Below are 68,766 nucleotides of genomic sequence, written 5' to 3'. Positions count from 1 at the left end.
GGTAAGCCGTCGATTAAGCCGTCGTTATCGTCCGACGGCGTAACCGTCGGTGTAGCCGTCGGTAATACCGACGGCCTCTAAACCGCCGGTTAAAACCGCCGGTTAAAACCGCCGGTATAGGTCATTTTTCTTGTAGTGACAATGGCTCGTAGGTGTCTATATTTCCTACCTATTGATCATCTCTGGTTACGAGGGAATAATATATTTGGCTGCCATTGAGTGGTTGTTGATTGTAAGGGTGATGTAAAATTCATTGCCTTTTCTACAACAGCTTCGTAGGGACTTGTAAGCATTACCGGCCTTTCGTTGCTATCTATAGATGAGCTACATTGAATAAAACCTCTGGCATCATTTGCATATGTAACCATTATACATGCTACCAATATATATTCTTCGTTATAACCCTAATGCTTTGACTTGTAAGCAAGCTACGACACACATAATGAATCTCCTGCAACAGCCCGTAGGTATTTGCACTTACTACAACATCCTCTATGTTTGCTTCAAGACAACACATCGTGCATGTGACGGGTTCTTGATTCTTCTGTAGCATATCAAACTCTTCTACTTGTTGGAGACTCATGTATTTGTATGATGTTTGATTGGCGCTTATCGTGAGGGGGTTCTTGCAATCATTGCATATTGCTAGCCACCACTCGTAGGCATACTATTGTGCATACGACGAATCTTTCATTTCTATCAGCAGAAACAGTGCAACATTACATGTTCAATTTCTTCCCACCCGAGAGCTCAATGTTGTGACTCTACCTAACCTGGCGTTGTGGCACTCACAGGGCAATTTTGATACCTTGGGATTCTCCTTCTCCAACCCAATTGTTACTCACTTAATGTTTCCTCAAACACTCTAGGAATGATAATTACAAATTAAATTAAATACAAATATGCATTTAATTTAATTAATCTTGATTACCTAAATGATGAAACATCGAACATTACACAATGTCAGTGCAAATTGTTATAGCTTGGAGGGACTCATACATATTCATATAATCAATCACATGCATAGTTCCTTCTTTTAGGATCAATAATTGGTTATGTATATATTTGCCATGAAACCTAGGAAAATATTTGGCCTTTAAAATTTCTTTCATCTCAACTCATTTTTATTAGCTTCTATTATTCCTAAGTTCTTTGGTTAGGATATTGGTCCAAATAAATTTTAGCATACCCTATAAGTTTCATTTCAGCAAAATTTATGCACTGATAAACAACCATACTTACATATAAAAAAAATATTTCAATTAGGTTAACTAGTCTATAAATATATTAGGATCATGCATTTTATCAAAAGTAAGGACTTCAATTTTTATTTTGGAACAAGGAACATCAAGAACCCTAAAGTCTTGTTTAGATTAATGTCATTGTATTGAAAGTCATGTAAGTTGATCATTCCTAGGTTCTAGCTCTATTGGTTGTGAAACTTAATAGTTAAAATTTATGGTTGGTTTTGAAGAGTTTGAAATATATTTTAAAACATATTAAACTTTTCATGAATATCATCCAATTTTCTTTTTGTGGTTTGACAAAAGTTGCTTATATTAGTTTGAAGTTCTTCAAAATGATCTGCTGGCACCTTTAGGTTGTATGTTGGAGATGCAAGGCATGGTTACTATATATTAAATAATAATGAATGATCAGAAAAAATGAGAGGGAAAAGTTTTAGATGAGAGAGAGACCAAGAGAGAGAGAGAGAGAGAGAGAGAGGAAAATATAACATATATGTGCAGTTAGAGTAAAATTGAGGCTAAAAGAATTTATAGGAGGTGAGGGGGGTTGCAATACTACTTACATCCCAAGTTCTCCTAGATAATTTAGGTATTTCGACAAAGTCCTTTTTAGTCTAAAAAGTATGGTGTTTAGCACAATACATTCTAATGCATGAAAAAAAATTAATGAATTTTACAAAGGAACCAATCCTTTCAAATATTAATAGATACCAATGCACTGAAAATCAGATCGGACAATGAACTAGGAGAGATTAGCCATTCGATAGTTTGATCATGGTCAAATCGGATGACATAATAAATATTTATTATATTTAAATATCATTTGTAATTATTTTGCAAAAAATTGAGCATAATCGTAATGTGAAGCATAAAAAACAATAAATAAATTTAGTAAATTCAAATTTAAATACATTTATGTTTTGAGCAACTGACCTCTTTGTAGTCATAATTTGAAATATGAAATCGAAATTTCTCTTGAGATCTTAGAGTTCCAACCTCCAACTAGTGAAGCTTCGAAAATAAAATAAATATAAGATAGTTAATATAATTGTAAACTTGATATAAAGTAAATAAGAAAAACATATTAGTATACTTCACTTGAAGATATCTCCAATTATAAAAAGATTTTGACATATTATACAAACTGATAACAAATATATATATATATTCATGCTAGAGAGATGAAGTTAACAATGCTTATCTTTCTCAATTCAAAATGTCCAATAATTTCACAACAGGAAAATAAAAATATCTTCTAAATTTGCATCACTAAAACTATCCCCATATGTTAAGTCTCTAAGTTCGCTTCACCAAAATCTTCAAACCCAAATGCATCTAAATCATTGAAGCATATTGTACCATCTTCATCTCCTTCATTCTCTAAATCACCTTCATCAACAAATAAGAAACATAAAATAAAACTTTATATTTTATTTTATTTAAATTATATATTCATCACTATCAACTTACTAGGTCTTGGCGGAGTTAATGGTATGTTTTGTTATTCAATAGCTAGCATTGCATCCTCTTTGTATATCTTTGTATCCAAGTTCTCTAAATCAAGTTTTGACATTATTTTATGATCAAGTACTCATAAATCTACCATTTCACCATAGGTGTAATCCAGAGGATCATAAATTTTTTTAAGTTGAAACCTAAAAAATGGAATAACTTTAACCACTATCACTACAGGAAAATCACGTACTACCAGCAGATTTTTGGTAGAAAATTGTTAAGTTTCTGGTAAAAAAATTTTCTCCTGTAAAGAAACAATAAAAAAGCCGTACCAAACAAAACCTATGTTTTGAGTGAGTGAGCTTGTATGGCAGAAAAATAAGGCAGATGGGCTAAAGAAAAAACCTATAGAGAATTTCATAGAAATTAAAAAAAAAATCCTTAAAAAAATGATAAATTGATTTTTTAAAATCAAATTTTATATTTTTTTGGATCAATTTTTGTAGTCTAAACAAAGATTATAGTCATATGGAAGGAAAAAATGATTAAAGAGTGTGTGTGTCAATTTTAAGTAGAATTTGATTTTGAAAATATATTAACCTTGAAACAAATATATATATATATATATATATTTATATATATTATTTAAATCCACCGAAAAATCTGCTTGAAAATTAGTCAGAAATATTTCAGCATTATTCGTCGAAAATCTGTCAAAAATTCGCAGATAATGACCGATTTTTCTGCAATGTTTATTTTAATATAGTATGACATTTGTGCATACATATTAATATACTATAAGATTATACCTACTCTTTAAATTGAGATTATACAAAATATATACGTACTAGATTGTTGAGCCTTTGATGCTCTAAATGATTGTATCTCTTTGAGTGAATTTATTTAAAAATATTCAAATTTCTTTCACATACTGATGATGACGATGTTTGGCTTAAAATTCTTATAGCTCAATTCTACAAATTTTGAGCACTTGATCCAAATATCTTCTACCACTTATCTTGAGAATGTCAAGTTAGAAAGTTTAGTGAATAGGCATATTTATAAATAAAAAATATAAGCACATGTTGACATTAAAAAGAGAATTATCATGTTGCATTTCTTTTATCATTGTTAGAACAATTAATTTTCCAAAGCTTTATAGGCCATCATAAAAAAATCTGACCTCATTTATTACAAATGCGAGCTTAGCAAATATCCTTATTTTTAAGTAATTCAACAAGACCTTACCTAACTTCTGGCTTGTGATAATAGTTCTCTTTGCCATGCTGAAAATGAGGATTCATAAAGCATGCTGCTACGTGGATGTTTTGTTGCAATTGAGTATCCCATATTCTCTTTATTTTAAAACTTCAAAATCCAAAATAATTAAAACTCCCTCTTTTCCCTTAGAGGTTTTTGGATATATTGGAATCTATGTAAACTTAGCTAGTGATTAATGCTTGTAGGTCATGTTTGTGTTCATAGAAACTTTTTGAAGTTATGAAGGTTTTTTGCGAAATGTGTTGCTCCTGGACATATGATCTCCTTCTAACGTGGCTTTTTTTTTAAGTTGTTGGCACAAGAAAAATGGCACGAATGTATGAATCCCGTTTTGCAGCTGTAGGATTCCATTTTCCTTAAGTCAGATTGGAATTAACCAGATTTCCCCTGAGGGTAGTGTCAGGGTTTATAGATCTGTGGTTCTTACTTCCTATGAGCGCAAGCACTCATAGTTAATTACCCCTCTTACTACGTAAGAGAGAACTCTCGATTAAGGATGAAATAATTTTTTTAGTTAATTTTAGTCTCAATAGTAGCGAAAATGGAGGTAAACCCAATCAAGATCCTATGGTTCCGTCGTCCCGGGTATATCATAGATTTCAGTCTACCAACACTAACAATCATTGACCGTAGTATCCAGGGAATCTAATTAGCAGCCATGGGTTGCCTCCTCTCAGGTATCCCGAGTAGACTGAAGTGTTTAGGTGTGGATTTTAATTTAGTTTAGTTTGGATTGGGGCTTATGGCTTCCTTAGAAGTTGCCCAAGATTTTTATTTGGAATGGGGCTTACTGCTCTATTTATGAGTTGCCTAAAGATGTGTTGAGTTTGGGGCTTACTACTCCAGTTAGGAGTTACCCGCTCATTTGTTTAGTTTGGGGCTTACGGCTCCAATTAAGAGTTTCCCGTTAATTTATTAAGTTTGGGGCTTACGGCTCCAATTAGGAGTTGCCCGTTAATTTATTTAGTTTGGGGCTTACGGCTCCGATTAGGAGTTGCCCGTTAATTTATTTAGTTTGTGGATTACGGCTCCAATTAGAAGTTGCCCGTTAATTTATTTAGTTTGGGGCTTACGGCTCCGATTAGGAGTTACCCGGAGAATTTCAGTTGGATAGGTCTTATGGCTTCCTTAGAAGTTGCCTAACGGTGGGTCTTACGACCTAGCCTTGTAAGCTAAGCGGCCTAAGTTGTGGGTCTTACAACCTAGTCCTTTAGACTAGGATGCCCAAGAATTTTTATTATTTGGGTAGGACTTATGGCTTCCCTTAGGAAGTAGCCTAATGGTGGGTCTTACGACCTAGCCCTGTAAGCTAAGCGGCCCGAGTTGTGGGTCTTACAACCTAGTCCTTTTATACTAGGATGCCCGGGTGAGGGGTTTAGATTTGTGTTATCACCTAAACATTTCCCTCAGAGGTCGGACTTACGACTTCTATTAGAAGTGGCCGGAGGTTTTAATTGGGGTTTAGGAGTTAGGTCAATTTTACCTAAAACTTTCCCCTAAGATCGTGCTTACTGTTTTCCTACAAAAGTTGCCGGGTAACGGGTCTTACAACCAAGTCCTTATAAATAAGGTTGCCCAAAATTTTGAATTTGATTGTTTAAGTGGATAATAGTTGTTTGAAACTAGACCACCGTGGTTTTCAGTTGGTTGTTTGTGATTTTGATATTTCAGAGTTTTAACACTAGCATTAATGTTTGAGTTGTTCTGTTTTGTGCTCGTAGTCTTTTTCCCACTACAATAGTCCACCACTCTACCTGTTTTTAGCACTTGTGCTTTACTAGTTTTTCGTACTTGGCTTTCTTGCTTTTCCAGTATTTCATTCTAAATGTCGTAGCTTATATTTCTTAGCATTCATTCAATTTATTTATGTGGTATTGACTCTTGATTTGTTTGCTCGTAGGTGTTCGTAGTCAGTAGTTGCTGCAGTCAGAGCTCATAGTTGCAGAATATAGAGCCCAAAGATAGTTGCAAGAACTCGTACGAGAGGGACTTTGGAGAACTTGCAGAAGAATTCAGTTTGAGAGTTTTAGAGAGTTTGTACAGTTTGTGAGAGCTTGTAAGTTGGAGAATTGGTGAGGATTTTTTTTGAGAGTTTGAGAGCATGTATATGTCAAATAGTGGACAACATTCTTCCTTCCCTTTTTTTCATTTTATTCATTGCATTTTTATTTTTTTATTTTTTTTTAATTTCTCACTTGATTAATTAAAATAATTAACAAATAAATATATTTTTAAATTTCAGTGCTCTCAAAAAAATTAAATAAATCTTGAATTTTAAAACTCTCAAAATTTGAAATTATCGTATTTAGTATTTTCTTTAAAAAAGGCTCCCGTATTTTGAGACTCATTGATTTTAAATGACTTTATATTTTTCTTTAAAACAATCAATCAATTATTTTGATTAATTTTAATTAATAAAAAATTTTATTAATCAGATATTCAAATTTAATTTCTCCAAAATTGTTCCAAAAAGTTCAATAAAATTTTCTTGAATTTTTGGCAGCCTCCCGGCGTCACCTCCCCACCGAGGGAGAAATCGGGACGGCACTACCGTAATTCTTCCTACCCGGACCTAAAGTCGACGGCGTATGGTCTTCGATTTCAAACCATCTCACCAGGATCTAAGATCGACTACGTGAGATCTTCGAATTGTAAAACCATCCGCCCAGATCTAAGATCGATGGCGCGGGTCTTCAATTTTAAAACCATATGCCCGGATTAAAAATTAACGGCGCAGGTCTTCAATTTCAAACCATCCTCAGGCGGGTCGGTCGGTTTTGGTTTGCTGGTGTTGACCGGTGGGGTCGATCGGAGAAGGAACGGAAGGAGCGACGCGTGAAATCTTCTCGACCTCCTGTGAAGCAACAGAGCCGAACAACAACGATGGAAGGAGAAGATGAACGGCGAACCCTAGACGCTTGTGTGAAGCAACGAAGTCGAACATCGACGAGGGAACCGAATGAGCATACACAAAATTCCCATCTTCAGTTCTCCCCTTTCTTTTTATCGTGAAGTAATAGTTATAACGCGAAGGTATGTGTGGTTTTGGCAAGATGGGGCCGGCGTGGAGTTATGTCGGTTGCTATGATTTTTTTTTTCTTGTTCTAATTTTTTTTATACAGTCAACATGAGTATGCAAGTATATAGATATAATTATAAGAAAAAAATATTACTAACAATGCTTTTATTGCTAGGTCCTCTATGAGAGTCATGCTGCTCATGTTTTTCAAAATTAAAGTCATATAATGTACAATATAAGGTAACTAATAGATTTTATTGAATCTTTCATAAAACATCTCACATAATTTCTTATAATTAGTAGCATTATAAGTAACTAATTGAACAACACTTTATGGATATACCCACTCAACAACCCCGAATTGTAAATAAAGAGCAGAAATTTGCATTATCTTTAATGATGTCTGAAGCATCAACTGGTTTCAAAGAAGATACACCACATGAATAATATATCAAAAAAATTATTAATGTTATGCTCCTACTATCAGTTCATCCATCAATCATGAGAGTACAACCTGTTTCTTTCAAAGTAGGTTTATAATTATTAATAAGTAACTTGTCATAGCCCAAAACACCCCATCAAGAACGTAGGGTACAATAGAGAAAACATAAAATTATTCAACATTTAAAATATCATTGCTAAATATATTCAAACCACATTTCACCATATTCCTCTATAAAATTGAAGCATCTAAAAATATCTTATTTATATCATACATATATAATTACATAACTACTAAGAATCTCAAAATATTATAATAATAAGCAACTAATATACCTTTGCTACATACCACTTACCCAACTATACAACAAAATATAAATTTTTATATTGATGTAAGGTTATTCTGCTTCCACCCTATCCTTGCCCTTTCAGATAAAAATAGTTAGAATAAAAAAATTGGTGAGCTATGAAGCTAAAAAAATATAATTCTAATAAAAAATTAAATGATAGTATGATGAACAATATGATTGTATTCATAATTGAATTAAACTCATTTAGTAATTTACAAAAATAAATAAAAATATATACAGATTCATAGGAATTAATAATAATAGTAAGTATGGCACAATACAACAGTCATACACATATCATGTCCTTTAATGATTATAATATCACATTTTGCACTTACACATATATGAATCTTGCATTTTCTTTGAAGCATGTAAATAATATCATAATTTTCTAGTTGAGGTTCTGGCCATATATATAACATAATGTTAGATTTTATAACTTTATAATAATATTCAATGGAGACTTGCAGGTAAAACTTGGCATTATTGTCATTAAACTATATTGAGATCTTAATGCCTCCATGAGGGTCCATTTTGCCCAACGGAGTCCCTTTTGGCCCGTCTGCGTAGGTATTATAATATTTCATTGAAAACCCTCAACTAATATGATAATCATTAGACTTTACATTTTTGCACTCATATTTTACTGGGAATTTATGCTTCATTGCTTAATATAAAAGATATATTTATATAATACTTTCATAAGTAGAAGAAGAAAGTAGTACATAGCATGCTTTTCTTTTAAAAAATGTTGTCAATTAAAAAACCATTTGTGTAATCATGTGATAGCTCAATTTAAGTTTGAGCAAAAAAAATTTATATGTAGTTCATATCTAAATATTTGATTGTAAAGCCACTCAATCAAAATTAAAGTAATTTTATTGCTTTTTACCCTTCATTTTTTATTAATTGTAAATGTATATGGGTATAAATACTAAAATTTACTTTTAAATTAAAATTAAATTTCTTACGCTCATGATGAGTCACCTCCTTGATTCCGACACTATGTACCTTTTTTCGCTTGTAAATCACCTACACATTCATAGTTCTCTAATCCCACAATTTTTATAATTCAATTTTTTCAATTAATTGAATATAATCACTTTTACCTAAAATAATAATTTCACCTAAACCTCCCCTCTGTATATACCGGTTGAATTCCTAAATAACAATTAGGTATATTTTCCTTTAAACACTACCAATATTTAAAAATCTATAATAAAAATTAAAATGCTCGCCTCTTCTCTCTCCCCCATGCTATTCTCTTCTCCCTTCTTCTTCTTCTTCTTTTTCCACCGAAACAAGCAGCTCACCCTCACCGAATTCTTCCCTTGCTTCGAAGGCTCTCCTGCACCAACTGAACTCCTTCAGTACAATAAAACCAGTACACTATGCTTTTGCTTTAGAGGATCCCGCAGAACCTGGCTAATGGAATTCGAACGAGAGAGGCTTACATTACAAGGCTATAATACTAATGCTTAAAACCTTCCTAGTCGCTAATTTCATCATCAACGATTGCATGCTTCCTGAAGTGGACGACTTAGTGGAGTTAAAATAGGAATGTGTCTTAGTGTTGTGTTAGTGTTTAATTATACCTTAATTAATAGAAATATTAATACTTACTTAATAGTAAATCTAATTAGTGCTAGTGTTTAATTGCTAATTAAATGTTAACAATAGTTAACAATAAATTATTAATTAATAGTTATTTAATCATTAACACTAAGTTAATAATTAATAGAAATTATTAAGAGTAATTAAAAGGGCAATAGCTTATTAATTAATCATAATTAACTTTTAACAATAATTAAAAGGAATTATAATTTAAACTTTGAGGAAAAGTAAACTTATAGGGAATTTTCATAGAAGTTAATCTTTCGGGCATACTTTGATTAAGAAAAAATTTGTATTTTTGTGTTAAATTTTTGCACGAGTATTACATAATCTATACTCCTCTTTATAATTCTTAAGTAGGTTAACTGTCATGTTGTAATAAGAGGGGAGCTTATAACTAAGACCTATAGTAGCGATGCTATCCATAATTTTCTGTGCATATATTGAATATAAAATGTTAAATGGGACACAATAATCAAAAAACTATCTTGCTAAAGTCATATATATATGCATGATGAATTACTTTCTTAAATGCAAATACACTTTTAATTGAAGGTTGAGAACTTGGTTCAGTTATAGCAGTAAAGAAAGCGTCAACATCAACAAATTTTTTTTTTGCCCTTTAATAAGTTCCTATATATTTGCTTTTGAAGATTGTAATTTAGGTAGAGAAGAAGAATTGTTTCCTTCCTCTACTTTAACATCTACAGGAAATAATAAACTTTCCACTTCCTCTTGTCCTTGTTATTTTCTTTTTGTAATTTCCTTCAATTTGATAGCAAACATCACGTGGGACCTTTTTGCAGGCAGTTATATTCCCCTTAACTCATGCTGAAGGTTATTTTATTCTATTTATTTCTCCTCCCTTGTATGCAATACTATAATGCAAATGTTTGAACAACTTTTTTTCATCAGCTCCTCTAATTCAGTGAAATGATTCCAAATAATGTTCACTTTCTCATGAATATAATTGTAAGCTGTACTATGAGTAGTGGGTGTTTCCATTCTAATATGATTAATTAAATGAAACCATTAAAATTCTTACAATCAAATAAATATGTTACATAAGTTGATCTGAACTCACTCCATTATTTAACATATAAAGATTTGTAAACATAAACAATAAACAAATATTTAGATCTATGCATTTGAACTCATTCCCAATCCTTCAATTATAGTTATGCAAGATTTTGCATTATGACGAAAGCAATATGATTTTGAGATTTGTAGGCATTTATTTGGGACACTCATGCTGGTGATTACATTTTTGTGCAAAAGGGTTTTGGGCTCATTTGGTTGCTTGTAATTAGAACAATTATTTTAAAAAATCATGATTTCATTTTCATTCATTTTATGTAAAGATAAAATCATCACATTTGGGAGATTTTGAAGGCATTTGTAGAGTTCAAAATAGATATTTATTTTTATTAGTAAATAAGTAATCATTTTAGGATAATTATGTTAAATAAGGAGATCAAATATGGTTATATACCGTAAATCTACTATGGATATAATTTTTGTGAAGAGATAATTAATAAAAAAATAGAGAACAAAAGAAGATTTTTCAAATGTTCTTATTAGTGTTAAGAATGAATACAATAACAATTAGTTTTTAGTGCATCATGAATTAAATTAAAATGAAACAAAAAATTTGTTGGCATTTATTTGACCTACAATGGCAGGCATCAAATATGTATATTTAGAGTGGAAGGGGTTGTTGCACCAAGTTCACTTCATATTGTTGTTATTAGGTAGCAATGATCATTGCTTTTCTATTTTTAAAGATTGAATCTGTTAAGTGCTAGCCATATTGGGAAGATATACTAATAATATTTTGCTATATCTATTATTATTGGGAAGCAATCTAGATGAGTTTAAGAAGGCAAAATCAAAGAACAAAATGTTGGCGCCTTTTAAATCAAAGTTATATGCATTCAATATACCAGATAATCATGAAAAATAAAAAAAACTAGAGAGAAAATTAGGTTTCCAAAAAGCTCACATTCCATGATTTTAACTTAGAAGAAGATAGGATAAGGGAGTGATGCCATAAAGGAACACTGTCTGTGCCGGGGTGGAGCTTCGTCACAGTTGTAGGCTCGTAGTCATTTGTCGAATTTGCAAATGAAGAGGAGATGCGAGCGGAGAGGAAGGAACAGGAACTTTGTTCGAATGAAATGAGGTTATATGTTATGGCCTTATGGGATTGGAATAGGAATTTAGTTTTTTTTTTTTTAATTTAAATTTTGATATGGACCGCTTGATTTAAAACCAACGGCTTAGATTTTGATCTACTTAAACCACACATTTTTGGAAAATCGGTGCTGGTTCTCCGGTTTGACTGCCGGCCCGAGAGGTTTCTTACAATCCCGATTTCATGTGTGTCTAACTAGCCGGCCGGTTGGTTCACAGTTCTATCGTTGAAATGGCCAGTTCAATCTGATTTAAAAAAATATGATAAATACTCAATGTATTTAAATTTTAAACGACAACAATAATATAATTTCTAGCTATCTTGTCTAAATTCTTATTTAAGGAAATGCTTTATTTGTACAAGACACCATTTATATTTAAGGAATCTTAATAAAATTTTAGGTTATAGTAGGTTCTCACAAATGTTAAATTAGGTCTTTTTGGTGTTTGTAATACTTAGATAAACAAAAATTCATACAACTAACGTTCAAATTTTTAATATTTTTTTAAAAATAAATTACCAGAAAAGAAAATTTAAAGCAATGGCATAACAATACTATTTAGATAAACAAATTTTTAATATTTGCAGGGTACCTCAAATTCTTCAAATCAGGAAAAAATTAGATCATTTCATTTTTTATTTAAATTTCTGCCATAAGTGGCATATGCATTCAAGCTCCTTGACCAAGAATTCTTTGGAGCCCTCTGCTCTGATACTTATATAATATAGTGTATATAAGATTTTTATGTTGAAGGAAGTGACTTGATTAGTGTCCTCTCATAATAGCGATGAAATGGTTTTTTAGGGGGTGGTGAAATGAGAAGTCAAGTTTTTGGACAATTTTAGATTTGAAACTTCTAGGCTAAAAATAGATAAGGTTTCCTTGTAGAAAAATAATGAGAAGCTCTAGATCAAAGGTTTGAGATGTTAGGGAACTAATGGTTGTATTTTTTGGATTTAGACCAGTGGTTGAGGAGTTATGATATTTTAATTCAGTTGCTCACTACAAGAAATTGACTCTCTCTATATTATAAATTTGACTATGATATACTAAATTTATTGGGGAGTTGAGGGATTGTAAGGTGATAAGAGATGTGTGGGGATATTTAGAAGAATTTTGGAGAGTTTAGATTTGTTTTCTAAGACACTCCGCACCATTGGCAACAAAGTTGCTATTTTTTGTGCTCCTGTCGCTCTTAATTATAATTTTGTATGAAAATATAGTGACAGTGATAGTCTTCCTTCATCTTTTTTGTCATTATTAGAGAAATATGGTGATGGAATTTTGCACACATAATTGTAATTTTTGTAAGTTATTTATATATTAATGCAAATGTACATTTAAAAAAAAAAATCAAATATATTTTCAATATAATATGTTTTATTTACATTGCATTTCACTTAAAGTGCATTATATTTTAGCTTATCAACAACTCCTTAGTAAGATAAATTAGAAAGATTTACATGCATATCACTTTATTTTATGCTATTTACATATCTAACATTCAAAACTTTAATATTACATTCATACCACTCATATCACCATAAAAATTTTAATATTTCATTCTATGCACTCATATTTGTTTATGAGTGATAAACAAAATTTTAAGTATTAGATATGTAAATAGTATGAAATAAAATGATATGTATCTGAATCCCCGAGAAATTATTACATGTGGTCATCGGATATCATCTTGAAACAAATCAGGACGCACCACAACATTTTTATTGTGTACTAATACTATATACTGCTATATATCAGATGACATAATGCATCCTTATTGACCTTCGAAAAATCTGATAATCGTACTTAATAATTTCTCTATTTGGTAAATGCTAATGGTAGCAAAATTGAGGATTATTTCTACCAAGTAGCCACCACTTCTTTGAGGGGAGCTCAAATCGTTACATTTGGAATCGACGTGAGAAAAGCCTCTTAGACGGCTTATGACGGCAGTCTACTTGGGCAGCGGCGGCTTCACCAGCGGAGCTTTCTCAGGCCATTTGTTTATCCCATCAAACTATTTATCGTTGCAATGTCGTTCGCCATTCGTTTCTTCTCCGGCTAGGCCTAATTGGTCCTCAATTTCCTCTAGTTTCCTCTTGGGCGATTTCCACCTCTGTAAAAACCCTAGATCAGTGCTACTCCGCCCTGCTTGGAAATGTCAATGGCGCAAGCGCGGCGTTTTTGTGGCGAAGGCGAAGGATTTCTACGAAGCTCTCAATCTCAGCAGGGATGCTACTATCAAGGAGATCAGGAGCTCCTACCGAAACCTCGCCCGCAAGGTTTTCCTTCAGAAAATTGTCCCGTTAGTTATTTTTTACGCCGGAGAACATCTTATTAATCTCTTTTTAGCCCCATTTATTTAGAATGAATCATTTTACTTGAAGGAAAGGTTTCTCTCTAATCAAATTTATTTTCGCTTGATACGCGCATAAATTTTCCGTTTTGTTTTTCTGGGCAGAGCTTGGTTAACGAAGCTGGTCTTGTTGAAAATTTTTAACTGGATGGTACCAAGACCTAGGGAAGAATGTTGGGAACGGGGTTGGATTATATGCATAAAAGGTTTGAAACAATCGGTAATTGAGGCCTTTTTTGTTCGTGAGGCTAGGCGTAAGCCTCAAAATCAAAAGTTTGTGTAAACATAAAATGATAAATTTTTATATACTAATGAATAAATAATATAAAACATAAGAAGGCACAATATATCCTAATAATAAGACAACATGAAATATAGTTCAACTCAAATTCTATCTTTCCCAAATCACAGTATTCTTTTCATTAACATATAATTCCAAAAATAAATAGCAATGACATATCACATAAGAACTCATAAGTCATTAGCACTGTCATCACTAAGGGGGTCTTCATTTGAATCATCATTATGATGAACTTCTCTTTCCCCTTCCTCCTCTCCTATAGAGTCCAATGTCTCCTAATCAGTTACTTCTTCCTCAATATCAATTATCTTCCTCTTCTCTAAATATTTTAGAACAATATTGATGCAATCAAAAATTTGGGAGAGGGACCCAAATTTTTGATCACAAAAAGAAATACTCTTTCTAGGATGATAGAAAGACATAAAATACTTAAAAGAACACAAATACTATAAAACACAACTTTATATAATAAAACGACTTACAAACTTTTGACTCAAATGACACTTACAATTTGGACGCTTACAAACTTTGACACCAACAAAATGACACCCTAAACTTGCTTACTTTGAGAAGAGGGATACAGGTGAGGTGGCACTTGCGGATAGAAGAAAGAGATTAGGAGACGAGACGAAGGTTGGAAAGAGCCCGCAGGATTTCCATAGGAGGAGGGGAAGAAGATTGGAAAGAGCCCGCAGGATTTCCAAAACAAAAACCTCTCAGGTTTTCTCTCCAAAAATAACTCACATCATCTTTTTTCATAACATCTTATGCCAAAGCATTTCATACTTATAAGCAAAGAAGAAAGCCCAACAGCCAATGCACCCATAATTCCTCCAATAACTTTAGGGATAGGAAAAGCCAAAAGACACTTCAATTCCAAAGCAGCAATATCCATAGGTTTTCAAAATCCACTTAGGAAAACATCCCAAGCAGGAATCATTGGTAACTCACGGCATCAAGCAGACAGGCTGAATTTTCAAAGCAGCACATTACACGGAAAAAGCATTCCTATTCAGAAATCAGCCCCATTATTAAATCTGAAGAAAAAAGCTATAGGAAACAATGATATCTCACGGCTCCATAAAGCAAGCAGCCCGTCCAAAGCAGCAAAGCATCGGGAACAATTCATTCCTGTTGGAAATCAGCCCCATTTAAAATTAGCACAGGAAACAAAGGGCTAATCATGGAACCAAAGAGCCCATGTCACGGTAAGCAAGCATCCCATCAAAGCTTTATATTCTCTGGAGCCAAAAGTTCATGGAAAAAAGGCCAGGCATGGAATAATCAACCGCTGCATTAAAAACATTAACTTTCAATAAATTCAAAACATAGAATTCAGCCCCACTTAATTAATCAAGCCACGGTTTTCCAAGAGACAAAAAAAAAGGGAAGGGGAAGGGACAAGAAAAAGGGGGAAGAAAAAAAAATATTTTAAGAAATAATGAGCTAATTTTTAGTTCAATAAATGAACTAAATTATTGAACTAAAAATCAGCTCATAATGAGCTAATTTTTTTACTAGACATTAATGAGCTAGAGGAGTCAAAAATCAAATATTAGGATTTGATTTGACCCCCCTTGCTACATCAAATATCAAAATGAATAATATGTAATACATTAATTTTAGAGGCGGACGCTCTCTAAACCTGAGGCAAGCACCCTTAGTAACTTGAGGAGTATGCCTCAATCCCCGATCTAATTGCGTAGGCTTTGAGGCTTAAAAGATAACATTTCGATGAGGCGCGCCTCTTATTGCACAATTTTAACCATGTGTTAAACTTTATTGATAAGAACTTAAGAGTCTTTTGATGGTTTTTTGTAAGCACCTACTTTTAGTCTCGTGGCTAGAAATAATTGTGATAAGGCAGTGATGATGGCTAGAAACATGATGCTTTAAGTGAATGTGGCCTTGAAAAGTTGATTGACGCTGATTTATGCTTATTTTATATATATTAGAGTTTTTGAGAGAAAAATAACGGCTAAATTTTTTTTTTCTTTAATGTTTGCCATTGTTTGTTCACGAACATTATTTGATTTTCTATTAAGTTGTCCCTTGACGCAGACTTAAAATTATAACATTGTTTGACTTGGCACAATAATTTTATAATAAAACCTCAAATTGATGCTTATACAGTCTAATCTTCCGTATTGTAATGCGATACTATGCCTCCAACATATTAGTCCAGATGTTATTCTTTAAATGATTTCAATTAATGATTACTTATACACAGCCTGAGACCCTCATTCATACATCCCAAGAAATATCAATAACTCTGTGGTTCTTTTAAGTTGGGTTCCTTAGCAGCCTGTTACTGGGTGCATATCTTCTACAACTTGCTTACTTAGCTCCTTTCTTTTTCATTTATAGGGTTTATTGCTTTTATCTTCTTTGGTAGGTTGGTGAATTTTTGTTAGATAGCAGTTATATTTGAATTGAGAAAACTTGCAAGTATTACATTATGTGTTTGTCTGCTAGCGTATTGTTTCGTAATTTATGGTTTCATTATTTTCCTCCCTGTAACACTATGCATTCCCACTATTTTTGAATTGTTTCTTTTTGGAACATCAAGTTTCAAAATTCAGCTCCATGATATTATTTTCTCTCCATTTACCAACTAGAAGAATCATTTTGATGTGAAACAAAGTCGGAGTTACTTAGGAAATTAAAGATAGCGAATTAACAAAATGTTTCCACAATAAATTATTACTTATAGCAATGACTGATCCTTAGAATTCTTGGTTTTAACTTGCTTAGGCAAAGAAGAGCAAAGCCGATTTCCAAACAATTCAAGAAAACACAAGAGGCTTTGTAAAACTACGACGATACACAAGAAATCCATGATTTAATATGAGAACTTTCACCTTTGGAGCCCATACGCTCAACTAGTCTAGGCTTTAGCGGAAGAAGAGTCTCCACATTAGAACCGAGGTCACTCCGAGGAAGATGGAGCCTAAGATCGGTCGTTCTTGGATAGAGTGGCAGGAGTGGTGGAGGATGACGGTCGTCCATATGATCCAACGTCCATTTGATCTTTGCTTGTCGATCACATCACTAATGTGTAATACCGCGATGTAATCTTCATCGTGTTGTCGAAATCAAAGCCCACATCAAAGAACGGTGATTGGAGGATGTCAACTTGATCTCGCTCGTCATGTACGAATCCAAGTTCCATTCAAATTCGGGGTCCGCCATGCATGGTGGGATCTGTGGGGAAGTGATGCATTTAGATTTTTGCATTATTTTTTGTTATGAACAATATTAGTTATATTTCTTATTTTTTGTTTTTTTTTTATGCTATCCAATGATGGTGGTAAATTCCAATTATCATGGTAGGAAGAGGTTTGGTTTTTGCTTCCTTGGGTTTGCCGGCTTTGGGGGTCCATTTTGTCTTTGGATGTTTGCTGGTTTCATGAGGGCATTGCTGTTTCGGTTTGAGCTTAAGTAGTTGAACATTAGTAGTTGCCAGCTCATTAATATCTAGTGGAGGGAGTAGCTCATTATGAGATGATGTTTAGTTATAAAATTATGTTGGGAGAAGATTTGGTGGTGGAACTGATCTTCCACATCTTCTTGAATTGGAGTTGCTGCCGCTTTTCTTCTCTGGATTTTTCTCTCACGGGCTGCTGCTCTCTTCGGGTGACTGCCTACTTTACTGCTCTGGCACCTCTTTTTGACCGAGAATTGATTTCCCTGAATTGCCTCCTGGTTTCCTGTGCTGAAACCGTGGCTTGTGCTTGTTCCTGGCTGGTTGTGCTTGTTCCTGTGGTTTCGTGACTTTATCATTGGAATTTTGATGTGGCTCTTGGGATTTCAAGCGGGGAAGGTTCTTGGCTTTCATTTATGTATGGGATTTGAGAACTTTGGCTGTTACGTTTCCCCTCTATGGCCTATATATATGAGATATTTTGAGAAGAAATGGTGGTGAATATTTGAGAGCAAAGTGCTTTAACCTGCGGGTTCTTCTTGGAAAAGCTTGAGAGCTTTGTCCACCTTCTTCCCCCCTCTGGAAAGCTTGCGAGCTTCTCCTCTTTCGTCTCGGCTTCTAACCTCTTTCTTCTCTACGCAAGTTCCACTCCACCTGTATCTTTCTTCTAGTTCCGTTGGTGAAGTTGTTGGCTGTTTTTGTTGGCTGTTTTAGTGAAGTTGTTGGCTGTTTTGGTGAAGTTGTTGGCTGTTTGGTGAAGTTGTGGGCTGTATTGGTGGCATTTGCTGGAGAAGTTTGAAAGGACATTGGAATCCCTTAGCTGTGGTGGACCCTTGGTTTGCATATCTAAACCTTATTTTAAAATATATTCCTACAATCGGTGCATGTGAGGAGTCCTCTTGTAGGATGTTCTGAGGATAGCCTTTTTTTTAAAAAAATATTGTTTCTTTGTTAGTTTTCTTTTGTTTTAGTCGTTGGAAGTTGCTTCTTTCCTTTTCTGAAGTTAGTTGTTTTCTCTAACCTATTTTGTTCTCTAAGTAATATCTTAAATTTATAAAAATAAGATTTGATTCTCTTTGTTGTTCTCTCTTTGTATTTGCTTTAATTTGCTTACATCAGGAAGACAAAAGAGGGAGGTGGGAGAGGGGGCTGTGAGTTAGGGAGAGAGTGGTCATGAGTTTGAGCTAGGGGAATTCGGTTATGGTGGGGTCAAATGGTAGAGTGCAGGAATTCTGAATTAATTTCAGAATTTGGGAGGTTTAATGGTGGGATTTAAGGGGGGGGGGCGGTAAAGAGAGGGGAATTTGTGGAGCTATTAAGGTGATTAGGAGAGAGAGAGGAGGCCATTAAGGGGGCCGGCCACATGAGGAGGAGAGAGGGGTGAGTTTTGAATAAGTGGGGACCACCAATTTAATTTCAGATTTTACAAAAATCTGAAATAAAATTTTAGTTTTCTTAAGGAGAGAAAACTTCCATTTAGGAGGGCAATCAATTGAAACAATTTGAATTTCAAATTCGAAATTGAAAATCAATTAAATTGATGGCGTAAATTAAGGAGCTAAATTAGGAAACAATTAACGGCTCATGACAATTTGAAATTTCAAAATTTGAAACTCCATGGAAGGTGAGGCCGGCGGCTAGAGGAAGGGCAAGGGGTGGGTTACGGTGTGGGGTGGCCGGCCGGATGGATGTGGCAGCCAATTGGCCGGCGGCTTGGGCGGCTCAGGGCTAGGCGGCGGCAATTGCAAGGGGAGGAAGAGAGGGAAAATTCAAGGGATTCCAGCGACTACGAATTTACTAACTTCGATTATCTTCCACCCGGATTTCCACACAAATAACTTGGACGAAATCTTGAACTCACAAAGAGATATAGTTTCTTCGTCGAACTCACTAAGAGATCTAGGAGAAGTGCACTCACAAAGAGAACAAAGAGTAATATTTTTCATTCATCAAAACTTCTATTACATGAGAAAAGGGCCATATATATAGGCCACCAAATGATAAAGAAAATAAAAGACTAAAATGCCCCTTGGGCTATAATAGCGACTAAATACCCACAAGGGCAAAAGCTGAAAAACATAAAAATAAAATAAAATAAACTACTACATAAAATGACAAAAATACAACTCATGATCATGGCCGTCGATCTCCGGCATCTCCTGATGGTACATGTGTCGAAATCGCTGATGATGTCCTCATCACATTTCTTGCGGTATTCAATATTTTTCCTTGTTATTTTCTTGATATAGCAAGCCCGTTCCCGAAGAGATTCCAATCTTAAACTTGAAGATTGCTCGAGGGTCCCCTTTTTTGTGCTGCTGATGTTGCTTTTTCATTTGATTAACTAAGGTTATGTTCGGATATAAATTATGCACTTGTCTTCCAAAATAGGTTTTTACTTGGGTTTAATAAATTATAAAGTAGAACATTCCTTGAACTTTTGACCATGGTTCTGGAGGACTAGTAAGGTAACTTTTGCTAGTCCAGGAGAAAGATGAATTGGACTGAAACAGGTTTTACACAGAACAAGATGACATTAGTAATCTCAACATCAACATGTTTCTTATAAACGTTTGTTTTCCAGCATTTTCTTTAATAAAAAAATCCATTTGACCATCTGCATGCTTTTTGATTTGAAATATTTCATTTTACAGTCAATTTCTTTGTAGCCATTCACCGATAATTAGTTTTTTTTTCCCTAACTCTTTCTCACCCCTTGTGGTGATAGAAGTTTATCTACTTGTTACCTGGTCTATATTAATTTATAGCTTATGATCTGCATTGAGGACTTGATATTATGTTTTTGTTCCAAAGTCTCTTCTTGTGAAACTTGAGTGATATTGGCAGATAAAAAATGAGTATTGCAGATATTACTATTTCCCAAGGTTTATAACTCTTGTTAATACAATTTTTTTTTTAATAATAGTATCATCCAGATATGAATAAAAACCCTGGCGCAGAAGAGAGATTTAAAGAGATAAGCGCTGCATATGAGGTACTTATTTTCACTTCTTACTTCTTTAGCTTTATTTCTAATTAATGCAAATTTATTCCACTCTTTTTCTTGAAAGATGCAATCATAATCCCCAAATGGCAAATAAAAACCAAAAAGTGTGTACAGATTCTGTAAGGTTTGCCATTTATGAAATTAGAACAAGATGTAAAAGTGAAATAATTAAGGGCCTGTTCGGTTTGAAGTAAAATGGGTGGAAATTATTTCATATGTAGGAGTTTTGAAAATATTGATGTTTGATTTGATGTAAAATAAATGTTGAGTAAAATTTTGATGCTTCAGGTTTTAATTTTATCTATTTATATTGCATCATTCTAATTATGTTGGAAATCCCAATCCTGAATTGTCTTGCAACAATGTAAAGTACGAAACATATTTGTTCCTTAATCAGATTTTAAAACAAAAATATTTGAGAGCAGGAGGTTGATGCTACTGGCTTTATCGAGGGAGGTATTATTGCTGTGAAAAAATAAAAGCTTCAAGCTAACCACTCTGAAGCGTTAGACTGAGAGGCAAACTTTTACAGATTTGAGCAGAGATTGCTCTTTCAATTAACAGAATTAAGGACAATCTGTGTGCTGCTTTTTTCTGTTGTTTCCTATTTTATTGGATGTTTAATTAGTGCTTTGGTAGATTAACAGCTTCCTCCTTGACACTGAATGCACTGGTTGTCATGGTTCCTTGATTTACATTTTGTTCTGGCCAGATAAAGATAAATTACTTGTGTAGGTGCTATCAGATGAAGAGAAAAGATCTTTTTATGATCACTATGGTGAGGCTGGTCTGCAGGGAGATTATGCAGGAGCAAATGCTGTCCCACAAGAGGTAAAAACATATGTACTTATTTTCTAATATTTCTAAGTATTTTTTATCATCACAATGCTGACCATGTATGTTACAAGCCTTTATGGTAATCAGCTGTAAAATAATTTAACCTATTTCCACCTGCTTCCCTCATCTTTACAAATATTAGATTGACCCTTTTGAAGTCTTCAATGCTTTCTTCGGCCAATCAAATGGACTTTTTGGTGATGAAAAAGACCCTGAGCGAATGAACTTTAGTTCAAGGTTTAAGCAAAGCTTGGGACTTGATATTCGGTAACCCTTACAATCTTTAATACTAATTATTTGTGATATTTTGAAAATGAAGATCTTAGAACTTCTTACAATGATCTTTTTATGTTTTTGTAGTGGAGGGCTATTACTCTTGTCATATTGTGCTAAGTTTTTTGGACTCTTCTTGTCGCTGAACTTTCCCTGATGGCTCTAGGCTTGCTGAAATATTTTCTCGTGTTGTTAATATTTTAAAAAAAGAATTGTTATAAACTGCCTATGTTACCTGCCTAACACTCATTTCTTAGTAGTACATGTATGCAGCATTGGCATTCTAAAGTTTTTATCATTATTGTGGAAAGTGAAGGTTAGAAAAAATTGATTCTTGTTTTGAATCAAGGTTAGAAAAAAATTGATTATTTTCTTAATGATTCAAGGTAATAGATACAATATATATACACTATTCTATTAGAAAGAAAAGGAAACTAACTTCATCAAAAAACGACAAATATATATAACATTACACCTCTAGTTGAACATTACATTTAAACTTAATAACATCTCTAATGAGTTTGCTTAGTCCTTCATTGAATTTGTATGCTCTTTAGGAATCCCCTAGATTTCCTTTTTGAGGCAATCAAGACATCCAATATGTCCAACAATCCCCCTTCAAGTTGGTGAATAGGCGTTTTTCATTCCCAGCTAGGAAACAATTTTTTGAAACACTCCAATGCTTAATCGTTTGGTAAGCACATTTGCAAGCTTCCCACCAGGTACGTAGGCTGTGCAAATCAAGTCACTGGCTAGATTTTGTTTGATGAAGTGTTGATCAGCCTCTATATGCTTTAGTTGATCGCGCTGCACTTGATTATGAGCTGTCCTGATTGCAAACTTACTGTCACAATAAAGTCTCATCAAGCTATCGTATTGAGTATTCAAATCCTCGAGAATGATTTTCAATGCAATAGTTTGCAAATACCCTAAGCCATTGCTTGGAAGTCTACTTCGACATTTAATGTTGCCACCACATTTTGCCTTTAACTTTTTTAATTTATTACTTTTTTTTTGCATTTTGCCTTTTAGCTTCTCCATATTATAAGGTTTCCACTAAGAGAAGTGCAATGTCTGCAAGTTGATCTTCTATCCAATGTTTAAAATTGCGTATTCGGGTATTGAGGCGTTTTTCATTCGTGAGGCGAGGCGTAAGCCTCAAGGCGTTTTGAGGCGTAAACCTCAAAATCAAAAGATTGCGTAACATAAAATGATAAATTTTTTATATAATATATACTAATGAGTGAATAATATAAAACATTAAAAAAAAAAAACATGAGATATGAAGTGAAATCACAATATTCTAATAATAAGACAACATGAAATATAGTTCAACTCAAAATTCTATCTTTCCCAAATCCTAGTATTCTTTTCATTAACATATAATTCTAATTTCCAAAAATAAATAGCAATGACATATCACATAAGAACTCATAAGTCATCCGCACTGTCATCACTAAGGATTTCTTCATTTGAATCATCATTATGATGAACTGCTCTCTCCCCTTCCTCCTCTCCTATAGAGCCCAATGTCGGGCATTTACTTTAAAATTTATGTAAGTTTTAATATATATAGCGTGAGGCGAGGCGGGCTTCAAGGCGGGCCTCAACCAAATTGAGGCGCAAGCCTCATAAAAAAAACTTGAGGCGTAAGCATCAAGGCGTTTTTTACTGAAATTGCGCAAAGGCGGGCCTCAAGGCGAGCCTCATATTGCGCAATTTTAAACCATGCTTCTATCCATAATTGAGTTGATATAGTTGACATTTGTATATGCTTCAAGTGCTAAGCATGCGCTTTTTTTGAACATGTGTGCAAATGAATGCCCTTCTAACAGTCTACTTGCTTGTTTCATGCCAATTCCTCCCTTTTTTGATAGGTGGTTGTTTGTTATACATATGTTGAGAGATGAAGATTCTTTGTATGGAGTGTGCAAATTCAATTTCTAGGAAGCACTTCAACCCTCTGTTAGGAAACACTTGAAGATCTCAAGAATTTCCTATCAATATTTGGAGAACAACAAAAGTTCTCCGCAAGAATCCACACAAAATCAGGAAAACAGTAGATAATTTGTATTATTTGATGACATAGAAATAGAAAATACCAAGATACAATTGATCCTCTACTCGAGAGGAGGATCTCTCTCTCCTAAATTTCTAAACGCCGCTAGAGCCCAAAAACCTAAACCTAAGAGATTTCAAATTTCAGCCAAATTCAAGATGCCCTAACTATAGGAAAACAAACTATTTAATGTATACATTTCAAAAGGAAATCCCTAAATATCCCCTCTTTTATTTTGAGCATGTAATATCGACAATTTGTATGGCGCACTCATAAATAATTGATGGCCCTTGCATGAAATTCAAGCCTTATTGTGTACTGCTTAGTAATGAAGGGCCTTGATGTTTATTTTGTTGATTGAGTTTCCTTATTTTGTTTTAGGTATGACCTTTCTTTGAGCTTGGAGGAGTCGATTTCTGGTGTACAGAGAGAAATAAACATAGCATGTTATGAGACCTGTGACAGTTGTAATGGAAGTGGTGCGAAATCCAACGAATCCATAAAGACTTGTTTAGAATGTGAAGGCAGAGGTCGGATGATGAAAACCCAAAGATCACCATTTGGAGTAGTATCACAGGTGCGTGAATTTTGAGAATGAAATTACTTTACGTATGATTTAAAATTTAAGCATGATTTCTCTGTTATCATCTGGACTGTGTTTCATCTTTCAGCTGCAATTGCCAGATTTATGTTGATTTAATCATAATGCAGATCTAGCCGTTGGCTGACCTAGTTTAGCTGCTTTGGGTGATTGATGATTGAGTGTGAGTCAAGGCTCATTGAGATTGACTGCAAATTTAACAGAGCCGCCTTTTTTTTTTGGCTAAAAGATCTTTGTTTGGTTGGTACTTTTCTCGCGCACTAAGCACAGATGTGCCTGCCTCTGAACCTGGCCCGGGAGGGTATACCTTAAGTTTAACAAGCTAAACTAATAAGAAAGTTGAAACTTGAGTTGGGTTGGGTGATTTTTAAGCCCCTGGTCCGGAAAGTTTTATGCGTCTACCAAATGACTTGATCTCCTAATCTGAACCCACAATCCTTGCCCATGAATCAACATAAGGTTTTTTTGAATTTCAAGTTGAACTTTCAATAATAGATAATGATACACCTATAAGAGAAGTGAAATTGAGAAATTGCTAATTAAGGAACGAAGAAGTAAGTTGCAATTCAGAAACTGAAACAAGTTCCTTGTGCAAAAATTTGAAGAAAGAGTCTACTAAAGACAACTTCTACCCGTTCCTGAAAGATCTTCCATCAACCATCAATGATGTTCCGTTAGTGGTGGTGGTGGTCTACCAATCAAGTGAGCTGGAGCAGTGATAATAGCAAGAAGTGAGCTTAAAAACGAACTTAGAAGGTAATCCCTTCTCATTAAAACATTAACGATGAAGCAAATGTCTTAAATATCAAAGGTATAAATATATAGCAATTGCCATAATCTTTTCAAGCCATAAGTGATTTGTTTTTGTGATGCAATCAAAAATTTGGGAGAGAGACCCAAATTATTAATTCTCGGTAAAAAGGGGACCATGGGATAATAATTTCAAGAGCAAACCAAAGGGTTAAAGCCATTAGGGAACCAAAGCAGCCCAAGTGACAATAGGGAGATGAAAGGTCAAGTTAATGAAGAGAAAGAAGAGGGGGAAGGAGAAAAGACACAAGGGAAGAAACCTAAGAGCCACAAGGAGGAGGTTTATGAGCTTAAAACACTCTACTAAATATTAATGAGCTGACATTTAGTAGAGGAAATTAAAACTCACCAAAAGTAAAGCTCAACTTGTTTTGACCCCCCCTTGCCTACATCATTTTGTCCAAACTATGGATCCATACAAGATAGCAGGTTTAGTGCGGTTAATTTTCTATCTATTGAAAATTTTGTGGTCGAGGATTTGTCTAATTACTAAAGCAGAACTTTCTAGTGCATTGATACGCCTAGGTATCAAAACAGCCAACAAACCAAGAGATAACTAAGAAAATCGTAGATTTTTATTGATAAGAAACGCTAATCGAACAAGCAAGATACAATGATCCTCACTTTAGGGGAGGAACTTCTCTCCCAAACCCTAGACGCTGCTAGGATCCCTCACAAAAACACTTGACAATACAAACTCACAAAATTCTGCATAAAAAAACTCCAAACAAACCCTAAAACAGCCCTAAATAAGCTCTCCAAATTCCCTCTCAAACAATCTTCTTTCCTTACTAATCTCCCTCTATTATTTGATTTCAAACCCTATAATAATTCTTCCTTAATCCTTTTCCTAACATAAGAAATTATTGGTTTGTTGGGCCTCACAATTGGGGCTGAATTTCCCTCTCCTGCTCTAGGTATGCGTGCGGCTCTCGTGTGTGTGGCTCCAGCTCCAACTTCCGCTATCTGAGTCGGGCTGGCCTTGTTGCAGACTGAATTGAATGGACTAGCTCAGTCGATCCATCAATACTCCCCCCTCCCCCCCTCGAAAAAAAAAAGAAAAAAAGTGTCACCTTATCCTCAAGGTGGAATGAAGGGAACCGCTGTTGAATAATCTGGTAGGACTCCCACGTGGTCTCGTGCTCCGGTTGATTCTTCCACTTGATCAACACTTCTTTTCTTCCTGTTACTACCCGGCGCACCCCTTCGACCTCTAATGGTTCTAACAACATCTCCATTTCGTCCATCAAGGTAGGGGGAAGTGAAGAAGATGGAATGTGCTCACCTATCGCCCATCGCAATTGGGACACATGAAACACCGGGTGGATGGTTGATGACGGTGGTATTTGTAGGTGATGTGCCACGTCCCCTATGCACTCCTTTATCTTGTAAGGACCAAAGTATCGGGGTGATAACTTATCATTCCGTCTCCGTGCCAAGGTTTTTTATTTGTAGGTATGAAGCTTCAAGTAAAATTTGTCTCATACTTCAAACTAAATGTCTCTTCTGTGTGCATCAACTTTCTTCTTCATAATTTGTTAAGCTCTCAAGAAATGCCCCTTCAGCTCCCCACGATCCTGTCTCTCTCCTCCAAGTCTTATTCTACCGAAGTAATCGGTGTGCTGCCTTGCCCATAATATATCAAGTGAGGTGGATCTTATTCATATAATAGTTTGAACGGTGTAGTTTGTGCTGCCGAATGATATGAAATGTTATACAAATACTCTGCTCAGGCCAACCATTTTACCCACAACTTGGGTGTATTTGATATAAAGCACCGCAGATAGGTCTCCACATTCAGAATGGTCCCCTGCATTTTAAATAATTCCTAGAACTGGCTTAGGAAGATATTGTCCTTGTCTGCTATAATCGATTCCGGGATCCTATGTAGTCTCACCACTTCCCTTATAAAAATCTTTGCTATTGATACTGCTATATAGGGGTGGCGAAGGAGAATGAAATGAGCATACGTACTCAACCGATCCACTACCACCAGTATAGTCGTGTATCCTTTTGACTTTGACATCCCTTCACTGAAGTCCATAGTCACCTCCTCCCACACCTTTTCTAGTAGAGCTAACGGCTGGAGGAGCTCTCCTTGAGACATAGCTAAATACTTTTTCCTTTGGCATATATCATAGCAAGCCATCATCTTCTCGAAATCCTTTTGCATATCCTCCCAATGCAGCTCCGTGGAGAGTTGATATCTTTTTTGGCCCCCGAATGCCCTTTTGTGGCAGTCTCATGAAACTCCTGAAACAAGCAAGGAATGTAATAAGAGGTATTTGGAAGCACAAACAACCCATAATGAACCAACTTCTGTCCCACCACTGAATATCCTAGATGATTATCCTTATTTCATGCCAAATCCTCCCTATTTTTTCTTAAACTTGCATCTTGTTTGCTCTCTCTCAGTACTTCCCAGTTAACCACCAAGGGCACATACAATGCCATCATCTGTGGTTCCCCCATGCACCTGTCCCATCTATTGATTTGTTTTCCACTCTGGGTCGGTACAAAATCTCAAATTCATAGCCTAATAACTTGGAAAGCCACCTTTGATGCTCCTTAGTTATAATTCTTTGTTCCAACAAATACTTCAAACTCTTTTGGTTAGTTCTGATGATGAAATGCCTTCCTAATAGATACGGTTGTCATTTCTGTATGGTCAACACAATCGCCATCAGCTCTCTCTCATAGATTGACTTGAGCCTGGCCTGGGCTGTCAACACCTGGCTGAAATAGGCCATTGGCCTTTGGTTCTGCATGAGTACTGCTCATAACTCAAAATTCGAGGCATCTATCTCAACTAGAAAAGGATGGCTAAAATCTGGAAGAGTTAAGACTGGCACACTAGTCATAGCATTCTTCAACTCCTCAAAAACTGGGTGGCTAACTCTCCCCACTTGAAGTTGTCCTTCTTAAGCTGTTCTGTCAATGGCCTTGCTATGCAACTATATACTTTCACAAATTTTTTATAGTAGCCAGTGAGTCCAAAGAATCCTCTCAGCTCCTTTAAATTCTTGGGTATGGGCCATATGAGCATGTCCTCAATCTTACTCTGGTCAGTTGCCACTCCCTCTTGAGATACCACATGCTGTAAATACTTCACTCTAGGCTGAGTGAAAGAACACTTCTTCTGATTGATAAACAAGGAGTGCTCCCTTAAGGTGGACAACACAACTCTCAGATGCTCCAATTGCTCCCCCTCAGACCTTCTGTATACCAATATATCATTAAAAAATTCTAGCACAAACCTTTGCAAGTAGGGCTTAAATATCCTATTCATCAGGGATTGAAAAGTTGTCGGTGCGTTGGTGAGGCCAAACAACATTACCAATAACTCATAGTGTCTCTTATGCGTTTGAAAAGTTGTCTTGTGAGTGTCTCCTTGTTGCATTATGATCTAATGGTATCTAGATTTCAAGTCGATCTTGGAGAATATCACATATCCATGTAGCTTATCTAACAGCTTATCGATGACTAGTATGGGAAACTTGTTTGGTATTATTTCCTTATTTAGTACATGGTAGTTAGTAGTTTACTTTGAACCTTTAACTTCCATCATTCTTCTTCACCAACAATACATGACTAGAGAAAAGGCTCACACTGGGTTTGATAATTTCATCTTCAAGCACCTCCTGAATCAGTTTCTTAATCTCGTTTTTTTGGATCTGAGGGTAGCGGTATGGCCATACATTAATGGGGGATACTCCTCCCTTCAAAACAATAGAGTGCTCGTGCTCCTGTGGGGGTGGTAATCCCTATGGAAGTTGGAATACCTCCCTGAATTGTTGAAGGGGCTGAACAATGTTTGGAATGTCCTCTCCATCCTCTATCTCTCCTCCCTCTAGACTCTGTCTGGAATTTCATCTCCATCCTCTATCTCTCCTCCTTCTAGACTCTGGAGCTCCACCAAGAATCCCCCTCCTTCCCCTTGTAGGGCACAAACCATAGTTTTCAAAGAAACCATTACCTTGGATAAGATGGGGTCTCCATTGATTATCACCTTTCTCCCTCTCCCCATCACCTGGATCTCCATGGCCAATGTCTTCCAATTCACCTTGGTCTACCCCATGGTTTGTAGCCATTTCATTACCAAATCAAATATGTACTTCTCAACTCCAATGGATGGAAATTCTCCCTGATGTGAATCTCTTGTAGCTTTACCACCATGACATATCTCTCTTCTCTTCTCCACCTTTTGTGTGCCCATCATCACTCCAAATCCTCCCGTGTCTACTAGTTTCAGCCTAAATTTGTCTACCACTTGGTTCGATAAGAAATTGTGGGTAGCCCCACTGTCTACCAAGATCGCCATTGCCTCTTCTCCTATATGTCCTCTAGTCCTCTAACTTTCATAGTGTGATTCAGGGTGAATCACACTACAGAGTTCAATGAAACTTCAACCACCTTCAAATGTACGGGCTCCTCTTTCTCTTCCTCCTCCATCATTGCTGCTTCCTCGTCCACCTTCTCCTCATCACACACAATGAGAACCTGCAAGGTGCGATTTTTACACCTGTCCCGGTGTAAATTTCTCGTCGCATATGAAGCATAGCCCCCCTTAGCTCTCTTGTCTTGCAGTTCAATATTAGTCAACATCTTGAAATCTTTGCTCTATCGGACTCCCGAATTGCCCTCCTTTGGAGTTCCATTTTAACTCGTATAGTCTGCACCCTAGATGCCAGGGATGTGGTCGTAGTGCTGTAAGAACCTCCTTCATTGACCCCTTTGCTACTCTTATATAGTGATTTCTTATTTTCAATCATCTGAGCCAACTTCATCGCTTATTTTCAATCGTCTGAGCCAACTCCATCGTCTTCTGTCAACCTGTTCACTGCAGAGTATCTCCACCCTATAAATCCACTCATGGGCTTTTTTCCTTTCAAATACAAGCATTTTTATCTTTCTAATATTCTAACCCCCCCCATGCCCCCTTCTGCCCCCCATGCCTCCCATGATGTGAGCATTGGGGTCTCTCCATGGTTCCCTTTCCTCCCTTCTCTGTTCATATTCCCTCATTTCTCCAAATTCAACTCGTTTGATCTCTTATTCCTATTCCCTCCCACCTGCATATTCTCTACTCATCCCCCTTCTCGGTCGGTAGAGGCTCTCCAGGTGGGGTATTTCCTCCTCTCTTAAAATTTTCACCTCTCCGTCTTCCCTCGGCATGTCATCTTTTTGATTTCTCATTGTTTACGGCGAAGCCGCTTTAGTAAGAAGCTCCAACATCCGCTTCATCATCTCCTCCATATTCCCAAACCTTCCATCTATCATTGAAATACGTTCATTCATCAATCTCACATCCGTTCGTAGTTGCCCTACTTCCCCCTCCAACTTTTCATCTGAACGCCTCAACTCTTCTTCCAATCATAAGTACCTGAATCAAGGCTTCAACCGCAAAAAAAGCAAATTTGATGCGAATCTAGCCTTCAATCAGCAAAAGGAGAGGGGAAAAACTCATCATAAATCAATGAGGAAAATTAATATTTCGGTTAGGACAACACTCTGATACCAATTTGATATGCCTATGTATCAAAACAGCTAACAAACCAAGATATAATTCAGCAAACCATTGATTTTTATTGATAAGAAACGCAAATCGAACAAGCAAGATACAATGGTCCTCTTTCGAGAGGAGGACCTTCTCTCCCAAACCCTAGATGCCGCTAGGATATCTCGTAAACACAATAGACAACACAAAACTCACAAAATTTTGCATAAAATAACTCCAAACAAATCCTAAAACAGTCCTAAATAAGCTCGCCAATTCCCTCCCAAAACCCTCTTTCCTTACCAATCTCTCTTCATTATTTGAATTCAAACCTACATTTATTCCTTACTTAATCCTTCTCCTAACATAAGGAATTACTGGTTTGCTGGGCCTCACAAGGGTGGCCGAATTTCCCTCTCCTGCTCCAGGTTTGCATGCGGCTCCCGTGCCTCTCGTGTGTGCGGCTCCCGCTATCTGAGTTTTGCCGGCCCTGTTTTGGGCCGGTTGTATTGAATGGACCGGCTCAGCTGGTCCATCATGCGTCGCCTATGAAATGGTGAAGCTTTTGTATTTTAGTAATGTAATTCTAAATTATACTTGGTCAGGATTTGATATTATGGGAAGGATGAATATGGACTTCAAAACTCAGTGAAGTAAAAAAATACCAACTCTTCTTTTCTTGTCATCAATTAGTAGCAGTCTAGCTTGTCATGACTGTAAATTTCATTTTGAGACCTATGAACTTTTGGGCATGTTATAGTTATGCTTTTTCATGCATTTTTGTTGCCATGGAATTCCCGAACATAAAAAAAAAAACAAAAGAAAACGAAATATCTGAATATCTTATTCCGCTTAATTTTATCTGCATTAAGATCAATGCTCCGTTCAACTCATCAGTGTGGGTGTATTTTTTATCACTATTCTTCTTGCTTTGTTATTTCATTTGTAGGTTTCTAGTTGCCCAAGATGTGGTGGCAGTGGCAAGATCGTGACTGATCATTGCAAAATGTGTCATGGTGAGGGCAAATTACAAATCAAGCGGAGTGTCAAAATAAATATACCTGCCGGTGTTGTTGATGGATCCACCATTCTAATTCAGGGTGAAGGAAGCTCAGATAAAAAAAGGTATGCCTATAGCAAAGATCAGAGTTGTAATAAATCCTATTAGATGTTATGGCCCTCCATTTTAATATATTATATTGGCGGTGTTCATTATAGGTTAACAAGAATTGAAGAGAATTGGTTGAATGTTTCATTTCAAAATTTTGTTGTATTTATATAATCCTAAGGGAGCTTACTACAACAACGTCAAGCTTTTATCCCACTACGTAGGGTCAGCTAAAAAAATCAAATAATAATAATTAAAGAATAATTATGATAGTCAATAGATTGATAAGTAGGCAGAGTATTAATTACAGAATAATTATGATAGTCTATTGATTGATGAGTATGCCCTTGACAGTTGGGATTACACAAATCAGTGACATTGTAGTAAAATATAAAATAAAGTGGGCGATAGACTTGGTGAGTGAGTTTCAACTGGCAAAAATTATGTAGACATTTTACACTACCCTGAAATGAAAGAATGGATGTCATCCATTCTTAGCTAGCCTAATAATTTTTAAAAGGTTTCCCACTTATAATGCTTTTGTGAAAATATTAGCAATTTGCTCTCCCGTGGTTACTAACATAGTACAGTTTTGAAGACTATCAAGTTTCTCCTTTATAAGGATCTATCAACTTCAATAGGCTTTATAAGGTCATGTTGCATAGGATTATGCACAATGTTGATGCTGACTTCTTGTTACAATAAAGTCTCATTGGATATTTAAATTCAATCTTTAAATCCTTATGTTAATTGTCAACCATAGCAATTCACAGATTCTTAGTATCAAGCTTACTATTATATTTTATTCTTTACTTCACCAAATCATGAGTTTTATTGACCTTGATAAGAGCTCTGAGGTGAGCCTGACTAAATATGACAAAAATGTCCTGCGACAAACACGGCATTGCGCATGTGCTGTCTAGAATGTGTCGACTAAAAAGTTGAAATCGTCTAAACAACATTTGTTTGCAAAACGAATTGCGCCGATGCATTCATGATAGTAGAGACAACACTTTTATTGCTTTTTTCTCTATTTCTCTCTCTCTCTCTCTCACACATTTGCTCTCTTATTTTTTTTCTCTAAAAAGAGAAGACAAAAAGTATTAACAAAAGAAAACGTAGAGAAAAAAAAAGCAATTTGTTTTCCTAGGGTTAGGGCAACTTGAATTTGGCTGAAATTTGAGATCTCTTTGATTTCTTTTGGGCTCTAGCGACGTCTAGAGATTGGGAAAGAACGATCCTCCTCTCGAATAGAGGATCAATTGTATCTTGCTATTTTCCGTTTTCCAATAATGCAAATTATTTACCGCTTTCATAATTTTGTGCGGATTTTTGTGAAGAATTCTCGCTGTTTTCCGAAGATTGATAGGAAATACTTGAGATCTACAAGTGTTTCCTATCACATTCAAGCTCGCCTAACTCAGTTTTGGCCTAAAGCTCCTCATTCCTTTAACATCTCACCCGCCTTTTTCCTTCAAGGAGGCCTAGGATCTTCTATACAAGTCATTTGTCATGCTCGACAATTCACTAAGGCTCACTCGCTGACTCACCCGGAGCCCACTAATCACCATCAAGCTCGTCGACACAGAGCCTGCCCGTTGACTTCATTACCTTTTAGCCTATCAAGAGCCAAAACTTATTTAGATTAGCGTATAACGTTGTATGAGTATTTTTATGCAGCTTTTCTTGTTGTCCTTAGAGCTCTATAAATATGTGGTGATGGGGAATAATTGGAGGATCCTGAATTTTCTCAGATAGTGGATATTTTACTAGCTTGATATCTATAGTTCTTCTCTACTCTCCTCGTACTCGCCATTCTTACTTATAGGTTTTAGCTCACCGTGTTTCCCTATTAGTAAAGTCAGGTATCACCCATGGACAAATTTAGATTCAACTACATGAAGACCCATATAAGCATTCATTGGCATGGTGAGATATAAGTGCCATCGATCGCCATGTCTTATGACACAAAATATATATGCCTTTTTTGTGTGGTGGGATGGTTTAGACTCCATGTATAAGCCGCTATGCTGGGGGGCCGTTTAGAGGCTATCAAAATTCTCAGTGAACCTAATTTTCATAGAATTGAAAAATAACAAAAATAAAAGAACTCTTTGAATTATATATTTTGTAAAAATATGAAAACGAACAAATTTAAGGATTGGGAAAAAAATCTATGAAAACTATTTGGCAAGAACCGAACTAGAACTCAGCTTACAAGGAACTTGTGTTGGATTTAAAATTGCATCAACGACCAAGCGGACTTATAATAATCTTGAGGCATTGCTTGCGAGTATAGAATCTTGTCATTACTATTAAGAACTTTCTTGAACACTATGGACCTATCAAGAAAACACTCAATGAATTAAATTGATAATAAAAATCAAGGTTTAAAAACGCGACATCAGGAATTGAGGCATTTTGTCTTAGCAAGCCGAAGTGTAAGCCTCGAGGCGCAAGCCTCAAAACAGAAAAATAAAAAACATATGAACTTATAAATAATTCATAAAAAAATAAAAATAAAACATCAACATATTTATTTGATTCATCATCATAAAGATATAAACTATAAATCTCAATATTAAATATTTTAATAAAATAGAAGTTTGAAATGAGATTTAAAGTAAACTCATTTAAAATTTAAATGCATCATAAAATTGGGATTCATGGCAACCTCATTATCACATACATATTTTTAATAATAGCCCTAGTATTTAATTATTATATCATCCTTGAATTTTGTCTCATTGTCATCTTCTTAACCTTCTTCAATTATATCCTTTTTTTAACTCCCCATATTAATTAATATTGAATGTAATTAAATATAAAATAAAGTAACAATTTAAAAACACAACAAGGTAATCCATCATAAACTATTTTATCATGGTTTAATTCGAGGTGCATCATAAGGTGTGTGCCTCGAACGATGTTTAAACCATGATAAAAAACGAATTAGAATTAACTCGTATTTATAGATACTCCCTTTGGGGCCAACAAGAGTAAAATGCAAGTTGCATATAAATAAATCATCTATTTGAAAACACTCTAAATATTGTAATGTACGACACTTTCTCAACCTGATCTACAACACACGCACAAGCCGATATAATGTGAATAATCTTGAACTCAAAATGAAAGTCGCATACACGTTCTAGAAGTAATATTCATGTGAATAAATGCTATGTCAGACTCTTATACATCTCAAACAATTGTGTTTGCAGGAAATGTCTTTCAAACAAAACATGATGGTCCAACTTGTTGCATGTTATGGTTGCACAAATGTCTTAAAGTGACAGGCATATTAAAGAATTGTAAATAAATAGTGCATCCTGTAAGTAAATAGTACACATCATGAATGAATAGTGCACACCATGAATGAAAAATTTTCAACAAGGTAAAATAGGCATGATGAACCAAGAAATCTCCCGGCCCTATTGTTAAGAAGAGTGAATTACTATTCTCATTAATAGCATTCAACCAGCCAGGTAACCATATGCTTCGACCTGCATTGAATGCCGGGCTATTCGTTGAAGATAAGAGTACATCGAACCCATACGAAGTCTTGCCATGAGCAGATTGTATCCATTGGGCAAATATGGGTTCGATTAAGATTTGTTTTTCCTGAGTATCAAAAGCTAGCACTATTGCGCATCATGAGTCGCATGGTTATTTCAACAATGTGTGTATGATGCATCAAATAAATGATATCAAATATATTTGCACAATATCTGAAATGTAACACTGTCGTTGCAAGGTCCCAAGCCCTGAAAGAAAAAAAGTGGAGGAAAATTTAGAAAGTTATGGGTCTTGTGTCTAGTAACTAGAAAAGGAAACATGAAACAAAAGAAGAATACTTCCAATGAAGGTATTAAAGATAAGAAGACCAGCTCCCCTTCCTTGCAAGCATCTCACAATTGGGAAGTTGGTGAACCATCCAAGCAAGCAACACCTCCCATAGACATTGATCTCTCCACTATGCAGTTGAAGTTTCCTACCGAAACATTTCCTCTAGAACCCGTCTGGACACCATCCAAGGAAAGATATTCTCTAAGACTCATTTTGCTAAGGAGCTTCAGTGTTTGGGATCTATTGCAAAATCAACCAAGAAAGTGGAAGGAGGGTGGCCGCTCAGGTGGTCAAAGTTGAGGTTCTCCATAGGGTCTTGTAGGGGACGCCACCATCTAGCTAAATCACCACTGGAGCACTGGGATACTTTTCAACTCTCTAGGTTGTTTTAACCTTTCTCAAGGTATCCTCCCTTCTCTCGAGCGTACCTTAGCCAGATTATTTGGTACTTACTGCAAGCACTTTGGTGGTCTCACGTTGGCAACAAAATAGTAGTTTTTTGTTTCTTTCTTCATGAAATGTAATGATGCATGAATAGTTATAGTTTGTATTATGCTTCTCTCTCTTTTATTTTTTTTTGCTGAGGGAGATCTCTTTTTAGAGGCTCCATCCATGTTGTACTCTGTATACTTTTGCCTTTATTTTAAAGTAATGTAAACGCTCTTGAAAAAATAGAGAAAAATGGATGGTCGCTTTAGTTATTAACAGACAACGTAAAACTTGTCAAATAATTATGTCATGAATCATTTAATATATTGTTTTAATGCACCGAGATACTTTTCAACCCTCTGGGTTGTTTTAACCTTTCTCAATGTATCCCCCTTCTCTCGAGCGTACCTTAGCCAGATTAGTTGGTACTTGCTACAAGCACTTTGGTGGTCTCACATTGGCAACAAAATAGTAGTTTTTTGTTTCTTTCTTCGTGAAATGTAATGATGCATGAATAGTTATAGTTTGTTTTATGCTTCTCTCTTTTTATTTTATTTTGCTGAGGGAGATATCTTTTTAGAGGCTCCATCCATGTTGTACTCATTGTATACTTTTTGCCTTTATTTTAAAGTAATGTAAATGCTCTTAAAAAACAGAGAAAAATGGATGGTCGCTTTAGTTAATTGACAGACAACGTAAAACTTGTCAAATAATTATGTCATGAATCATTTAATATATTGTTTTAATGCAAGGGCGTTCCCTAAAAACGATGCGTTGTATGTCCTAAATACAACGAGATGTGTGCTAGGGCCGTTGTACATGCGCCTTGGTACAATATTAAATAAGGGCTCCCACATCATGGACAAATGTAGGCAAAGAAGCTAGTTCATAAAATTAGAATTATGATAGGAACTTGGAATATAGGTTCTCTTATGTGCAATTAAATTGAATTAATTGATATTATGATTTATGGGAAAATAAATTTTCTATCCATCCAAGAAACTAAATGTGTTGGTAGAAGGCTAAGGAGATTGATAGCTTAGGATTTAAACCATGATATTCTTGTAGAAGTAATACTAGAAATGGTATAAGTGTGATGTAGACAAAGGAGATTGATAGCTTAGGATTTAAACCATGATATTCTTGTAGAAGTAATACTAGAAATGGGGGGGGGGGGGGTCAACTCATGTCCAAAATAAATCAATTTTGGCCCCTCCCGAGTCTTCAAGCTCAAAGAATTTAGCTCATTTTTGAGCTGATTTTTAGTTCATTTATTGGACTAGAGGTTAGCTCATTATTAGCTAAGTTTTAGCTCATATTTATCTTATATTTAATGCACTTTTATTATAGTTTTAATGTTTTAAATTATGGTGTCTCTTGGGTTCCAAAAGGGCTTTTGGAATTCCAAGATTGATGTTTTATTTTCCAATGTGTGGCTCCTTGAATTCCACCATGGCTTTTAGTGTCTTTGCCCCCTTGGATTCCGACCGACTGCTTGTTTTCCACGCCTAGGCTCTTTCCCGTGGCTGTGGCTCCTCGGTTCCGTGCGGCCTCCTTGTCTCTCGCGATGGCTGCTTCGGTTCTTGGGTTTGGGCTGTTTTTTTATAAAAAGCAATTAAGTTTTTAATGTTTGTCTTTTAGAATTCCTATGGGAATTTATTAGGAGTCTCTTTGTATTCCCCTTTCATACCTATAAATATGAGGGGTTATGTATTGTTTTAAGTTAGTTATGAAATGTGATTTTTGGAATCTAACCTGCGGGTTATTGGAAAAGCTTGCGAGCTTTGTCCTTTCTTCTTTCTCATCCCCTCCGGAAATCCTGCGGGCTCTTTCCACCCTTCTTCTTGGCTTCTAATCTCTTCGTCTCTCCGCAAGTGCCACTCCACCTGTATCCCTCTTCTCTAAGTGAAGCAACTTTAGGGTGTCTTTTTATTTTATTTAGAGTCTTTTGTAAGAGTTTAAGTTATTAAAATCAACGTTTGTAGTTTTAATTTCCGCTGCTTAGTCTTATTTAAGTTATATCTTCTTTTTGAGGTATTTTGTGTCTTCTTTTATATAGGAAGTCAATTTTCTTTTTGTGATAAAAAAATATAGGGTCCCCTATATTTTTTGATTGCATCAAAGTGTGATTATAAATAAAAGTTAGAAGGATAACATTGTAAAAATTAATAGAATTGAAGATAGAATTATAATTTTAAAAATTATTGTTGATGCTAAGGTTATCAAGATTATAAGTTTTTATGCTACTCAAGTATGTTTAAATATGTGTTCAAAATTAAAATTTTGAAATGACTTGAAAGCATTAATATAAAATATACTTATTTAAGAAAGAGTTTTTATGGGAGGAGATTTAAATGAACATGTTGGTAGAGATAAAAAATTTTAAAAATATTTATGGTGCATATGAGTTTGGAGTGACTTGAATCCTTTAATATATTGTATTAATGCTAGGTGTTCATGGGAAACGACGTGCTATATGATTTGAATACACCTAGAAGTGTGCAAAGGGCCGGGCCGAAATTGTATCTTTTTGAGAGTAAGATACAATTTTGACTATGCATGAGAAAGTTGATGTTGTGGAAAAAAGTAGCTAGTGATATTAAGAATATTGTAAATGATATGCTTGAATTATCAAAAGGAAAAACCTTTTAAAGTAAAAATAGTTGGTGGTGGAATCAAAATATGAAAGAAAAAATAAAAAATAAGAAGCTTTGTTACAAAATTGGTTTGGATGTAAAAGCTTGAAAAATTGGAAAAAATATAAAGGGGTACGTAAGGAATATAAGAAAGTAATATGTGATGCAAAGAATTTTAACTTTAATAATTTATATAATAGATTATATACTAAGGCGGGTAAAAGATATATGTATAAACGAGCCAATCAAAGATTGTAAAAGTAAGAATTTAACTCAAGTGAAGTACATTAAAGACGAGATTAAAAAGTTCTTTTATTAGAAGAGGACATTCAACAATGGTTGATGTGATATTTCGATAAGCTTTTCAATGAAGATTCTGAGAATACGATTGACTTTAGTGACCTTAGCATCCTAAATAAAAATAGAGTTTTTTGTTTTATCGTTGTACTAATAAAACTGATGTTAGAGAGGTCTTAAAGAAAATAAAGTGTGAAAAAATGGTTGTACCTGATGATATTCCAGTAGAGGTGTGAAAATGCTTAGGAGATGAAAGAATTTCTTGGTTTATAATACTTTTCAATATATTTTTGAAGACTAAAAAGTTGTTAGATGAGTGAAGAAGAAGTTTTTTGATTCCTATTTTTAAGAATAAAGGGGATGCACAAGAGTGTGCAAATTATAGAGGAATTAAGTTGATGTGTCATGGATTAAAACTATGGGAGAGTTATTGAGCATAGGTTACGAAGTGATACTAAGGTTTTTCAAAATCAATTTGGATTCATGCTGGGTAAGTCTACTATGGAAGCTATACATTTATTGAGAGGTTTCATGGAGAATTATTGGGAGAATTAGGAGGATCTAAATATGATATTTATTGATTTAGAGAAAGCATATGATAAGGTTCAAGAGAATTACTTTGAAGAGTTCTAAAAAAGAAAGGAGTTAATAATGCTTATATTCAAGTAATTAAGAATATGTGTAGGAGCTATTACTTGTATTCAAACACAAGATGGTTTGACCAAGTATTTTTCTACTTCAGGTGGATTACATCAAGGATCAACTTTAAGCTCGCATCTTTTTTTTTTTGGTCATGGATTTTATTACTAAACATTTGCAAGAGGATATCCCATGGTGTATTCTTTTTGCTAAAGATATTCTTCTTGTTGTTAAGACTATAGAGGGAGTTAAAGGAAAACTTAAATTATGGAGGTCAACCTCATAGTCTAAAGGTTTTTGTTTGAGTAGATTTTAAATCGAATACATGGATTGTAATTTTTGTAGTAATAGATCTAGTGGTGGGATTATGACTTTGGGCTATTTAAAATGAGTACACGTTTTAGATATCTTGATCTATTGTTTAAAGTGATGGTTAAATAGATGAGGATATTATTAATAGAATTCAAGTTGGATGGTTGAAGTGAAGGAATGCATTTGGTCTGATGTGTGACAGAATACTACCCATCAAACTTAAAGGAAAATTCTATAAGATGGTGGTGAGACTTGCAATGCTTTATGACGCAAAATGTTGGTCATTAAAGGAGAAGCATAAAAGTTAAATGTTACATAAATGAGAATGCTCAAGTGGATGAGTGGCTTCGCTCTTAGAGACAAAATGCAAAACAAGTATGTACGTGAAAGGGTTGGAGTAGCTCTAGTGACAAATTAGATTAGAGAGGGTCGCCTTATATGGTTTGGTTACATAAAACGTTGGCCTTCTCATGATTCACTTAGGAGACTAGATGTATTAGAGTTGGGCTATATTAAGAAAGATAGAGGTAAACTTAAAAAGACTTGGTTAGAAAGTATTAGAAATGACATTTTTCTATTAGATTTAAAAAGAAATTTGACTCTTAAGAAGACATAATGGAGACAAAGAATTCATGTAGCTTATCCCTCATAGTGGGATAAAGGCTTGATGTTGTTGGTTTTGTTATAATCTTCTTAACAAGCTTTATATCGAGCTTGTTCATGAGTTTTAACTGATATTGGCCATGAACAGGGGCAGAGCCAGAAATTTTTTCATGTGGGGGCATAAGTTATTGAATGTCAACTTTTTTCATCGACAATGAAGAATAAATTATTGAAATAATGATACTGTAATAATCTGAAAATGAAGAATAAATTGATTTTCCAAAAAAAGTAATAAAAACTGATTAGAGTCAAATTTTTAGATATTACTAGAAAATTCAAAAGAGTTGTGAGATATCACACATAGAACTATGAAAGTAACCCATTTCTTAAAAATATTTTGAGTTGAACGTAAACTATTTGCTCCATCTTCTCTTCCTCTAAAAAAAATAAAAAATAAAAAACTCTCACTCTATGTATTTTCCATTGTTAGCAGTGTTAGGACTGCAAGCTTTATTTATTTTTTAGCAGCAAAAACAAGATCATAAAATTGAAATTTCCTTCAATAGGCACCATTCATTGCATTGCCATTTTCTTCAACCTTATGCACTTCGCACCACCGCCAATCAAACCAGCAGCGGCGGAGGGAGAAACACCGCTTATTGTTTCTCCTCAACGAGAGCTCGAGTGCCCAAACAAATGGTGTTTGTTATTGTGCATCCATACCTTAAAAATACCTTTGCCAATTCCAATTTCATTTTAGTACTTTTCCACCAATTCTTCATCTCATTTCTGAAGCAATCATCCAAGTCTCTCTGAGAGCTCCAACATCCTGTCCTTCTGCTCCAGGCTAAATTTGGTCCGAAACTGCATTCTTAGCGGCATCACCAACACCACGGGGTCGGAATCGTGAAAAATCTTTCGGCATCGGCAGGCAAATCCCCATCTCGGACATCGTTGCATAGCGTAAGTGGCATGTGGGGGGCCAAAGAGAAGTACGGAGGTGGGGAAGGCTAGGGCTTTTTGGTCCTCATCAACGCGACGACCTGCAAGCTTTATAAGTAGCCAAGTTTTTTTTTTTTGGTTCAGCTCTGCGGGCTTGCAGTGGTGGAGATAAATAAATAGACAGAGAGACGCCGTGATGCTTGACCAGGAAGCATGCAGACTCCGCATGCCTTGCGTGAAGTATGAAACACGTGAGTTTGAAGAAGGTGGAAGGAAAAAAAAATTAAAGCTATTCTTTTGTATATTTGCATGAACATAAATAACTTTAATTAGATCTTAATTAGATAGTAATTATGCAGTCAGTGGGGGCCCGTGTCCCCAGGGCCCCAGCGTGAATCTGCCCTTGGCCATGAACATAAACAAGCCGAACAAATAGCTGTTCAAGCTTTTTTATTTAAGTGTCAAGTATTTTAAAAATTGTTAAACATGTTTATTATTTAAACAAACGATTATGAACGAGTTATAATTGAGTTGAACCACGAGTAGCTTGTCAAACGTTCGGTTCATTTGCAGCCAAACTAATCGCAACCGCTTAAGATTATTCTTTCCATTTTAATAGTATGTTGAATGAATGTTTGAAAGCTTTTCTGTTGGATTAGTTGCATCCCTCAATCCCAGGAGAAACCAAGGATCAATGGTATGTGAGCATTTTTATTGTTATCCATGGAGAGGGAACATTGGTTCTGTTCATAGAAAAAAGTAGAAGATGAAAGAAATTTGGCAAACAATGATGAAGCCTATAACAATGAGATTAATTTGATACAATGCATTGATGAAGATTGTAATAATGAGAAATGTTTGTGGTTGAGATGAAAGTTGCTGTTATAAAAATGTAGGGAGAAGGAAGAGAGTGCAACAACGAAGGCCGCATGATTGTTGTAATGTAGCAATGAAGGCTACTGTACGTGCTCTTTGATGTCATGACAATAATTTGTTTAGTGTTTCATTCTAACATTTATGTAGTATATATACAATCCCAAGTGAACTTGTAATAGTAAATATACAAAATCAGGAAATAATAATTATTGAATAATTATAATAATTCATGGATTAATGAGTAAGCAGATTAAGAATTATAGAATAATTTTAATAGTCTATTGTTGATGAGTAGTCCAATATGGATTCCATGGATCAATGAGGTGGAAGAGGATGAAAAGTGGGTGAAGTATTTGTGGGTATGTCTCGGCTGACATAAATTATGCTAGAGTTTCACGGAGGCGATATGGATATATAGTAGGGCATGACTTAGGTTGATGAGGACATCGATCCAAGGTTCAAACAGGTGTATCGCTGGAAGCATCGCAAATCGACGGCCACGATTCAGAGCTTATATTTTTAGTTATTATGCATTTTATTTTATTTATTCCTTTTGTACCCTTATGTTGAGTTGAGTCATGTTGGGGCCCTGAGGGCATTTTAGTCTTTACTTTTCTTGTATGATTGAGACCTATATATTTGGGTCTTTTCTCTTGTAATGGTTAATGAATATTTTGAATGAAATTTGCTTTAGTTATCTTTCTTCTTCTTCTTCTTCTTCTTGTGGAGAGCTAGAGAGGAGAACGAGAGCCCAAGGTGTGGGCGAAAAGCAATACCCGCCAGTCATTGGAAGAGTCCGTGACTCGTGGTCTATCCCCGTCACCCGATCCCCTCCCTTCTCCCCAACCCGCCGGCCTTACCCCCCTCATAGCCGCCGGCCACCCCACCTCCACCATCCGTCCGTAAGCCTCTCAACCGTTGACCCCATCCGCCATTCCCCCACGTATTCCAATTTTGAAAATTCAAATTTTGAATTTAAAAAACTTTTCAATTCTGGAATTTCCTAATTAGGAAAGTTTTAAAATTCGAATCATGATGAAATCCAAATTCAAACGGATTTTATTCTAAACCTTCATAAATTTAATGAGCCGATTTGGAAACTATTTACTTGCTCCCACACCAAATCCCTTCCTCTAGAAGCCGCCGGCCACCTTGCATGGGCCCTTCTTCATGCCACCAATTAATGCATTGATTACCCCACTAATTTGAAATCAATTTCAAAGTAATTCCCCCCTAATTTCGTTCAAAACTTGAATTAAATTTCAGGTTTTAAAATTGAAACCCCCTCCCTCCTCTATTGAACCCGCCGGCCTCCCCCTTTGATGGTCACCATTAATTGCTCATTAATCTCCCTTAATTGCATTTGAAATTTGAAATTAAGTTCAAATAACTCCCTCCTAATTTACTAAAATCTGAAACTAATTTCAGATTTGAGTAAATCTATTGCTACACTCATCTAACCTAGAACCCCTCTCTCAAAACACCCGCAGGCCTCTCCACCTTCATCATCTCCACCTTCATCATCTCCACTCTTCCAACGCAAGGATCTCCCCCTCACCTTCACTTAAGTCTCCTCTCTTTGAAGAATTCTCTACGCCAAGCATGTATGGCGGATCCGGAGCTTGAGTGGGGTCTTGTGTTCAACGCCGACGGAAGCTTGAATATCCTACGGTCACCATTCTTTGACGTAGGATTTGAAGACGACGCCACCGTGAGAGATTACTTGAAACGAGTGGTTCCTACCATTGCAAGCGTCATCGACCGCCAACATCCAAACTACAATTGGAGCATCGACCGTCGATCATTTCCATCGTCCTCGCCATCGATAACCTTCCCGTGGATCAAGGCCGTTGTGGTTGCTACCGTTCTCGTGGCATCGTCGGGTTTGCTAAAACCTTTCTTCCGCTAAGCCTAGTGTAGTCAAGTGATACATCCCCAAGGTGAAAACTCTCATTATTAAGTTGTGGATTGTTGATTAATAGCTTTTGGTATTACTACTATCTTTGGTTATCTTTGAGTTTAGCTAATCTACATGTACTTCCTCGCCTAAGCTAGTTGAAACTGAAATTCTTTAAGGAAATTTACTTGTCATTTCAATAAGTTGTTACGTGAAATTTCTTTACCAATTCTTCTTTAAATTTCTTAACAAGCTCCTTTGCATAATGTTTCACATCATAGGTAATGAATTGAGATAATATTTGCATATTCATAATATCACTAGCAGCTTAAGTAATTGCCAAAATGATAATATTTGCCTTATTAGATGGTTTGGTCACATAAAACGACGGTCTTCTGATGATCTGGTTAGGAAAGTAGATGTATTAGATTTGACTTTTGTTAAGAAAGTTAGAGGTAGATCTAAAAAGTCTTGGTTAGAAAATATTTGAATTTATCAAATTTAAATGAGAATTTGACTCTTAACAGGACATGATAGAGAAAAATGATTCATGTAGCTAACCCCACGTAGTGGGATAAATGCTTGATGTTGTTGTTGTTGCTGCTGAATTGCCATTCAACTTCATATGTTTATTTGATGGTCCCGTGAATGAGGTGACCTTATATGATGTATTGCTTTTTTGCGTGTTTAGATGTGGTGAATCTGTTGCTTTTTTAATGCATTTTAGATATAAGAAGTTTCAGCGCATCATTGTAAAGGTTGACAACAGACGCTCCTCTTTATTTCTACTTGAATGTGCTAAAATCATCACACATTCGTAGGTAATTATGTTCAGTCCTGTATAACAATCCCCATAAGTTTGTATCATATGCAGGGGTGTTGTTGGTGAGCTTTATCTTTTTATTCACGTCAACGAGAAACCAGGAATCAGAAGGGAAGGTCTTAATTTGTATTCAGAGATCGGCCTTGATTATATAGAAGCAATATTGGGGACTACGATTAAGGTAAAATTTTTTTGGTGGTTAATCCTATTTTTCTTCCCTTCAAAATCTGAATTGTTCTTCTGGCAATGCCTTTTAAACTTTTTCACCACCAGGTTTGATATCACATTGATAAAATTTAGGCTATGGTCAATTTACCTGTCATTCGTTTTGAGATCACCAAGGTATTCTGGTTTGTTGTGTTATTAAAATCTAACTGCTAAATGATGAACGATAAATTGTAAAATATATGATTCGAACCCTTGAACTTTGGGAATTAATCTTATCTTTTAACCATTGGGTCACAACAACGTCCAAGCTGTCAGCCCTGCTTATGAATTTGAACTACAGTAGAAAATCGTAGATAGCCTAGGCTACGATGTTATATAAGTAAAAAATAGCAATAGGCTATAACCAAAGCATGTGAAAAAACTTGAGCAGATCGTAGATGGTAGATTGCCTAAATGGCGTGTAAGAAATTACCACAATAAGCAATAAGAAAATAACATGAACCCCTACTTGTAGTCCAAGCTACATTATGGATGGTTCAATCAACAATTGAAGTTAGTTGAACCAATGAAAATAGGAAGGCTGTGTCTTATAACATAATCAAAAGACCGTAGTAGCAAACAAAACTTAATAAATTAATTTAAAGAGAACACATCTCATTCTCATAGGCGTTTACAACATATGCATGATTTAAAAAATAAAAAATAAAAAAAATGCAACACCAAACTCATAAATACTGACCTCAATGCTCAATTTCTGTGTTTTTAACTAGTATACCTGTTTTGACTTACACAGAAGATCGACTAGTAGGAACTGGAACATGCAAATCTTTCTTTGGTACTCATTCATCCTCATTAGTGGTAGAGAGTAAAGCTTATTTTATGTCAACAAGATGATTGACAAGTTCTGTTAATTTCTTTGTGTCATTATTTAGATATATGGTGGCATTTCCCTTGCTTGTTTTACTTTAGTTCCTCATAATATAGTGAATTGCTCATACTTTACATGTATCGTGATTTGCCCTGTATTTCTTAAGCATAGATTTTAAATAGTTTGTGAAAATGCACTGAGTTGTATGAATGCTTATCAGTTACACATGGGCAACTAAATTCCTACCTAGGTTGAGACGGTTGAGGGAAGTCGAGATCTTTGCATTCCTCCTGGGACGCAGCCTGGAGACATATTAAAGTTTTCTAACATGGGGGTACCCAATGTCAAAAAGCCCTCAGTTAGAGGCGATCATCATTTTATTGTGCGTGTTCAAATCCCAAAAAGGATCAGGTTTGATTCTCTCTTGATATTCCATGCAGATAAATATATTGTGCGCTTCTCAGTTTTTTTTTTAATATATGTTTAGCTGTAGGAGCTCTAGTATATTTATAAAACTATAAACTATTTCAAATGCTTTTGGAATACAACTTTTGCATAGATTTATAGTCTTTATCACTACAGTTATTTAATCTTTTGGGATTGGCATACAAAAGAATGTAAATTAAAACTGTTTTGGTGGGTAATGGTGAGATTATTAAAAAAGGTGCTAACGTATGATCTCTTGAGAAGATGATGATAAAACGGAATGGAATGTTACGGGGACGGGAAAGTTGTTCACCCTAGCAAAATGGGGAATGGTAAGAAGGTAGGACCATGAGTCGCATGCTATAATTTGACAGCCAAGGTTAAGTTCTTGTTGCTTTGTATTAAAAGCCAATGTGTATTAAACTCTCACTTAGAATTCGATGAAGAAATCAATTTATATTTTTATAGGAAATAAAGATACGAGCTTAGCTTAATTTAAGGATAATCAAACGAAGAATTAAATGATAGGGAAAATTTTAATTTTGATCTTATGACGGACAATCACTTATGTAACAAGGACACTAACATGAGACAAGGACACAATACAATATTAACATCAGAAATACATAATTGTAGAAAGTATGATATAGCACATTATTGGTAGAATACATTTTTTTATAAATTATTAATATAAACTGAATAATTAAGGCACCCAATGTTAGTATTTTCGATAAAAAAATATCATTCATTGAAGTATAATATCAATACTAATAATAATATAAAAAGAAGGGGAGATGGAGTGAAGTGGACTAATTTGGGTTAGGTTTTTGAGGTGGAGTGGTTTTTTAGGGCTATTAGGTGCTAAATTATGGGGTGTAGTAGGTAATGAGGAGAGGAGTTTTTGTGGATGCTTGGGAGTTGAATGGAAGCTAAGATGGGGTAGATGGTTGAAAGCAAAAGTGTGAGGGCTGTTGGAGGGAATTAGCTGTAGAGGAGAGTTGTTTGGGCAAGAGGGAGAGGCGGTTATTTCGTGCACTTGAGAGGGGGACTCGAGTGTGATCGGGCTGGAGGGATGGAGGCTTCACGTACGGGGGTCCTTTCTGCGTCTGTGGGAGATGGAGTGAGAGGCTCAGTTCAGTAGGTGAGGAGGGAGGGAGGTCGGGTTGCGGTTTGCAGGGAGGAAACGGGGTTGCACCGGTCAGAATAGGGATCGTAACGCTGGACGTGCTTGCGGCTTCGTGCGTGAACGGGAGTTCAATCGCGTGAAAGGGATTCGGTTGTGTGCGGGAAGGTCAGACTGGACCAGGTTGCTTACGTGCGATGCTGGGTCGTGCGATTGGGTCAGGTCTGTAGCTATGAGGTCAGTCGACATGGAAGGTTAGATGGGAGGTTTGACTATGTGTGACTAGAGCAGGAGATGGACGGGCGATGAAGGCTCTTGTCTGAGGAAGTTTTCATGTAAAATAGAAGACCCGAGCTCTTCATTTGTCCTTGCTTTAATAACAAGAACAAGATGTAATCGTGGTAAGTCGTAGGATTCTAGGGAAGAGATGCTAGCGGCGTTGGTGCTGAATACCAGGTAAGTGACGATGTCATTTTTTATTTAATTAACTTAATTAATTTTTTTTAATATAGTAGAGAAAAATTCACACACACATATATATTATTATGTAATTTAATTAAAAAATTTATGCAGCTCAATTTGCGCATCGTTGCCTCAAAATTTATATCGATTTTCTCATGCAAGGTCCCTAGGCAATATCACAATCATTTCTATATAATTTAGATATTTCAAACATAATGGAGAAGTCTGTTTTGCGATCGAACGTCGTTTGGGCAGTGTCACGCAACATCGTGTGCGTGGATCGTCAATTTCAATAATCTTCGCTCGATTCGATTGTGAGGGGCTCCGTATTAGGTAAATTCAACATTCCGATCGCATCGGCGAAGTCCATTTGGTGATCATGATCGTTTGAGCTGTTTAGTGATGCTTCGTGTCGCTCCTGTCATTAATTTTAGTCATTTTTGTGCTTGCTAGTGTATTGGTCAACATTTTGATCTTGTACAAATCTACTATCAGAAAAGATATATTGTACACAAATTTCAAGGCATGTCAAAGACGTGTATGTTTTGATATTTTCCCAACATGGGCAAGAATTTTTTAAGTGTCTATTCTTCATTAACCCCCATTGAATTTTTTTTTTTTTTTGTTGGATTGATCCTCCTAGTAGTCATGTATGGTTTACAAGGGCATTAGTTTAAGTTTATTGAAGAAAACTTAGTAGTTGGTATAATGTTTGCATTAAAAAAATCTTGAAGCAATTGTTTGATGTGATTGATGAAAACTTGTTTGTCGTTGGGATGGTGCCGCATAAGCTGCTTTCCAAAGAGGGAAAAGATAATGGCAATCCTTTGACCTGAGATACTTCCTGAATTAGGCGATGAAAAGTAATTCAGCTTATAAGAAAACCATTCAGGTGGTGTGATCGGATTATGCATTTGGAAAGAACAATGATGGATCTCATATAAAGAAGATGATTAGTCTTTATGTGTAGGAGGAAGAGAATTACAGAGCAAGACAATAGCGCACATAACGACCGTTGATGTAGGCAAAGGGGGGTCAAAACATTTTGAATTATAATTTTGGTGAGCTCTAGGTCCTCTACTAGAATCAGCTCATTAATGTCTAGTAGAGAGTCTTTTCAGCTCATTTTCTGCCTCTTTGGTTTCCTCACCTAGCTCCCCCTTTCATGATTGCCTTTTCCCCTTCCCCTTCGTCTTCTTGGTCTTCTCCTGGTTGTTGCTGTTTCTGAAATGTATTCATTTCTCCTTGCTGTTCTCTGTTTGGGGCCTTGGGCTGCTTGCTGTTCTCGGTTTGGAGCCTTGGACTGCTTACTGTCCTCGGTTTGGGGCCTTGGCTGTTGTTGTTCCCGTGACTAGGCTGTTGGGGTTCCGCCCCCTTTTCCCTGGTCTCCTCGGTTTTTGTTGGTTCTGTCCCTTATGTTGTGGATGGAGATGAATTTGGCTGATATTTTGGATGTCTTTTCAGCTGTTGTTTGTGGTGTCTTTTGGCCTTCTATTTCCCCTTATTTATTAAGTTTTAAATAAGATTTTAGTGGCTGTTTAGCTGCCACTTTTATCCTATATATATGTGATGTTTTGGCAAATAAAAAAAGAATGTTATGATGTGATTTTTGGGAGCCTAAACCTGCGGGTTTCATTGTGGAAAAGCTTGAGAGCTTGTTCCATTCCTCTCCTCTTCTAGGAAAGCTTGCGAGCTTCTCCTCCTTCGTCCCAGCTTCTTATCTCGTTCGTCTCTCCGCAAGTTCGATGTCACATGTATCATTCTTCTCAAGGAAAAACAAGTTTAGGTGTTTAAGGTGTCTTTATTTTCTAAGTTTGTAATCGTCCTTTATATTATAAAAAGTGTCTTTTTGGGTATTTTTGTGTCATTTTATTATCCTAGGAATGTCTTTATTTGCTTGCAAAAATTTGGGGCTTTTCCTAAATTTTTGCATGCATCAAATTGGTATAAGAGCTTAGGTGTGGTCTTCCTAGGTTGTTTTGTATCTTTTTTTAAGAGTTAAAAAAAAAAATGGAAAATCACAAAAAAATTGAGTCAGTCTTGGAAGAAATCCAACCAGTCGATCCTACATTTGAAACCCCAATGGACAGTTGGGTTTCGTCAGAAGGGGGTTCAACAGATCCACTACAAAATGAATTGTACAAGCTTCAAGTGAAGATGCATGTGTACAGAAAATTATATGAAGAAAAAGTGACTTATGCAGTCCCAATTCAAGCAAGAAATGGAACTTATTTTGAAGAAATATGAGGACAAAATTCGAGAATTGGATGCGACGCATCCGGGACATACTCAAGCCTCATCAGGAGATGAGTTTTTCCATCCAGGGGAGAATTGATGTAGGCAAAGGAGGGTCAAAATATTTTGAATTATAATTTTGGTGAACTCTAGGTCTTCTACTAGAATCAGCTCATTAATGGCTAGTAGAGAGCCTTTTCAGCTCATAAATCTAAAATAAATTATGGTTCATTCCCCCCATTTGCTGCCTCTTTGGTTTCCCCACCTAGCTTGCCTTTTCATGATTGCCTTTTCCCCTTCCCCTTTGTCTTCTTGGTCTTCTCCTGGCTGTTGCTGTTTCTGAAATGTAATCATTTCCCCTTGTTGTTCTCGGTTTGGGGCCTTGTCCTGCTTGTTGTTCTCGGTTTGGAGCCTTGGGCTGCTTACTGTTCTCGGTTTGGGGCCTTGGCTGTTGCTGTTCCCGTGACTAGCTATTGGGGTTCCGCCCCCGTTTCCCTGGTCTCCTCGATTTCTGCTGGTTCCGTCCCTTATGTTCTGGATGGAGATGAATTTGACTGATATTTTGGATGTCTTTTCAGTTGTTATTTGTAGTGTCTTTTGGCCTTCTATTTCCCATTATTTATTAGGTTTTAAATAAGATTTTAGTGGCTGTTTAGCTGCAACTTTTTTCCTATATTTATATGTGATGTTTTGGCAAATAAAAAAAGAATGTTATGATGTGATTTTTGGGAGCCTAAACCTGTGGGTTTCGTTGTGGAAAAGCTTGAGAGCTTGTTCCATTCCTCTCCTCTTCTAGAAAAGCTTGTGAGCTTCTCCTCCTTCGTCTTAGCTTCTTATCTCGTTCGTCTCTCCGCAAGTTTGACGTCACATGTATCCTTCTTCTCAAGGCAAAGCAAGTTTAAGTGTTTAAGGTGTCTTTATTTTCTAAGTTTGTAAGCGTCGTTTGTAATCGTCCTTTATATTATAAAAAGTGTCTTTTTGGGTATTTTTGTGTCATTTTGTTATCCTAAGAAGGTTTTCATTTGCTTGCAAAAATTTGGGGCTTTTCCTAAATTTTGGCCTGCATCAACTGACATGTATATATGCTTGTTTCTAGCCTAACCCATGAGGCAGTGAGGGGGAGGAGTCCACTAAAATTTATAAAACTTAAGTATATATGGTGTATGGGGAAGTCCATCTTAGCTTATCGGGGAGCAAGGAGAGGGAAAATAAGGGAAATGATAGAAAAGGACGAGACCAAGAAGAAAGGCTTCTTTTTCATATAAAGTAGTTTATGTCTTAATAATATATTGTAATCAGCACCTCTTAAAGGACAAGAAACCTTTATAAGCCGCTTCTTGGCTAAATGCAATATTTAAGTGGCATGGGATGTGGTCTACAATTTGGGCCTGAAGGCAATGAAATGCCAAATATTGGGCTTTGGGCGATGTCATGATTGACTAGCTGTTGGATTCTCAGGTGAGGTGTGAGTTATGGAGAAATATTTTGGCTATGATGGATCATTGTATATGATGAACACACGTTTCCTTCCTATAAGCGTTAGATGTCTTGCATTATGAATGGGCTACCAATTGATGAGAACTTGGAGTAGAAAGCTTTAGATGTCTTGCATTATGAATGGGCTACCAATTGATGAGAACTTGGAGTAGAGAATGGGATGACTTTAAAACGTTAGAATGGAGACCGAGTTGAGTTCAGGTTCTTTGAAGGAAACTGGGCTCTAGGTAAAGCTTGCCGAGAAGCTTGATTTGTGAGGAGGCCAAGTTGTTGAGGAGGTCAACTTGAAGAAGTCAACAATGGGTGATCGTGATAATTTTGAATTTCTGGTGGATTGCAAACTAATATGGTATTCTTTGATACACATCAATTTAAGTGTGATGGGTGACGGCTTGGGAGACTGTGGTCAAAAGGGATATTCTTAAAAGTAGCTCTTTGGAAGCAAGTAACAAATAGTCGGGTGGAGGCCCCCTTGATTGAGTTGCTAAAGATGATTCTGGTGGCTTTCTCTTATGGGAGCTTTAATCTTGATTGTGTTTTCCATGTGTTCAGTCCTTCTGCAGTGTGATACCCAAAATCTTTTTAAAATGTAAGCATGAATTTGCAAAAAATTTACCCCATTTTCATCATATATGTGCATATAGAATATAAGCCTGCTAGGTAAAAATAAAGTAGTTGGTTAATTAAATCAAACCTTAGGAAAAATTATTGTTCATTTCATTAAGTGTACTGTAGCTGAATTCCACTTACATGTGCATGCATCTGTTGATCCACTTAAACCTTCACTCCCACGGCTAGGTGTGGTTGGCATTAGTGGAAATGCATCCATCGATGTTAGGATTATATTATTATATTAGTGGAAATGCATTTTGCTGATGATATTTTTCTTGTTGATAAAACTAGAGAGGGTGTTGAAAGTAAGCTTGAATTATGAAGATTAACATTAGATACTAAAGGTTTTCGCTTGAGTAGATCTAAAACAGAATATATGGAGTGTAATGTTAGTAGTAATAGATCTAGTGAGGGGATTGTGACTTTGGGCGATCAAGTCATTAATAAGAATACACGTTTTAGATATATTGGATCTATTGTTCAGAGTGATGGTGAAATAGATGGGGATATTATCAGCAGAATTCAAGTTGGATGGTTGAAGTGGAGGAATGCATCGGGCTTGTTGTGTGATAGAAAAGTACCCCTCAAACTTGAGGGAAAATTCTATAAGATGGTAGTGAGGCCTGCAATGCTTTATGGTGTTGAATGTTGGCCATTAAAAGAGAAGCATAATACTAAGTTAAGTGTGGCAGAGATGAGGATGCTCAGGTGGATGAGTGGCTTTACCCTTAGAGATAGGATACAAAATGAGCATATACGTGAAAAGGTTGGAGTAGCTCCAGTAGAAGATAAGATTAGAGAGAGTCGTCTTAGATGGTTTGGTCACATAAAACGGCGGCCTTCCAATGACCCGATTAAGAGAGTAGAGGTATTAGATTTGACTTATGTTAAGAAAGGTAGAGGCAAACCTAAAAAGACTTGGTTAGAAAATATTAGGAATGACCTTTCTTTATTAGATTTAAACAAGAATTTGAACTTTAATAGGACACAATGGAGAAAAAAGGATTCATGTAACCGACCCCACGTAGTGGGATAAAGGCTTGATATTATTGTTGTTGTATTAGTGGAAATGCATTTATTAGTTAACTAAGGTATTTTCCATTTCATTCCCACCCGTCATTAATTTCTCTTTGGAGTTCGAAGTAGTCTTTTGTCGAGAGCAAGCCACGAGCTACAAAGGAAGCTGGGGAGGCCGTGAGGGCTACTCGGCAGAAATCTCAAGAAATCGGTAGGAATAAAAGAAAATAAAAGGAATTGAAGGGAGGGGATAAGAGGAAGGAGACTAGAGAGGGGTAAGGGAATTGGTTTGAATGAGAAGTTTTGTTGTGGTAAAATTCTATATTTTTTAGCATAACATTTTTTCTATAACGTTAGAATTCATTTATGAATGACTATGTTTTATTATTTAGGTGGTCCATAAGAGAAAAAATGGTCGGGGTATTCTAGGAGAATAAATCAATCATAGTAGTCTAAAAAATGAAATTAAATACTCAATCTTTAGTATAAGTAAAAGAAATGATAAATTTTTTAATATAATCTTGATAACATTATTTCTCAGATTATCACTTATCACGTTATGATGACTTATAAGTTTATGATCACTTGTTAAATTGAGTTATTTGGTATATTTAGTTATTTGATATATACCATGTTTTGTATGTTGTAATTTGATAATTTGGATGTATGCTATGCTAGTCTGAAGGTTAAGGAGACCAGTCATATTATGGGAGATAGGCCCGTACAAGTAAAGATGAAAGACCTGATAAGATAAGCCTTAATGAGGACCATATAGAAGGTACCTTACTCTCCCTCTCTCTTATGAAAAATTGGAGATTTGGATCCAATTTTAATGGGAGGAGCCATAAGTTTGCTAAAGCATATAGTCATCATATGATTAGTATGAAATAAGAAACATTGAGAGAACTGGAAGAGTTTATATAGTAAATTGCACAGTTGTCTGCATTGATTATTTATAGTTTTACACTCCTTATGATTCTTATAGTAATTCAAATATCAGTATGCAGATTATTGGTGTCTTGTTCTTGTACTAAGATTGTGTATTTTATTGAACATTCAGCTCACCAATGAATGTATTGCAGGAAAAGGGAAGGAGCTAGCGGGGCTCTAGATAGGAGTGTATATAAAAGATAGAGCAGTAAGCTGTACATTAAAACTTTTTTGTATATAACCTTTATTTAAAACTTTAGTAAAGCTTTGCACTTTATTTTGTTGTGTAATGAATATAATTCTGAATATGAAATATTGGGATAAATTTTTAAGACTGAAAAATTAGTTTTGTTGGGATAGTCTAGATAAGTTATTTCCCACTCACTCGATGCTGGTAGAAGTAGTTCAGGATGGGTGTTAGTAAGAAATATATATGTTTGGTTTTACCTTCTCTGTTACGCTCCAAGTTGACTAAAAGGGGTCAAAATGGATTGTGAAATGGGGTGTGGAAGATCAGGTGATTACAGATGCATACACGTATATAATCAAAATGCAGTAATGCCTATAGTCAAGATTTTATTTTTCAAATGATAATATATCTAAGTGCATCATTGTATATTCAAATCAGACATTTATTTGATGACAAAATGCACAAGAATCTATGTTTTACCCAATAATTGGCTTAAGTCATTACTACCTATTAAGTAATATTCTATTAGCAATCGATCAATAAGTAAATTGATTGTCACTGCCTACCCTATTATGCTTTGGTGGGTTTTCAACAATCAATCAATCATATAATTAACTATCATAATTCACATTTATCCACTACATCAAAGCAACTAAACCTCCTGGGCATCATTACAATTTATCCATTGAATAGCCCTAGGGAGGTCCCAAAAATATAAAATATGACTGTCACATCTTATTGGTTTTTAACTGTGCCTTATATCCAATTAATAGAAGGTATCCCCCAATCTGATCAAATTAGTTGCCCCTTTTAATGAGATATAGGCACTCTGAATATAAAAATTATTAGGTAGGCTGGGCAAAAGTATATGATCATGATGGGACTAATGATGATCATATCCATCAAGCTCACTAAAAAAATATTAGAAGCCATAAGACTAATATAACTCTAGAAAGGCCCATATACATGAATGCTAAAAGCTCTACAATATGCAAAAAATTCTTAGATAGGCTGGCCAGAAGTAGTAGAACAGACTCCTTTCGTTCAAGAAGAAAATTTGGAATTTGGAAAAATTTAGCTGGTAGAAGCTGTGTTTGTGGGGCCATCCTTGCATTAACTTGAGTGTAAACTATGCAATAACATGCATAATAAGGATGCTATGTAGAAATGATGGCTTAAGATGGCAATTATGCGTAATATGTTCAACTAATCTTTACTCTCAGTCAACACAAAGATGTAAATTATCAAGTAGGCATAATTAATTGAAAACCTTGTTAAAGATACTAAAAAAAGACCTTAAGCGGTTCTCTAGAAAAAAGTCTTACAGTTTAAAGAGACAGGGAACTAAATGCAGCTATCCATTTAAAGTGTTTTTATGCAAATATCTTATTGATATTATATTTACTTGAACTTTTCCACTTTTGAGTATATATATATATATTGCTTTTGTGTCTGCTATCTACCCCTCTATCCTAAAAATATTGATTTTGCTGCAAGGTATATGACAGGTTCACAAACATGTGCTTCTGGAGCTTATTTGTGCGTAATCCATCATTTGTATTGAAAATTGTATTTTAAATCATGCTGTATTTTAATGTTATAATCAGAATATATATTGATCGCATAACAATAGCCCAGTAGGGCAGTTCCTTTCAGAGTATTAAAAGTTTATTTCAGATATGAAAATGTTATTTGTCTTATCTAAATTACGTGTTGGTGCATTCTTTAGAATATTTTATCAAGATCCAAAAAAAAAGATTTTTCATTTTGTATCTTTTCTGTCTTTGTTGGCATTTTTATCAAAATTTTCAGTGAGAAGGAGAGGTTTCTAGTTGAACAATTGGCTTCTCTCAGGAACACCTTGGAGGATTCCTCAACTCCTCGAAAAGGTGAGACTTGTTCTTTTTTTTACTTAAAGAAGGCTCTCATCTTGAGTAAACTTGCACTCTTTTTATAAATATTGCAGGGGTGTTTCAGTATGATGGCAGTAAACAGCAAACAAGAAACCAACAACCAAATGCTTCAAGAAAACGTAGAAGAAGACCTAATCAATCTTTTTGGGGCTCTATTAGAAATTTGTTTGGGTATGCTTTCTAACTTGAAAATTACATGCCCTTCCCAAAACTGCATATAGTTTCTTCAGTACCAGCAAGCCTGAATCAATTCCCTCGCTTAATTATTTTGTTTCACAGAATATATACAAGAATGGCTAGCTGTATGACAGCCGTTTTTGTTTAATCCCATGCTTAAGCCTTTATTTCGAGGTAGACTCTGGAGATGCCTAGAATAATGCTTTTTGAAAATTTCATCAGCATCTGCTTTCCTGCAGTTGTCCTGCATACTGCGCCAAAGTTTTGATGGTGTTAAAAGGACTGTCCATTTAGGCAGGAAGCAGGGTCATTGATTAACCCTTTTTGGTTGAAGTAAATGGACGGGCTGAAAATGGCCTTAATAGGCTTAAGTGAAGCAGTAAGCTCATTTATGATTTAAAAATTAGCTTACAACACCCAACACCCATGACAATGTCGACGACCATCACTTATTGTTGGCTTCCATTGCTCGAGCTTACTAGGTTCTTCTGACCTATAATCTGTTTGTGTATCTAAAGATCAAACGGGTCTAAAGCTTTAATGGGTGGTTCTGCATTGCTCTTCAAATTTCAGGCGAGCCTAGTCCCATAATAAGCTTTCTAGGGTTTAACTAAACAATTTGGATTGGTTATTCAAAATACTTGCATCACACAAGCACATGTTAACATCTAACCATGTGAGTACTTGAAACAGACAAAGAAAAACTATTCTAAACTTATTAAGGCAAATGAGTGGACACGTACTTTTTAAAATTACCCATTGTTTTTTTTTATGTGAAAGGGTTTGAATGTACAAAAAAAAGTTTTCTTGGTTGCTTTAACCTCCTACCCCAAGTTATTTTTTTAGATAACTTTAGATCAAGTTATTTTTGCTAAAGATCCAGCATATATGATTGTTATTGTTAAATCCCATTCATTCCTTGGCTCTTGATCTCACGGCCAACATGGGGATCCGTGGGAGGCTCATTTGGATCATGCTGTTAAATCTCAATAGTCCCTTGGCCCTTGATCCCACGGCCAATTTGGGGATCCTTGGGAGACTCACCTGTATGACTGTATCATGCCAATCTCCTTCTATATTTGGGTGGCTGATTTAGGAAAGATTATATTATGGTAATTATGCATGATTATGTCGTTATTTGTTTCTTTATTAAGACATCTTGTATAGATCTATAAATATGGATAGTTTTGTATAATGAAATTGAAGCATTTTTCCTCTCTAATTCTTGAATTTAACATGGTATCAGAGCAAGGCATTCGTTTCTTCTTCAAAAATTAGAGAGAGGGAGGGTTGATTCTTGCATTTTGTTCTTGCTTGCGTGCGTCCAGGGCAGTTGAGAAAGTGAGAGGGTCTTCCCTTTTGCGGTCTTCTATGTGCGGCTCTTGTGCATGCCTACCTAGGGGTCTAACCGAGTGAAGAAGATAATCAGGAGAGGGAATTGCATGCGTGCATGCCTGAGGGATGATCGGCCTTCATGCGTGTGCTGGAGCCGAACCAAGAAAAGAATGAGCTATTCAAGAGCTGTTGTACACGCCATCAAATCCTCTAATCGAAGAGCCCCTCCTTGCGTCAAATCCCGACCGCTTCTGCATGTTCCTGATCCTTTACCCTTATATTTGGGAAATGTACAAGAAGGTCGAAGCCTCCTTGACAATAGAAGAAATTGATTTCTCCAAAGATCTCAACCATTGGGATCAATCCCTCAAATTAGACGAACACCAATTCGTAACCCATGTTCTCTCCTTTATTGTCGCTAACGGAATCATCATTGAAAACCTTGCCTGTCGGATTTGGATGGAAGTCGGTTCAATGGATTTGAATGGAACGGTCCTAATACGTGGAGTTGCACCGACAATATGCGTGGTGGAGAAGAAGATGGCTTTCTTTGTGGTAAGGCTGTTCGTTGCTACGGTCTAGTGCGTGTTTACGGTGACTGAAGAGTTGGTGAGCACTCAGATGGTGAAGTATGCTACTTCCCTAAGTAAGCAGTTGATTGTGGATATCGAAGGTGAGGTTACAAGGAGATTAGAAACACTCTATCCTGCCCTGAAGGAGCTTGCGCTTGCTGGTTCTCTAGTTTCCCACCACTAGCGTTCGTTGCTGAAATTCTGAAGAATACAGGTTCCCACCACCTGCCTTCATTGATGGAATTCTAAGGAATACCGGTTCCCATCATCGGCCTTCATGGCTGGAATTCTAAGTTTCCACTACGAGCCTTCATTGTTGGAATTATGAGGAATATAAGTTTCCACTACCGGTCTTCATTGCCAAAATTATGAGGAATATAGGTTCCCACCACCGGCCTTCATTGCCAGAATTCTAAGGAATACTTGTCTTTCCAATGGCCTTCATTGCCGGAATTCTAAGGAATATTGGTAAGTTTACTTCGTGCGTTTGAGATTGAGGAGAGATTGAGCAGGAGGGCTCCTTTCGCGTGCAAAATCCAAAGTCTACCTTGCAGAAACGAGAGAAGTCAGTATGGGACCTCTTGCGTGTGTACAAAAAGAGCTGAGAGTTCCTTCATGTGATGGTCTGGGGCTAGGACAAGGAAGAGTGCAAGATATGCTCTCCTTCCTGCGATCAGATTAGAGGGATCAGAGCCCTTGCACAAGGTCGATCGAATATGAGTGTTCAGTTGGATTTGGACGATTGATTTCCATTGTGCTGAAGGTTGGTTCGATTAGACGGGAGGAGATTTGCATGCTAAGTGCTGAGCTGCTTGAGATGTATTTTTTTGCTGCTTTCCTTGAAGCTTGCCGCAACCCTAAAATAGAAATTTTTTTCAACCGTTGCGCCTTGATTGCCGGCCTTCCCTTATGGTTGTTATCATATCTATAAGCAATGTAGTCTTTATTGTTGCTCTGCTTAGTATAGTCTTCATTGCTACCATTTTTCACTGCAATGTTTGAAGCTAATTTATCCCAAAGTTTTCACCAAATGGAGGACTCTATGATGTATCAAGGGAATTGATAACTCTATTTTTTTTAGACTAATTATTAAGTTGGAAATAATAGATCTGTATTCTCCAGTTTGAGGCGGAGTGTTAAATCCCATTCATTCCTTGGCCCTTGATCCCACGACCAACATGGGGATCCATGAGAAGCTCATTTGGATCATGTTGTTAAATCTCAACCATCCCTTGGCCCTTGACCCTTGATCCCACGACAAGCATGGGGATCCGTGGGAGGCTCATCTTGATTTCACTGATCTCCTTCTATATTTGGGTGGCTGATTTGAGAAGGATTATATTAAAGCAATTATGCTTGATTCTGTAATTATTTGTTTCTTTATGAAGAAATCTTGTATAGATCTATAAATAGGGATAGTTTTATATGATAAAATTTAAGCCTTTTTCCTATCCAATTCTTGAATTTAACAGTTATGCAGGTTAGGATTTTGGAAGAAAGATGTGCATGGATGAATTATAATATTTTTACAAGTACGATGAACCTGAAGAAATTATTAGCATTAATATGAGATGCCCATTTTAATACCCTCCTGTTTAGAGTGCTAATTTATGGGAAGTTTATTATGCCGTTGGTGGAAGTCTATACTACATGCTTTCTCAAATGTCTCATCTACTCGATGAAATGGGAACAAGGCCCCATTTTGTAAGATGTCTTATGTCTTCATCTACAAAGTGTTTTGAAGGGCAAAACCTCAAATAAATAGGACTGAGAAATAAAAGTTCAAAATAGTCATCTGATCATTCACATGTGCATAATTTAGTTGAAGAGAATCACATTTTTCCAATTTTGTCACTCAACTATGCAAAATCGATCTCAAATAATCCCCCAATGACTGAATTATGATCAATAGATGCAGTGGAGGGACTAAATTGAGATTTATTTTGCATGACAATTCCCATCAATTTTTGCTTGAGGAACTATTTGGGATTCATTTTATTTAGTCCAAGGGCTAATAAGGAGAAATATAATATTCCAGAATTTAATTTGTCACATGAATTAGTTGGGGGATTATTTTGAACTTTAATATTTTAAGAAAATTAAGAGAGCATGAAACTTATTTTTTAACATTTGAATTCCAATATATAAATTGATTTTACCAAACTATACGTTTGCAATATAAAGAGATCTTTCATTAAGCCCATCATGGCTTTGCCCATATTGTCTGACAGTAATGTTTTTCTAACTTTTGCAGAAGAAGTAAATCAGGGAGCAATTTTTCTTCGATATCCACGCATGCAGCAGTTCCAACGTTGTCCTCTGTTCGAGCTGAGCCCACTTTCGCTTTTGCTATTGGAGCTATTTTAGTAACCTGTATTTTCTCTGTGATAGGCAGAAACCATCGCAGCTTTGGTTCACAGCTACGCCATGGCACAAACAGACTTATAAAGAAAGATGAATGAGGGGAAATTGCAGATGTAAGTTTTTTATATCAATAGCCAATAGTATCATATTTTTATTTTATAGCTATTGTCACATTTTCTTTTTAATTTTTGGATTCTAGGAGAGTTTGCAGTTTTGATGTCTGGTAGGTGATTTTTTTTTTTTAATATTGTGGGAAAGTACTAAATTTTATAGTGGAGAATACCTGTGAACTTGAAGCTTGCGATAAATTGGTTTCTTTGTTTTGTTAGATATTTCTGTATTGGCTAGCTAAGTAGCTGAACTGGGCAAGGTCAATGAAGCTCTGAAAGATTGAGAACTAGGTTTCCTTGGGTCAATCATAATGAGCTATATATATATGAATAGAGACATGCACGCAGGTACGTATAAAATGCTTTCCCTGTAATCAGCATTGAGTGAAATGCTTTGGTTGAACATACTTTTCTTTCTTTCTTTTTTAATTTATTTGTAAAATGGGGAGGGATGGTGGGTATTGCAGTTATTATGAAGCACAAAAATTAAAAAGAGAAATATAACTTTTTATTGCCCCATAATAGTTATAATTGATCAATTATACCTGTTTTTTATTTTTCTTGGAGAAATATTCTCGGAAGTTTTTTTCTAGGTATTCTTGCTATATAGAAATAGAATTTAAAACCCTTGCTCAAGGTTCACATTAACATTTGAATATGGAGTTACTCGAGCCTTCCTTTTCGCTACATCTCCAATTCTGATGATCTTGAAGAGCGTGTGATTGTTGTGTGGCAAAGATTCCTGGCTACAATCGCCACTTTCCAATTATCATTTCTATTCAAGAGTAATGATGTTATATGTTTGATTATTTAGGTTTGAATGTGTTGTTCAGGCACTAAATCCTAAATCCATAATGACATTAAACATCACGTTAGCTGTCATCTTTGTAGAAGGTTCAAATAATTTTGAAAGATGATACTTGAACAAGGTTCTAATACTGTTCGAAGAATAATGTTTGAATTAGGGTCGAACGTCGACTCGTACAATATTTGAATAATGTTAGAACATGGTTGGATGAAGGTTTGAACATGATTGATGTAATATTCGAGAAATGTTCAAATAAGGTTTGAGGTCTGTTCAAATATGGTTAGAGCATGGTTCAATTACGATTCAAATGTTGTTCGAATCGTTTTTTTTTTTCCTTCTCTCATTATCTTTTGTAGAATCAACTTAAGTGAGTCGTGTTGTTGTGTAATCATATATGTATAAAGACATTATAGTGCTCGGGTCACCTATAGAGTTGGGGGTATGATGCTGAAAATGATCATATATCTTGACGCTATTGATCTCATTGTCAATGCTGAGATTTGTTTTTAGTCAATTTCTTAAATCTCATAAATTGTATTTCTCTGTGTGCCCTAATTTGTTTGATATTGATGATGGTTGATGAAAACGATGAATACTCTATTATGTTAACCGTTGGAGTTGTTGAATTTTCTCTCATAATTAAGTTGGAGTTTCATGATTCCCATATGAAAAGGAATTTAAGAAGATGGACTTAAGAAGTAGGCTCTTAGAAAACTACTTGGATAGAGGAAAATATTTAAAAATGCAGGCTTGAAGATAACATTCTTGGGGTGTGTTTAGACTTCAAAGAAATGGTGTGTGAAAACTAGATTTATATTTTCTTTTGGGTAGTAGTGTCCCTCAATCCTGATTAACACTTTTTTTCTTGAGATACTGTCCGGACTCCGCTTGTAATAATCTCTCCTCTACTACAATCCTCTCAAACAATGATAATTGAATTATATAAAACATACTCAAATTCAAAATTTTTTAAAATAACTCATAAAAATTAAAATAAATATAAGAATATAAAATTTCATTATTGATTAAAACAAAATAATTCAATTTAAAATTTATATATATAATATCTTGCATTGCATACATGTAAGTGAGGGTGAATGATTAGGTGCGGACACTGGATATGGAGAATCATTCGGATTTCTCCTTGTCTATAGTAAAGGTGCAGTTACTGTAGCCGCTGTGCTTTTACTGTAGATAGAGAGAAATCCGGATGATTCTCTCTGCCCGATGTCTGCACCTAATAATTTATCGTAAGTGAGAGAGATTGAGATGAGAGAGAGCATGGGATGATTTGAGGTATATGAAAGGCCATGAGACCAATGTCGCAGTGATGGGGTTGCAGCGGTAGGTGTTAATTTTAGTTTTATTTTTATGTTTTTAGTGCTTTATATGTAAATAATGAAATTTAAATGCATAATACATAAATCTATTTATTTTATGAGCTATGTGTCGGATTCAAGTTTGTCCGTGGGTGACTCCCAACCTTACTAGTAAGCAAGCTCTAATGGATAGGACCCATGAACCTATGTAAGAATGGAAAGAAAATGAGGAAAAACTCTATGGAGAATGATTTACTAGTTCAAGTATTCTATAGAAAATGTAAAAAGAACTAAAAAGTTCCTCTTTCACGTTTTATTTATAGGGAAAATATATGAGTTGTTGTAGAAGGAATTATAAGGTTTTAATTTTTAGCTTCAAGAGAAGATAGTGTTAGGGCCTAGGGGTGTCAAGTCGGGTCAACGGGTTGAATTCAGATCGAATTTGATTTGACCCGGACATGAGCATAAACATGCGATAAGTTGCGTCAATTAGCTTAATTGATAAATATTTAAAAAATGATCATATGACAGGTCAAAGACATCGAAAAAAATCTTATTTCGTACGAAGTTAACGTCTTTATTTCGTACAAAGATTCAATACATATAAAGATATTAGGAGTTACAAGAGACACCGAAATCCTTACATTTTTTTTACACATAATGCTTGGGAAAGCAAAAAATTAAGACGTTTGACTCAACTAAAATGATTATATTAGTATTTGTCATAGGTTACAAATGATGGGCTTCATGAGATGAAGACGTTGATATAATATAATATAAATAAGCTCTACAAAATTAATTTCACGGAATAGTTTTATGAGGTCCGACTTATCTTGAAAAGAATCCTTTAGTATCTATTTAGACTTCGTTTGTGATAATTTTTTATTATTCCTTAAATCAAATTTTTAGTACAAAAAATTAAACTATTTGTACTAAAAAGCTGATTTACATAGCAGTAAGAAAGTCGTCGGCAGACGAGTGAAATTATTCCATGCGGATACGGACGCCGTCCGAAGACGAATCAGAATGTGCCACGTCACCCATTTGCTATGTTTCGCGACTATGTACCAGGTGACGTTTCACATTCTGATTTATCTCGGGACTGTCCAGTGTCAGCACATAATAATTTCTCCTCAAATGAAACCTTAGTTTTACATTTAAACCAAAATCTTTTTTTTTTCTTGCATAAATCAATTAAAATTGATCATTGATATTGTGCTAAAGTAATTTCAACCACACGTTGACTTTGATGTTTGTGAATTACTTCGATATAGTTTGTGTTATTGAATTAATGATAAATATTGTGCTTAGGTAATTATAGACTCCCCCATATTATTTAATAATTTATCCAACACTTATATTATCTAGTGTGATGTATTTTGATTTTTAGCTTCAATTATTAAATTTAATAAGCTCCTATTAACATTATTTATGAAAATTTTACATTTAAAAATATTTTATAAAATATTAATTTATCCTCTGAATGGGACATGCAACTATTAATAATATTAAGATTTGCATCAAGTTAATATATTTAATATTAAAAAAATATTTTTTTAAGAAATATTATTTAATAGTCCAAAAACAATATTTTAAAAAATAAAACTGTAATAATCAGCTCTAAAACTTAGTTGGTCGCCCCTTAAAAATAAGAATTAAGATCGTCAGCCCAACGAAGAACAGTGGCATTAAATGTAAATTATTATAATTTACCATTACTTCGCTTTCTTTAGAAAGATTTTTTTTGCCCTTACATCTTAATTAATAATTATTTATGATTAATTATAAAATTATAAAATTATTAAATTAATAGAGCTATTTTTCAGCCAATTTTGAATTTTTAGGTCAACCAAATTCTCACCAAAAAATTAATCAAGTTGATATTTCCAATCCAAATTGAATTAAAAAATCAATCGAATCAATAAAAAAAAAAATTCAAGTTTAAATTGGATTGTTAGAATTAGGGGTGTCAAAACATGTAACGGGTTAGATTTGTGTTCGACCCAAAATTGATCAAATTTGAATCTGGTCAACTGAAATCTAACCCGTTTAATATGTGGGTAAAATATGCGGTCCTGTAATTGATCTGCTAGTAACTCAAATGACTTGAACTCCATCTGATAATCTATTTTGATTTAATTTTTTTTTTTAATTTTTAACAATAAATTCGAGATTAATTAATAAAAAAAAAACAATCATACCAACAAATATAAAAAATCTAAAAAAAAACAATTGAATGAGTCATTTCAGATAAAAATTTTTAAACTCAGAGCAGATCGATTTGTTAAATTATTCAACCTTAATCTAAATTTTTAAGATCAAATTTAAATCAGATTATTTTTTAACCCCCTACTTACAGAGAAATTATTCCGTACGGAGATCGAACGGCGAGAATCACCCATATTTGTTACCTTTTAGCTGACCTTTTGCTACGCTTTTGCAAATACTCAACAGAATAGCATATGCATTTTTTATGAGTATTTACAAAAACGTAACAAAAAGATAATTAAAGCACAATAAATTCGAACGATTCTAACCGTCCGATCTCCGCACATAATAATTTCTCGTAATTAGAACGAGTATTCCAATATTGATATCTCTACCCATCTTTTTAAAAATAACACTCCTCTTACCAAGCCAAAAATAAGGGTGAAGATAAGATTTTAATGAAGAAAAAAATATTTTAATAATAAATTAAATTATATCGATTATTATTAAAATAAAGTGGTAAAAGCGGCGGGATTTTATAACACTACTTCTTGTCTTCTGTACGGTCAGAGAATACGCTCACCGCCCTGATGATCTTACCGCTGCTCCTCCGCCGATTCCTCCTCACTCTCCTCCTCTTCCCCCTCCTCGCCGGCGCAGAAACAAACCTTAACTCGGACCGCGCCGCACTCCTCACTCTCCGCAACACCGTCGGACGCACTGCGCTGCAATGGAACGAGACCAACTCCCCATGCACTTGGCACGGTGTTGGCTGCCTCCACAACCGTGTCGTCTTCCTCCGCCTACCCGCCGTCGGGCTCTTTGGAGCGATCCCCGTCGGAACCCTTGGAAATCTCACCGCCCTCCGAAGCCTAAGCCTCCGCTTCAACAATCTCTCCGGCGGCCTTCCGCCGGACCTCAACGGCGCTGCGCAACTCCGCAATATATATCTCCAGCAAAACCGGTTCTCCGGCGATATACCTCCAGTGCTCTTCTCGCTGCAGAAGCTCATTCGTCTCAACCTCGCCGGGAATGGCTTCACCGGTGGGATTTCGCCGGAGTTCAACAATCTCTCCCGACTGGAGACGCTGTACCTTGAGAGGAATCAGCTCAGTGGCGGAATCCCCGATCTTAATCTACCGAAACTGGAGCAGTTCAATGTCTCCTATAACCGTCTGAATGGCTCCGTGCCTTCTAAGCTTTGGAAGATGCCGTCGAGTGCTTTTAAGGGAACCTCGCTCTGCGGTGGTCCGCTACCTCAATGTCCCAACGGGATCTCACCGATGACAGTTCCGGAGGTCGCGGGAGGTGGAGGGGGGAGTAAGCTGTCCGGCGGCGCCATCTCCGGAATCGTGGTTGGTTCGACGGCGTTGATAGTTATAGTACTGATTCTTTTTGTGTTCTTGCGCCGCGGGAGTAAGGCTAGGGCACACGAGGCGGCGGCCATGGTTGCAAAACGGCCGGAGGCGGTGTTAAAGAAACCGGAGATGGGGAAGAGATTGATGTTTTTGGGGAATGTGGGAGCGCCAGAGTTTGATTTGGAGGATTTGCTGCGGGCTTCAGCGGAGGTATTGGGGAAGGGGACGTTTGGGACGGTGTACAAGGCGGAGTTGGAGGCCGGGACGGTGGTGGTGGTGAAGAGGCTGAGGGAGGTGATATTGGCGGAGGAGGAATTCAGGGAGAAGATTGAAGCAGTGGGTTCCATGAACCATGAGAATATTGTGCCATTTAGGGCTTATTACTACAGCCAGAATGAGAAGCTGCTGGTGTATGATTACATGCCGATGGGGAGTATTTCTGCTCTTTTGCACGGTAAATCCTTCTTTACCCCCTCTTTCACTTCTTCAACTGTTTGCTGTAGCTTAGTGTTACGTTCTTGAGCTTTCTGATTTGGCTAGAAAATACAGGATCAATGAAAAATTGAAATTTTTTTTGGGACTCAGATTGAGCTGAATAAAAGTCAACGAGATGATTAATGAGCCAAATTTATTTCTTGTAAATATTATTAAAATAATGAAGTCAAAAGTTTCTATAGCACACTTTTATAAGATATGATTACTATATGATTGAGAGCTGGTTAATTCCTTTTAATTTCAAGGACCTGGATGGCGGCGGAATAGGCATGGGGCCCAATCTTTGATTGAGGCAACGGTTTGGGAGGAAAATTCAAATTTGGGGGTTGTTTAGGGTAACTAGTTGTATTTTGTTTTAAGTGATTTCCTTAAGGGATTATCCTCCCTTGGCCTTCTCCCCTCCACGGCCCGTGCCCCATCTTGGCTCCACCAACACTTCCATGCCAAATCCCCATATTGCCGGCCACCTTCCCCATCCATCCCCTAACCTCCCATTAATTGTCTTGAATGATTTCCTAATTTATGGAGAAAAAAATTGGAGGGATTTTAAATTCAAATTCAAATAGATTTGGGTTAATTTCTTTCCTAATTTCCTATTCTAATTAGGTAACTCTTTTAATCCCTCAAATTTGAAATCAATTTCAGATTTCTTATTTATTTATTTATTTAATTGCTTGGGCCCACAATCCCAATTAAATAAATTCCCCAAATCCCCCTCCATAGGGCCGGCCGCCCCCTCTCTCTCCAATCTCATTAATTATAATCTAATTAAGATTCCAATTAACTAAACCTCTATCCCTAATTCCCTCCCAACCTATTTTAATTTCAAATTTGAAATTCCACTAACCCTATTTAATAAAAATATGAATTTACTTTTAGATTTTACAATTAACTCGCTCAAAGATTCCTATCCTAGCCGCCTCTCTCATACCCAAACCCTAGCCTACCACCGGCCTTTCCCTCTCATCCCTCTCGTTCCCTTCTTGCTTCACAAACCCGCCGCCCCAAGGAGTCCAAGAGAGGAGCCTTCCACACCCATGGATGGCCGACCCTGAGGTCAACCACGGTTTTGCCTACAACGTACAAGGAGAAATCGATATCCTACTTTTTACTTTCTACGAACCGGATTGGGAATACGACGACTACGTGGAGAGTTACGTCAACCACATCTTTTATTGCCTCACCGAAACGATTGAAGATCAACAATCCAAAGCACCTTGGCTTCTCATTGGACGATCCACTCCTCCTCCACCGCCGACTACCTTCTCTTGGATCAAAGCCATTGGTGTTGCATCCATCTTAGTGGCATCGTTTAGTATGCTGAAAGTCTCTCTCCGCTAAAGCCTTATATTGAGTGTGAGTGAGAATGGTAACTCTTGGTGAAATTTTTAAATATTAAGC

At 35.8% G+C, this 68,766-nt stretch overlaps 2 protein-coding genes across 5 annotated transcripts in view; both read left to right on the top strand.

Moving 5' to 3' along the window:
- Nucleotides 1-13,467: 13,467 nt before the first annotated feature.
- On the top strand, nt 13,468-61,716 carry LOC110100796 (chaperone protein DnaJ-like). 4 transcript variants are annotated; one of them, XM_028693530.1, is made up of 12 exons: nt 13,469-13,887; nt 20,613-20,681; nt 21,429-21,524; nt 21,673-21,797; nt 24,244-24,439; nt 31,720-31,895; nt 45,230-45,359; nt 46,465-46,625; nt 56,519-56,595; nt 56,673-56,790; nt 56,899-56,970; nt 60,958-61,082. In XM_028693530.1, the coding sequence occupies exons 1-11, from the start codon at nt 13,549-13,551 to the stop codon at nt 56,942-56,944; spliced, it is 1,533 nt and encodes a 510-aa protein (XP_028549363.1). In that variant the 5' UTR covers nt 13,469-13,548; the 3' UTR covers nt 56,945-56,970; nt 60,958-61,082. The 4 variants fall into 4 exon arrangements, with proteins under 4 accessions (XP_028549362.1, XP_028549363.1, XP_020684130.1 ...); XM_020828471.2 differs by lacking the exon at nt 56,899-56,970 and adding an exon at nt 61,397-61,716 and having other exon boundaries at nt 13,470-13,887; nt 60,958-61,180; XM_020828468.2 differs by lacking the exon at nt 56,899-56,970 and having other exon boundaries at nt 13,470-13,887; nt 60,958-61,395.
- Nucleotides 61,717-65,987: 4,271 nt separating this feature from the next.
- Nucleotides 65,988-68,766, top strand: part of LOC110100788 (probable inactive receptor kinase At1g48480) — an 8,754-nt gene continuing 5,975 nt past the window's right edge. The window contains exon 1 of the mRNA XM_020828461.2: nt 65,988-67,324. Within this exon, the coding sequence (XP_020684120.1) occupies nt 66,103-67,324 (1,222 nt within the window). The 5' untranslated portion in view covers nt 65,988-66,102. The remainder of the gene's footprint in view (nt 67,325-68,766) is intronic.

Source organism: Dendrobium catenatum, unplaced genomic scaffold (assembly GCF_001605985.2).
Source record: "Dendrobium catenatum unplaced genomic scaffold, ASM160598v2 fragScaff_scaffold_314, whole genome shotgun sequence".
In the NCBI taxonomy this organism is placed as follows: Eukaryota; Viridiplantae; Streptophyta; class Magnoliopsida; order Asparagales; family Orchidaceae; genus Dendrobium; species Dendrobium catenatum.
The sequence above is the reverse complement of the archived record's forward strand: the minus strand, read 5'-3'. Positions and strand labels throughout refer to the sequence as shown.

Coding starts and splice junctions, on each gene's coding strand:
- LOC110100796 (XM_020828471.2), top strand. CDS start 13,549: ATGACGGCAGTCTACTTGGGCAGCGGCGGCTTCACCAGCGGAGCTTTC. Junction 21,525..21,672: donor CAAATGCTGTCCCACAAGAG/GTAAAAACATAT, acceptor TACAAATATTAG/ATTGACCCTTTTGAAGTCTT. Junction 56,596..56,672: donor TTCCTCAACTCCTCGAAAAG/GTGAGACTTGTT, acceptor TAAATATTGCAG/GGGTGTTTCAGTATGATGGC.